The sequence below is a fragment of the Leptonotus elevatus genome, chromosome 12, assembly GCF_054856555.1.
Source record: "Leptonotus elevatus isolate MCC_2025b chromosome 12, RoL_Lele_1.0, whole genome shotgun sequence".
Lineage (NCBI taxonomy): Eukaryota > Metazoa > Chordata > Actinopteri > Syngnathiformes > Syngnathidae > Leptonotus > Leptonotus elevatus.
This window is the reverse complement of record NC_141250.1, coordinates 2,229,434-2,301,522: the sequence shown is the minus strand read 5'-3', so window position 1 is coordinate 2,301,522 and position 72,089 is coordinate 2,229,434.

Below are 72,089 nucleotides of genomic sequence, written 5' to 3'. Positions count from 1 at the left end.
ATGTCTACTCTAACATGGCAAAGACCAGTCAATTTTAGAGCAGTTATTTCTTGGATAAACAGTCGTGTGGCAGCTTGCCAAGTTAAGTGAAAACTGTCCAAAAGTACAGTATTTGAGTCATTTTCATGACTTTATAAATGACCACAATTTGAAATTGAGTTAAAAACAAAATCCAGATTAAAACAATGCAGACTCTTAACTTGAATTCATTCAAGAGGTTTCACAAATATATGCTATTTACTAGTGGGCATTTCCCAAACATAGTGAAGGTAGTGTTAAAGCAGTGTTGTGTGGTTGCTTATTGGACTCACTGCTGTTTATTGATAATGCAATAAAATAAGAAAAAAACATTGTTTTTGAAGTGTATAAAAACATATTCTCTACTCACTACTTTTTGAAAGCAAATGTATTGAATAAATTATTCAAAGGTCAAGTCAGTTACCTTACCTCAACTCAATACAGCATACTCTTTATTTACTAAAGATAAGTGAAGGCTTAAACTTAAAAACAAGCAGCAAGTTAATGTGAGTGCAGTGAAAGTCTTGCAAAGCATCTCCAGCCTTGCAACACATCTATCTTCAGGGAGTAAACTGAATTTGGGAGTCCATCAAGTATTTATTGACTAAAACATCCTCACTCAAGCAAATATGGTTTTATTTACAATCAACACATGACATTGAGATAATAATGGCTTCTGTAGTTTGGTGACGTCACCAACATTTGTTTTGTGAAAACTGCACACCTTAGTGACCTGTTTGCATTACATATAACTAGACAATTGTGAACGAATTACAGACGGCAACTGACCTTTGAACTTACAGCATCTACTTAAGAAAAACAATTGGTACACCAGGCATTTTTTGCTAAATCACTTTGAAGCGCTATCAATATTATTTCATTGAACCACAAACAACATGATGTGATTGTCAAGGACACATGTAATGGTCCCGGCCGTTTGATATATTTCTCCATTTGAGGAGAATATAAAGTCATAAAAGGGCGAGACTGTGGAAAGCGCCACATACTGTACGTGTTCTTGACAATAACAGGGCATTTTTCAATCTTGTCACACCTTGTTTCAAAATGGTGACCAAATGTCTTTTGCAGATTTTTAAGAGGCTGCTGGAAATTATAATACATCTGTGTGCTAGCTTGTGACTGCATTTTTTTTTAACTATGTAAAGCACTTTGAGTTGCATTTTTTTGTATGAAAAGTGCTATACAATTTGATTGGTTGATTGATTGATTGATTGATTGATTGATTGATTCACTAGCAAGCTGATGTTTGTTTTGGGCTTTGGGGGTCCATATTATTAAACGATAAATGACATGGTGAATTGCCAGAGAAGTGGGTAGGAATAAAGGATATTTTGAGGGGCTGCCTTCCCTCCATTCACTGGCTGCATCTCTCACATGACAGAGACGCTTCACAGTTTTTTCCATAGGTACATATGAAATTATAAATATGCTAAAATATTGTTGTAAAACACAATGGACCCCTACATATTTCAGTATTTCCTCAAGGATTTTTTTCAGCAGCGAGGTTTTTTTTCACGTCATGCCTGTAGAGGCGGGGGACGACAGACATTTATTCAGCACGGGGTGGGGGCACAGTGGCACACAGGATTTGATTGCACCCTTTTTTGGGGAGATGCAGCAGTACCATATTTGCTGCTCTATAGTCATCTCAATCTGCATACTATAGGTTCATATGACAGTGACTCAAGATATATTTGCTAAATATTTTACTGTAACAAGAACTGTCTGCAACAAGCAGTGGCTGTAAAAACAAGTCAATTGTTTTAAAGAACTTTCAAAGAAGACATTGGAGGAAATTTTTTTTTTATTTTAAGTTGTGAACATTATTTTATTCGACACAGATGATCCAACTCTTATAGTGAGGCCTCCCAATCATCTTCCTCTTGGGCAAACCAAATCTTCACAGCCTGCCTTGCATAATAACCAATCAAATCAGTGTTTCCCAACCAGGAGTACGTGAGCACGCCATTGACTGATGAGAATAAAACTGTTATAATATGACTCTGAATATTATTCTTGTTCATTGTTTACCTGTTTAAATGGGACTAATGTAAAGTTACTCCAGTTTTTGGTGGCAAATGTTTTAAGAATTATATATAAGAAAGGCAGATGTATTCTTTATTTTTGATTCATTTACATAGCAGCCACTAGAATGGAGGATAGAAACCGAGTCACAGTATTAGATGAGGTATTAGATATTGTAAACGTAGATGTACCATTGATTGTAATTAGGTGAAATAGCAAAGTGATTTCACCCCCATCATTCCTCTTGATATATGTCAGCTTTTAAAGATTGATAGAAAGCCCACATTGTTTACATATTTGCTATTTCTAATGTTTAATGCATTGATCGGACTTCTTTCTGTGTGCATGAAATGACCGAGCACATTTGAATACACCTCGCCTCTCGCAAGAGACGTCAGTGTCTACATTCCTACATAGCGGCTAACTGCTAACGCCGGAGACTTGTGCTGTATCATACAATGACAGCGTAATTAACTATAGGTATCTTGGCGTCCTTACTTAACGAATGAATATGATTTTGGGATTGCTTTGTGTTGAACTTGCTCATTGAGATAGACCCCGCCACAACACGAGGGGGGAAAAAAAATTGCCATGAAATACCGTGGACCATAACAACAAGTCAAGTTAGACGCAACGCCACCATGCACTTCAATGGTCAATTTAAAAAAAAAAGCCTAGCAAGGCTATTGTTGACATCCATGTATTATAACTAGAGCGGCGGCTATGATTTTGAAATAGCGGGGCGCCACCGCTGAATGAATAGAACAGAAACGCTGCTATTTGCTATACTTTTTTGGGGTGGTGGGGGGGGGGGGGGATCTTTAATAATTGTGTAAAGGTACCACCCCAGGATATGAGCTCTTTCATAACCTCTGACAACATTGTCATCGTCTGCAAATTTAATTGAAATGATAACTTTCCTGAAAGGTGATGGTGGCATATTCCTGCTGTGCTCGTAGACAAGTATCCACCCACAAAACAGTGGGGTGGGATCGGCCAGCCGACGCAAAACTGACCTTGCTGAGATGGTTAAGGAGCTTGAAAAATATCAGCTTCTCGGTTGATGCTTGTCAGACATGCCAGCCGACGTGCCTTTCTAAGGTGTCAATGCGATGCTTGTGCGCTGTCTGGGACCTGGACATGACATCTGAAATGTAGATCTTGTCTCATGTTTATCTTTGTTTTAATGTATATGTTCTAATGCATATGTCTTAAGTCTTCAGCAAAAAAAAAAAAACTGAGTTGTCCTAAGTATACTGTTCCAAGAAACAATTTTATAAAAATGCATGCGTAAGTTAAATATGTACCGCAGCTGTCCAGAATCAAGTGAATGTGACAGGTTTAACCCATATCTTTTTGGTGTATAGTCTCTGTATGTATATTCTGCAGGTGTGAAGACAGATTTTTTTACCCTGAGGTCAAAATGTTGGCACCAAGTCAATTGGAAGTAAGGAGAAGAAAAGGCTGTTGAATTATTGAAAGCACAGGGAACAACAATAAAGAGACAAGAATAAAAGAGCCCCTTAGATAAATGCCACCTTGACCTCTCTCCCTTGGGATTTATGCCAGTCAGCTCTCCTATAATCACCCGGATGAACACAAGCTATATAACACTCACAATATAGATATAGAAATGTGAAAGAAATGATAAAATAATGTTCATGTAAATGTCATCAACCTTCCTAATTTACACAGTTCCCTTTGTGGTAAATAAAGCAGTATTCTATTTACCTCATTCTTTCAATGAAATATACTTTAGAAATCCAAACTTGAACAAAAAAAAAGAGCATCCATAAAACACCTGGAAATTGATGTAAGAGCCCTTAGATCGTTGATAGAAAATGAGTGTGGCTTTGTTCCCATTCCATTTACTTAGAATCAGATGATACATCTAAACGGCTTTGTGATCACAAACCTTTTGAAGCTTGCACCATTTTTTAAAACAATGCTGTACACCCTCTAGATATTTTATGACTTCCATTGCTGGGGGTGGGGGGATCATTCAATGCCGTGCACAGCAGGAACAAGGATAAGGGTAAAAATAAACAGACTAAGTCACTTCTCAAGTTCAAGCAAATGCATCCCCTGCTTTTATGTCTTGCTTTGGCTAATCTTCACAGGCTATGGTGGTGTTGAGGACCAAGTGGGGGGTTTGGAGGAGACCACAGAAGTGTGGCCTGATTTTACCTCCCGCAGTCTTGTGCTTACCCTTTTTTGAGGGACGGATTCCCCCTGACTTCCTGTCTCCTCCCAGTGAGTTTCCTGTGCATAATTGTACCCAGCTGTTTCACTGGGGATAAATAGGGCCGTGGGGACAACAGTTTTGTAATTTTGGAGTGATGGTAAAATGGAGACAATTGGGACAATTGGTAGCAGGCTACAAAAATTAGCATTCCTTGGCTTTAGAGATCATTAAACTTGAAATAGCTGCAAAGTACCCTAGGTATTGGGGCCTGAGAGATAAATGGTCTGAGTGAGGGATGAGAAATTATGTAAGTAATGGAACAGAGGTCAGGGGATCAGGGGCTACAAATGTGCTTTATGAGTTTAAAACCTGCCATTCGGAGGCCCGAAAAGACTGAAAATATATTTTATATATGCCTTTCAGGTACACCGTTTACCTGGGTCCAGAAAGTAAAAACACTGCCACAGTTTGGCTTTAGCCCCTGGTGCTAGGTAGCTAGCTCCCTAACTAGCTCCCATGGTGTTCGTTCACCTCCTAGGGAGCTAGAAAGCTAGCACCAGGGGCTAAAGCAAAACGGTGGCAGGGTTTTTACTTTCTGGACCAAGATAAACGGTGTACCAGAAAAGCATATGTATTGGGGATCTTTTCAGTCTTTTCAGGCTCCTTAGCTAGCTCACATGGTGCTCATTTACCTCCTATGGAGCTAGCCAGCTTGCACCAGGGGCTAAAGTCAAACTGTGGCGCAGGGTTTTTACTTTCTGGACCTGGATTTGCCACCTCTGATGTCATCTACAACTAATATGAGTACAAATATTTTGTTAATGTACTAATTACCTTATTGTTTTATTAACATAAAACGAATAAGTGGTAGGACTAAGTTTTTAACTTCTTCCTACCCCTTTTGAACATATAAACTTTTTTCTTTCTTCATATTCTTGTTTTCTTTTTACTTCAATTTATATTTTAGACTCATAATGTGTTTTCTTTGAGTTTATATGTTCAATAAAGAACCCAAAAAACAATTCTCCTGTCTCGTATCAAAATTTTGGACTGGGGGTCATGCATATATTTATATTTAGCTATTAAAAATATGTATGTGACAGAAGTTACTTCCCAATTTAATGCTAATATATGACAATTTGAAAGCTAAACCCATATGGTTTTTCGTAAAAAGGGGGATTTACAGATAAACCCATACTATACTTTTTTTTTTATTAAAGCAAATTCCATCTCATGAGCTTACCATTTCAACTCAAGTACAATACTACCACATTCAGTTAACAGCTTCTCTGAATTGAAATTTTGCCCTTTCATCTAAACTTCAGTAAGTGAAACTTCATCCCGTGGGGCATAAAAAGAGGTTGAAAAAGTAAGTGGCCTAGCTGCTCCACTACTCACAGCCTATTCCCACATAATACTGTAAGGCTTTTGCAGAGGCTCTCAGGCTTTTATACATCATCATAGATTCCATCTGAATCAAAGGGATGTTATGAAAATAATGGAAATGTCCTTTTCCAAAAGAGCAGCTACCTGGTCTCACATACATTCTGTTGACTGAAAACAACAAACACCATAATATTGTGTTTCCACTCACCTGCGCAGCCAATTCTGTACTACTTGTCCTGGAGCCTCAGCTGCATTTGGGCGAGAGTACCCCGACAATGGTTGCCAGCAAATCACAGGACAAATATACATAAACAAGTCACATTCAATTCACTATGGACAATTTAGTCTTGAAGGGATTCTAAACTCATATACAGTACTCCAAAAGTAAAACATTTTTGTATTAAAACATTTTTTTAAATTATTTTAAAAGTAAAATTACTGGCCGCCATGTTTTTTTTGGAACACGTCACTAGTAGTGGTGCAACGGATCATCATTGATCTGTGGTCAGTTCGGAACAGGCCCCACTGTTCAGGTCGTGCACAATCCGCGGATTAGTTAGTTCGACGAAAAACCAACAAAAAACAAAGTACGCATTCACAGTCGATATCATTGTGACATTTCAAGGAAGCTGAAACATATTCAACATAACATGCTAAGCCTAACTTCAAAATACAATTTACCAACTGCAGTAATACATTGACGGCAATGCAAATAGCCTTGGAACACTTTTACTTTGAAGTTAGCCCACGTCGTAGCGTGATGGCTAGCTTGACTTCCCTTTTAGAAATTTCTTTATTATAGTTGATTGACATTGTAGTTGTGACCAACATCAACACAATGCTATCCCGAACTCATGTTCAATCACTAATTTAGGACGCTAAGAAACCGCTAATAAATGACGCCGTATGTTTTTTTGTTTCATTGTATGATATGGTAGAAGTCTCCGACGTAAGTGGTTCGCGGCTAGTAAATTACGGGTGCCTGGCTGGTAAGTGAGTTTGACAGCTGTTACTCTGCTTACAATATGCTTTTTCAATATTCTGGACCAAGGCTATTTTGTAATTCTCTCTCCAAAAAACTCTCAAAATTCATTATGACCAGTCGACCCCTGGTGAGGTGTCTTCTCATCTCTGCCATGTATAACGCTGCAAGCTGTAGTCCCCTCCCCTCCAATTAACTGCTTTTCCGGTAGAATCTTGAATGTATAAAGTAGAGTCTAAGTATGGCCCTTTTCCCAGTACTAAAAATGTGATCCTGCAAAATAATCCACATTGTTAATTAATGAAACTGTAATCTGATTACATGTTTTAACACTGTTTGTATCCTGAATACGTAATACCGGTACATGTATTCAGTTACTCCACAAGCCTGGCGACGTCATCAAGTGATGAAACAGCTCATAGGTGTGGACTTTGGAGTGTCCTGCACCAGCTGTGATGCATATTTTGTGTCAATGTGTGTGGTCACATGAGAACAAAGAGCAAGCATGCAAGCTTTGTGAAGGAGTAAGCTGTGAAAAACGGAACAAACAAGCCAGAAGAGCCAGAAAACAAAACAAAAGAAGCAAGAGCCAGTCTTTCCCACATACAGTAACTTCATCATGATGGTTGCTGAAGAGAGACAGTAATGTTAATCAGTTTAACTTCTCGGGTCTCCACTGAATTCCAGTCCCACTCTCATCTGCATTCACATCGCTCTTCTTTTAATACACTGAGTAATGAACGGACATTCTCTGTTCTCTCAAACATATTGTACACATCAAATCAATCCATCAAATACCTTTACTGTCATTGCACATGTTACAATGAGATGTGTTTAGAATGCCCTTACTCCGTGTGAAAGTGCAACATAAATAGAGCAAATAAGAACATTTAATACCTAAAATAAATAAATAAAATCACGCATACATTATTTCTGCAGTTACAGCCTATTAAACTGTTACCTAGCACAATGCTAAGTTGGCATAAAAACAGCATTTTTATTGCTAACGTGGGCAGACAGGGAGTAACTTAAAGATAGGTTAGCACAATTTTAGCAATGGAATGCAAATGAAAATCATGACCGACGCAATGAGGCACGCACCATCATAACACGTCAAAGAGACTTAAACTAAAACGGGATAATTGTGGAGTCATTTTAATTTTTTCAACGTTATTATAAACTTATCTGTCAGAAAGCTCCCCTCAGCCCACTGCTGTAATGCTGCCTGGCTATAGCTCATTGCTGAACCTTTCGGAGTAAACAATGGCAGGACCTGAAGCCCCATCCACACGGAAATATAGTATACCATGTGAATTACTAGTGCTCATTCACTATTTTGCTACTGGATCAGTTTAGGTTTTAATTGAGTACGGTGTAACGAATATTGCCCGTCACCCTAAATTTTTTTCATTTTATGTGCCTTTTTAAACATTTCCCCCTGGGGAATGTGTGTGCGTGTCTTAACTCTGTGTTTTCTGTTCAAAAGGACTCTTTGAGTTTCCCTCCAGCAGGGACTGGACTTCGTTTTATAACCCCCAGGAAACGCATAAGCAGTCCCCAGACCATCTTTTATGGTCTGGCCTATCCACAGGAATTAGCCATGTGTTTTTTTCTTGGGAAACAATGCCCCGTGGAAGGTGTATGGTACAACAGTGCCCTCCAACGGTCACTATCGATTATCCTCAAGAATCCTGCCGCTCCTAATTAATCTGAAGTCTACACAATTCAGGACATACACGGATGTACTTGACTGACATCAAATAACTCCTGTTGTTTATCTTTGTACACAACCTGTATGTCTATCTCAAATGAATGATGTGTGTAATTTCTGTAGCCACCTAAGTTCAGCTAATTAGTAAGCTTAGCGGATTCAATAACTTTATGATTGTGGTAATGTTTGAAATGTGTTCAGAATGATAAATGAAGTATATGGCTTGTCAATTCTGATCCAAAATTATCAAATACTATCCCAAAAGTCTGCTTCATGCGCACGGAGGGGGTGTGACTCCGCCCCTGTGGGCTACGGCCCGACCCCCCCTGCTGACACAGCTTTTTTTTTTTTCCTGACGCTCTTTTCCTGAACTCTCTGCCCCCTTGAACTGCTCAAGGACTCTCTCGTTCCGGCAACTCCTCCACCCTCACTCCACCTCACGTCTGGCCCCATGAACTTTTCCTGATCATCACGAGAAACGTGGTCGCAGAGGGTGACCACACGGCTTCTTCCTTTGAGCCCCGGATTTGAGTCACAACGCACGTCCCCAAAACGCGCATCAAGCAAGGACTCACAAACACACTGCGCATCCCCAAAACGTGCGTGTCTGTAACAGCCGTGAATCCGAGGCGCCCCCGCAGCGCTCACACAAGGACCTGCAGACCTCCAGGCCACGCTTGCATCACCGACCAGCAACCAGCTGGACGTGCGCCAGTCAAGGACCGGCCCCTGCCTCCAAGCCGCGCGTGCACCTGAGCAACAGCTGGAGACCTGCTGCAGCATTCCAGCATTCAACCGAGGATCGACGCTCGAGTCTCTCTCTCTCCCGTGCGACTGAAGCAGTTCGTGAGTTGCGCCTCCATTGCAATCTGATGATCATATACTACTGGTGCAACGCTTTTATTCAAACATAAAATAATTGACAGGTCAAACGTTTCTATCTTTATCCCCCATCTATCTTTTTCATCTACTTTTTTTTTTTTATCTTAGTTAGGTTGCAAGTTTTCTTTTTTATCTTTGATTCACATTTGTATTCCTTTCATTAATAGGTTAGGCTGTGACTGATATATGTGTGTTTACTAAATAAATGTGATGTCTAGAAATTCAATTTCTGCCGAATCATTTGTGTTTACTGAGTGGATTAGTAATTCTCTTATGAAAGCAAAGAACTCCATGATTAACTAAAGTAGCAGCTTCAGATTATGAATACTTGATAATAGGATTTTTGTAGTTTATTTTGCTCCTACTAACAAGTAAAGTCACTGTGGTGCCCCCGAGGTTGCTGAGGAAATTACAACTCCCCTCAGTACCGTCAACATTTCTCAGAATCCATTACGGCAACCCAAATAATCGCTACAACGGTAACACATAAAGTTGAGCCAGAGAGCAGGTACAAATATTTTATTTGAAGTAAACACACAAATAAAACAATAATAAATAAAACCTTTAGTGGATTTGACCCCAAGTTTTTTATAAGTGTACATAGTTTTTAGTGTTGATCATATTTTAGTAATGGTTTGCGATACTCAGGGCTTCATCAGAGGAAGCCCTCTGATCCAAGAGCTGTGGTCTGCCTTGGATGTGGTCCGGCCGGGTTCTCGGCTGTGCATGCAGGCACCTGCTGTACCGCTGCACTGTGGACTCAATCAGACCTGTCACCAGACCTCACTCTTGAGGAGGGCACATAAAATACATGGGGGACCAATTATTGTTATGACCCTACAAGACAGTACCTACTTTGCTTTGCTCCATATTTTTGACGGCCCTGTACTCGATTCTATGCAGTGCACGCAGTCAATATTCTTGAATGGCGCCCTTAGCATCACCCACTAGCAAGTATGTACTACCATAGACCACATTTATCATACAATACATATTCTGTACAGTGACCCTGCCTCAAGCACTGAATCATATTGGGAGCCGTATTGCCTGTGAAGCAATCTGTGAAGATGCCTCGTTCATTTGCTCCTTGGAGATGTATCACCAAGTCATAAATCACAGGATTAATACTGAACCATTACTTTTGAATGTATTACATAATTCTAACTTAATGACATGAAACACTAAGTTGCATTTATATGTATGAAAAGTGCTGTATAAATTATGTTTCATTAACTGATTGACAAACACTTGTTGGTGACTGTGGTAGTAAGTGAGTTGAAGATTTAGCTGTATAAGCAAGATCATGCTTAGTAGTATCATTTTTGGGCTCCATGTGTATAAAATGTAGACACGCTTAAAAAGATTAAAAAAAATAAAAAAAAAAAAAACTTTGCGGATGCACTGAAATGTATTTCCGTGTTGCCAGGCCAAAATTGAACTGAGACAGACCTCCATTTAGTAGGCAAACGGCACATAGACATCATTCTGCCCGACTCCAACACTTGGAGTTTATACAAAACAAAAGAGAACTACAAATGGCAAGTAGAACAAAACGTGGGGAGGACAACAAGGCAAAAAACTGGCAGCATGACGGGAGAAAAATGACAATGAACCGACGCAAACAGAGGGGAGACAGGAGACTAAATACGAGGAGAAGAGGATGGCCGCAGGGCGTGCGCCGCCGGACGAGGAGCAGAGGACGGCAGCAGGGCGTGCGCCGCCTGTCCACAATCATAGGCTTGAAGCTGCCATTGGAAGAGGCGAAGAGACTTGGCACGACAGCGGCCAAGGCAAGGAGGCCAGGGGCTGCAGCGAAACAGGCGAGGATGCCCTGGGCGGCAGCGGCACAGGTGAAAAGGCTCGAGACGGAGGCTGCCGTAGAGCTGGGACGGGGACTTGAGGCTGCCGTGGAGCCGGCACGGGGACTTGAGGCTGCCGTGGAGCCGGCACGGGGACTTGAGGCTGCGGCAGACGTGGTTCGGGGACTGACGGACCTGTCACCCAGAGTGCCACCAGCCAAAGCCAGGTGCCGCAGGGCTTCGTCCAACAATGCTATCGTTAGAGCTCCGAAGGCAAGTATTTCGTGGCATGACTCCGCTGGGTCCTTCTGTGGTCGATTCATTTTGTCACAGGGGTAAAGTTTGGTGGAGGACCCAAACGCAGGGAAGCAGGGCAAGGAGGCAGAAGTAATGTTAAAAAAAGGATTTAAATTATACAAAACAAAAGCAAACTACAAATAGCAAGTAGAACAAAACGTGGGGAGGACAAGGCAAAAAACTAGCAGCATGACGGGAGGAAAACGACAATGAACCGACGCAGACAGAGGGGAGACGGGAGACTAAATACACACACACACTAATGACACAACAAGACACACCTGGGGCAAGATACAATTCAACAAATTTACAAGTCAAGTCAGCCATTACGCCTTGACGCGCTGCCGGTAACAACTTTAAAATAAGAGCGTACCAAGGCATTGATGGCCATATATTATTGGTATAGTAACGTTTATTTTGGTTAGCCTTACCCCGTGTTACCTTTAGGAACAAGTTTTTGCTTCGACTGTCTGATGTGAGGTAGCGGCCCAAGGCTAGCGACATACAGGGCCAGTGCTGGTTCTGGCAGGACCACCACCTTAAAAGGCTTAACGTAGAACCCTGCATTAGCTACAGCATTATAGCACAGTATCGTCCACTTGATTGCAATGTTGAAACATTATTATTATTTTTTTATCTAAGAGGAGTTTTGTCGTTGTGAAAGTGGCTGCGATAAGTAAAGCAAAGTAAAGCCCCTCTGCGGTGTGCGCAAATGAAGCGCTCGTGTTTTCATCTCCACCGAGTTTATGCAGTTCGTCAGAATGGGGACTGTCTTTGTGTTTCTGTAAAATAGGTAAATGTGAGTTTAACAAGAATTGTCTTGAAAGAGTTTTCTAGCTGGTTGGACGAGGTAGCAGGCGATAGGCACTCGGCTCGTTGCAAAGTATGCAAAAAAGTAAAAAAAATAAAGTTGCAGACTTTGGGTGTGAAGGCCCTCGAGTCACAGGCGAAAGCCAGAAAGCACCAGCTTGCTATGACTTGAAGTTGGTGGAAAATTTTCGGTTCGAGGCCTGTGGGCCGCCGGGGTGCCCCGTGGTTCCCTCTCCTCTCCCCCTTCCTGCCTCTCCCTCCTCGCCTCTCCCCACCCGTCCTCCGCCTCCCTGTCCCTTCTCCCTCGTCACCCTTCCTCCTCCTCTCCCCCTCTCTCTGCGGCCTTGCCGCTGCCCCTTGCCCTTCTTGTCGTCTCCTTCCCCCGTCCCTTCCCCCTCCCCTGTCCGCCTTCCTTCCCCCCCCTGGGCCGGGGGCTCCATCCGTGGCCCGGGTCTCGGCGCTCCGGGGGCCGGGAGGGTGGTTCGGTTTGGTGTTGTGCCCGCCCCGCGGGGGCTGTGGACCGGTGGGGTGCCTGGCGGGCCTGCAGTGCCCCGTCCTGCTGCGTTGGATTGGGGGCGCGGGCCGTGTTGGGGCGGGGGGCGCTCCTGCTCCTGGATTTGCTCTCCGGCCGGAGGCCCCGGCGGGGCCCGGGGGTCGTCCTTTGGCGCTGCCGCGGCCTGGGGGAACCTGAGGTGTTGAGCTTGCTCTGTCCTGGCAGGGGTGGGTCGACGGCCCCCCTCTTTGGTGGAGATTTTCATGCATGCCAGATCCACCACACCAGTATCTATCGAAACTCAGACACAATCTGCTTCTTCCTCAGGTCATTGAATCGGTGGAGGCTGGTGTCTGTGGATCTCACTCTGCTTCGTCTGTCCTTCCTTCCTTTCCTCAGTCTCTCCTTTGGTCTCTTCAGGTCTCCCTGAATTGTTGGAATTTAGATGTTTCTGGGGTTGGTGAAGGACTCTGGTTCGTGGCCCGGTGGGTGGTGTCTGGTCGGTGCCGGATTTCACTTTCCTTTCTTTTCTTTGGTCCTTCCTCGGGTCTCCTGGCGGCGGTGTTCGGTTTAGGTGAACGGTATGGGATTTTTTAATAGGTTTTTGGTGAACTAATGAATACATACACACTCACACGCACGCACACACGCACATACACATACTCACCAACATACAAAATAAAATAAAAAATAAAAAAAGAGAGCAATGATGATGACATGATGACAATGAACAATACTGAGCTCTTAAGAAAAAAATAAAATAAAATTGGGAGCAGGTGAGATAGAGCAGAGGGAAATGATATCCCCCATTCCGATCCACCTACCTGAGTGTATGTGGTGCATTAAAAAAAAAAAGGGGGGGGGGGGCGTGGTGGCGCGGCGGGGACACGGATGGGGGACCGCAGCACTGCTTAATACTTTGGTCTGCCCCAATCCATGGCACCCCCCCCCCGGACAGGGGAGGGGATGGGACGGGGGAAGGAGACGAGAAGAAGGGCAATGGGCGCGGCGGAAGGGCAGCAGAGAGAGGGGGAGAGGAGGAGGAAGGGTGACGAGGGAGGGGGGACAGGAAGGGGGCGGACGGGCGGGGAGAGGCGCGGAGGGAGAGGTAGCACGGGGGGGGGGTCACGGGGCACCCCGGAGGCCCACAGGCCCCGAACCGCATCGCCGGGCCCGGAGCGACGGACCGCGCTTGGGCGGCGCCACCCCGGACACCAGGGAGAGCACCACAACGCAGCCGCTACCCAGCAGCCAACAGAGGGGCAGAGCCGCCCACGCTCAGCCATGGGGGACAGCACCTATCGAGTTAATCCACTGGCATGCAGTGATTCCGATTATTAACCCTTAGTGCCCATTGGAAGTGAATATTGAGGAGTTGGTGACTGTAAGGTGTCATTTGATGTTGTCTGCTCGATCCTGCTGGCAGCAACTGGGTTCCTGACTCTAAAAACACAACTATAAGTTACAAATTGCCAAATACAGAAACAGCAATGTAAGTTATCACGATGTGGTGGCTCTCGCTAACAGGCAGAATTAAGTAACCAGATTTAGATTTTAAAATTCTATATACGTAGACCATGTTTCTATAAATTTTGATATTTTATTATTTGTGTGTTTTGTCATTTTAAATACCTTTTCACAAACTTGAATCCAAAAGTCAGATTCCGGAGCTATAGACAAGTCTGTCTCCCATTTTGAGAGGGATAAAGACACTTTATCAGTATACGAAAGGAACTTATATATTTTTGAGAGTTTTTTTGTTGTTGTCGGAGAAAGCTTGGTAATATCTATAGCTAAAACAGGCGGTTGAAGCGTACCCCGAAGTGTTGGAATTTGTTTATTTATAATACTTTTAACTTGCAGATAATGTAAACAATTTCCGTTTTTTATTTTGTATTTTTGATGTATATGATATAGACATATTATCTGAGAAAAGATGGTGGAGATGTGTAATTCCTTTCTGCTCCCACACACCTAAATAAAACGATTGGTTGTTTAGTTGAAAGTCGGGGTTATGCCATAGGGGAGAAAGCCCGCAGGGCTCTACTTGGGCTTTTGTAATTTCTAGTGCCTTCCACCAGGCAGTCAGGGTGGCGGAAATCATTGGGTTTTTAAAACAATTGTGTCGCTTAATCGATGTTGTAATAAAGAGTAAATCTAAAAGTCTGAGGTTTTTACAATCCTTCTGTTCTAGTTCCAGCCAACAGTTAGTATCTCTGTTGGGTTGTGCCCATAGAATGATATATTGTAGCTGGTTAGCTATATAGTAGTGCATACAATTTGGTGCCTCTAGACCTCCTTTGGATTTACTTTTCTGAAGAGTAGATAGACTAATCTTTGCTGTTTTTTTATTCCAGTAAAATTTTGAGACGTAGGTTAAAATGGAATCATTGAGAAAAAATAGTTTATTTTGGGTAAAACTTTTATTTTAATGATGGCTATTCGTCCTATTAAAGAAATAGGAAGATTATTCCAGCGCTCCAAGTCACTATGATTGCTATCCAAAAGTGGAGTAAAGTTTAAATCAATTAAATCAGTTAATTTAGGTGAGATTTTTATGCCTAAGTATTTTAAATTACCTATAGGAAATGAGTAGTGTGGGTCCTGGTTTGCAGGGTTCCATGAATTTTCTGTAATAGGTAGTAGTGTTGATTTTGTCCAGTTAATAGAATAATCTGATAAATGTGAGAATTTAGTTATTAAATGTTTCCCCTAACGAAATAGCAGGCTTTTCTAAATAAAGTAAAATATCATCGGCATATAGATACATTTTGTGTTCTGTTACCCCAGAGTGAATTCCTTGAATCCTTCTTTCCTGGCGTATAGTTAAAACAAGCGGCTCAACAAATATTGCAAATAATAAAGGGGACAGTGGGTATCCCTGTCTTGTGCCTCTCTGTAGAATAAAACTCTGAGATATAATCCCATTAGTAGTAACTGTAACTTTAGGAGAATCATATAATACTGACACCCAGTGAATAAATGACTTCCCAAAGCCAAATTTATTTAAAACAGCAAAGAGGAAGGTCCAGTTAACTTTGTCGAAAGCTTTTTCTGCATCCAATGATATGATTATTGCCTTTTTATTATGCAGCTGTGACATGCTAATAAGGTTAAAGAGCCTCCTAATATTATTGGTAGAGTGACAACCTTTAATAAAGCCTGTTTGGTCGCTATAAAGGATTGTCGAGATTACTGTTTCTAGTCTAGATACGAAAGCCTTAGCGATAATTTTAATATTGTGGCAGTAGTAAGGAGCGTATACGACTGACTGGAAACACGTCTTTATTAATCAACTGCCAACAATAGAATGGCGAATATTGCGCCAACAAACATTCATATAAAACACCCCCCCTGCTGTATGCCTACTGGGTGAGAGGCATGGTCCTAAAGTCCACCACACAGGCCCCCCCCCGAACACCCAGAAGGGCACTCAAAAGGAAAACCTCACAGGGGGCTTCACCAGCCTGCCACATCGACTACGCAGCCCATCTCCCGGTGGAGCAGGTGAAACCTGTTGAGCAGGGGGGGCAGGCGAAGAAGGAGCAGAAGAACACTCAACATCATCGTGCGGAAAAGAGGCTGGGGGCTTCGGAGGACGACCACGGCGAGGGACCCGAGCTGGCAACGGCACATCGCCTACAACCAAATGAGCTGGTTTGATCCTATCCAACGAAACAGACTCCCTACGCCCACCCATATCAAGCACAAAATATTTAACCCCATGCTCAAGCACCCGAAACGGGCCGTCATACGGTGGCATGAGGGGCGACCGGTGGGCATCGTGGCGCACAAAAACAAAACGGGCAGACATAAGTGTCGACGGTACAAAAACCTTAGGAACACAGTGGTGAACCGGTGCAGGAGTCAGGGGCATTCCCGACAGAAAAGGCCGCGCGTCGGGACTTTCGGGCAGAAATTCACCCGGGATGCGAAGAGGCTGACCGAACACCAACTCGGCCGGGGCGGCGTTAAGATCCTCTTTCGGAGCCGAACGCAACCCGAGCAAAACCCAAGGAAGACGATCGACCCAGTTACCGTCGGAAAGCGCAGCCCGCAGCGCAGCTTTAAGCGACCGGTGAAAACGTTCACACAACCCGTTAGCCTATGGGTGGTAGGCAGTAGTGCGGTGTACCTGCACACCCAAGGACTCCGCTAAGGCAGACCAAAGTCCCGACACAAACTGGGGCCCCCTATCCGAGGTGATATCGGACGGCGTGCCAAAACGCGCGACCCAAGACGACAGGAACGCGCGGGCTACGTCCATCGAAGTTGTGGAGGACAGGGGGACAGCTTCCGGCCACCTCGTGGTCCGATCTACCATAGTGAGCAGATGCGTAAAACCCTGCGACGGAGGGAGGGGGCCTACCAGATCAACGTGCACGTGGTCGAAACGCCTAGCTGGAATCGGAAAAGGTTCGAGGTCCGCCCTGGTGTGCCGGTGAACTTTGGCACGCTGACAAGCCACGCACGCCGCCGCCCACTCCCTGACATCCCTACGCAGTCCAGGCCAGACAAACTTGGCACCAACCAGCTTGACTGACGCACGAACGCCAGGGTGTGAGAGGGAGTGGATAGAGTCAAAAATTCTCCGACGCCATCCCAAAGGAACCACAGGCCGGGGGCGGCCTGTGGACACATCGCAGAGGAGAGCGGGATCGCCTTCGCGCATCACCACATCCTCAAGTTTAAGAGCCGTACCTGCCGCTTTGAGGTTGCGGATGTCAGGGTCGTCGGACTGTTCGGCAGCCATCTCGGAAAAATTAACCCGAGCTGGACCGGACATACAATCGCGCGCGATAAACAATCAGCCACAGGGTTACACTTACCGGCCACATGCCGAACATCTGTCGTGAATTCGGAAATGGCCGCCAAGTGCCGCTGCTGGCGGGCCGACCACGGTTCAGTAACCTTTGACATCGCAAACGTAAGCGGCTTATGATCCACATAAGGCGTGAAACGGCGCCCTTCAAGAAGGAAACGAAAATGTCGCGTTGCGAGATACAGCGCCAGCAACTCCCTGTCAAAAACGCTATACTTGCGTTCGTTATCCCGCAACTTACGACTGAAAAACGCAAGGGGCTGCCACACATTCGCCACGAGTTGCTCAACCACTCCCCCTACAGCTATATCGGACGCATCTGTAGTCAAGGCCACCTGGGCAGTGGAGATCGGATGGACGAGGAAGGGCGCGCTCGCGAGGGCGTCCTTAGCTTGCTGAAACGCCTGTGCCCGTTGCGGAGACCACTCGAGGGGGTCTTTAGCCTTCTTGTTCCCTAAGGCACTGTAAAGAGGCTGCAGGAGGTGGGCTGCACGCGGAAGGAAGCGGTTATAAAAATTAACCATGCCCAAGAACTCCTGCAGCGCCTTAACCGAGGCTGGGCGGGGGAAATCAATCACTGCCTGTACCTTGGCAGGTAAGGGAACTGCACCCTGCGCCGATATACAGTGGCCCAAAAAAATCAATCTCATTAAGACCGAATCGACACTTAGCCGGATTGACGATTAGGCCATGTGAATCGAGGCGCTTGAAAACCTGCGTTAAGTGCGACAGATGTACCTCCGGTGAAGGACTGGCCACCAAAATGTCATCAAGATAGACGAACACAAAGTCGAGGTCGCGTAAAACACAGTCCATCAATCTTTGGAAAGTCTGTGCAGCCCCTTTCAGGCCAAAAGGCATGCGCAGGAATTCGAAAAGCCCAAACGGGGTTATCACTGCCGTTTTGGGCACGTCTACAGGCTGCACAGGCACCTGGTGATAGCCACGGACCAAGTCGACTTTAGAAAAAATTGTGGTGCCAGCCAGACGCGCAGAAAAATCTTGAATGTGTGGAATGGGGTAACGGTCATGCATAGTAACACTGTTAAGCCGACGAAAATCACCGCAAGGCCGCCAGGAACCATCGCTTTTAGGCACCATGTGTAAGGGCGAAGCCCACGGGCTGTTAGAATGCCTCACAATCCCCAAACGCTCCATTGTAGCAAACTCCTCCCTCGCAATTGCCAATTTGGCCGCGTCAAGTCGGCGCGCGCGGGCAAAAACTGGCGGGCCAACGGTGGGGATGAAATGCTCCACCCTGTGCTTAGTATCGGCGGTGGAAAAGGCGGGAGTCGTCAACGACGGAAAATCAGACAGCAAACGCTGATAAACGTCGCCCGATGCCAAAAAATTTGCGTGTACTAATGGTCCGAGACCCCCAGCCTCACACGGGAAAGTGGCGAAAGAAACAGCGTCAATCAAGCGGCGGTTAGCAACATCAACAAGCAGTCCATTTGCACACAGAAAATCCGCGCCAATAATTGGAACCGTGATTGAAGCAACAATAAAGTTCCACTGAAATTCACGTCCATGGAAGCACACAGTCACCAGCCTAGAACCAAAGCTGACAATGGGTGAGCCGTTAGCTGCACACAGGCTGACTTGCGACCCGCAGTCCACCAGGAAACGTCTCCCTGATGACGAGTCTGTGATGAAGAGCAGCTCGCTTTCATTGCCGGCGCCCACAGCCGCTATGGAACGCCGGCGTTGGAGTTTCCCGGAGCTTCGAAAGTGCAGGGGGGAACACAACGTCTAGCCTTGATGCCGAACCGCTGGTGGAAGAAACAGAGAGCCCTTTCGCGCCGCTTCCGTGTCACCACTCCGGCCACCACCGTCGGGCCCGCGTCCGGCGTCGCCTCCAGGAGGTGATCGGCTGTCACACTTTGCACGGCGAATCGTCTCGTATGCCAGCAACACTCGATCCGCTTCTTCGGCCAAGGCCCGATAATCGCAGGACGCCAGGCAAGCGGAGTTAGCCAACACCGCGCGTACCGGAGGCGGTAGCTGCCGGAGGAAAATGTGCGGGAAAACGAATCCGCCTTCATCCGAGCCTAACAGCGACAGCATCTTGTCCATGAGGTCCACTGCTGTGCCATCGCCCAACCCGGGCAGGGAAAGGAGTCTGTCTGCTCTCTCCGAGTCCGACAAACTGAACCTCCTAAGCAGAAGTTGTTTGAGCGCGGCGTATTTCCCGCTCTGTGGAGGTGCGCGCAATAGCTGCATAGCACGACGTGTAGTCAGTTGGTCGAGGGACGCCACAACCAGGTAATACCTTGGCTCATCAGCGGTGATTCCTCGTAAGTGGAAAAGCGCTTCCACATGCTGAAACCACGAGGCCGGGTCGCTCTGCCAGAATTCCGGCAGCCTCGCGGTAGCGGTTACGGCTGCAAGTTGCGGAAGTTGGGGCGACATGGCCGAGGAGGACACCTCTTCATCCGCTGTTCGAAACATTTTCAACATTCGGGGTCACCAATGTGGCAGTAGTAAGGAGCGTATACGACTGACTGGAAACACGTCTTTATTAATCAACTGCCAACAATAGAATGGCGAATATTGCGCCAACAAACATTCATATAAAACACCCCCCCTGCTGTATGCCTACTGGGTGAGAGGCATGGTCCTAAAGTCCACCACAATATCAGTGTTAATTAGTAAAATCGGTAACTTGATGGAAGTGTGGGGTCTTTTTCTGGCTTTAATAAAAGTTGAATTGCTGCTGTATTCATGTGTGGGTGTATGTAACCATTATTTTCATTTCTGTTACTACTCTTAAGAATAGTGGAGCAAGCATTAACCAAAAGTGCTTAACAAATATAGCCGGATATCCATCCGGGCAAGGTGCTCTGCCATTAGGCATACTATCTAGAGCACTGTACAGCTCGTTTATAGTAATTGGCGCATCTAACATATCTTTATATTCAATAGTTAACTGAGGTATATTTAAGCGACTGAGGAATGTCTCAATATGCTCAGGGTTAGGCTTGTTAGTCTCTGAGTATAGGTTACGATAATAGTGGTGATTGTGTGCATTCACAAGTTGTCCCTTTAATAGCCGTTATAAGAGATTTTTCCCGATTGCGTTGAAGTTGGTTTGCAAGAAATTTGCCTGATTTGTTATGACATTCAAAGTTGTGTCTCAATTGTTGTATTATAAACTATGCCTTTTTAGATAGCATATTGTCTTACTGTATTTGTGTATTTTGTAAGTCAGTCCATATTTGGTTATCTGGGTTTATTGCGTACTCATCCGTCAGTTGTTTAATTTTATCTTCCAAGTCTTTTTCTAATTTTTTATCCTGTTTCTTTTTATAAGATGAATATTATATAATTGTACCTCTAATTACCGCTTTCCCAGCTTCCCAGAGAAGAGATGGAGATAAGTCTGGAGAGTCTTTTATTTACAAAAAGTCTGCCCACTCTCTTCTTATAATTTTGTCAAACTCTGCGTCATTTAGCAGTGAGATGTTAAAACGCCATGTCGGGGGTGGTTTAAAGGTATAATCAACTTGTAGGGTAAGGGAGACTGGTGCATGGTCGCTAATAATAATAGGATGTCTTTTTGTAACAATTTTATAAGCAATATAATTTTTTGTAAGAAAATAATCAATGCTTGAAAAAGACCAGTGCACAGCGGAAAAGAAGGTAAATTCCTTCTGAGTTGGGTTTTTTAAGTCTCCAGCTGTCGACGAGGCCAAAATCATCCATATATTCCCCTATTACTTTAGTAAATTGTAATCGCCTTATACATGTTGTATTATTAGAACGATCTATTAATGGATTTAATAAGACTGTTAAAGTCTCCTCCAATAATAATAGTAGAGTTCGCTGCTAACTCAAACAGCTGAGAAAAAAATTCATGGAAAAAGGCCGGATCATCATTATTAGGGGCCATTGGCAATTACCAAATGTATATACTTTATTAAATATAGTGACCTGAATAATAATGTATCGGGCCTCTGGGTCTGTTACTGTAGTATTTATAGTAAAAAATATATTCTTATGTTTGAGTATACAGACTCCTCTTTGTCTACTGTTATATATATAAGTACACTTGACTAAAATTCTTATCAATAAGTAATTTTTCTTCAGATTTTTGTAGGTGGGTTTCTTGAAGGAGACAAATATCTGCTTTTAATTTTAAGAGGTGGTCTAAAATTGTTTTTCTTTTTGCCTGTGAGCGAGCGCCACAAACATTCCAGAAAACCAGAACTAATTTATGCATACAAACAATATAGACTCAGTCCTGTGTATATATCTGTATAGGCTATTTGTTAATATTGCCATGTTATAAGATGGAATCAAAGTGGTTAGTTGGTTTATGTAATTTGTGTAAAATATGAGGTAACGTGTAAGTCAATATAACAGTGAAAAAACGGGGAGGGAGGCTAAAGTGAAGGAAATTAGCGGGAGATTAAACATATAACAATACACCAGTAACTGGTAACCTAAGCGAGATTTTTTGTTTAAATATATTTTAGATATATGTATGTATTAATATTATATTTGTAATATAACCTAAACATAATGAGTATTCATATTTTAAGTTTTATAACCACATATACAGTATATGCATACATCTAATAATCAAACAAAGTTTAGTTCCACCAATGGCAATTAGAATAGCCAGGGAGTGGAGTTGGGGTTCCGGAATGGTTGACCATCACTGTATAGCTTATCAACGACTATCGTAGTCCGTTTACCCTCCTGCCTATTTTGTCTCATTATAGGAAACAGTACTTTTCGCCGCTCATTAATCTCTCTCTGGAATTGGTCATTCATTCCGGAAGAGGTCCCTTTAAGCTCCCGTCCTTTACTTTTAACAAATTTTTCTGTTTAAAATGCTCAAACTTAGCGATAATAGGACGGGGTTTGTTAACCCTACGGGCTCCAAACGACGTCGTTATAATTTTTTTTATCTCGGCCTCTGGATTGTCAGAGGTATTCTCGGATATGCCTGGGAATATTAAATTCTCCTGCATGCTACGGGATTGGACATCCAAAACCGTTTTTATTTTTGCATTTTATTCTCGTTTTTAATCATTTCCAACTCGGCTGAAACAGCCGCGAGTGAAGAGCGTAACTCGGCATTATCTCTTTGGAGGTCACACCTGTTGGCCGACGAATTCCAAACTCACCTTGAATTCTTTAACGTCATCGCGGATGAGGCAGAGGACATCTAGTTTTTTATTTATGGAGTCCAGCATACTGACCAAAACGTCCGTAGTGGTTAGATCGTCCGTGTCCGTCGCTGAGTCATTTTTTCTCTTCTTGGAAGGTTTCTCGAAGGAAGGATCCTCCATCGCGCAGCTGTAAAAATATCCGTCGATGAAACGTTCAAGGTCCTCCACGCTGGGTGGTATTCCAAATCTGCCGGATGAAAGAAAGAGGAGAAAAGCCAAGTTATATGGTGGTTAAATTCAGATTTGGTTTAGCATAAAAGAGCTAGTTCTATCTTAGCAGCAGGGTGCCGCCATGTTGGGTATTCCCAGTCTCGCTGTAGGTCTCGCGATAGTCACAGCATCTCGCGATAGCAGGCTTCTCTCGCGATAGCGAGAAAAAAAAAACCCAAAAAAAACCTGAAAATGTTTTCGAAAAAACAAAAAAGTAGCTGTTTGACTACATAGGGCCTTGGGGGAAGCATAATTATCCTGTATTTGTGCCCATTGCCTCAACACCAACACATCACAACTAAGGGTGTATTTGGCAGGTTTGTTGTGTGTTTCATAGCCCCAGAAACGTATATAATACAAATATTAGTTATGAATAAACCATTTTTATGGAAACACATTTATTTACAACGATAACATTTTGCATCAGAAAAAAATGATAGTTGCAGCAAAAATCAATCGTAAGTGTAGACATTTTTTTGTAGTTGTAGCAAAAATAACACATATTTTTGCACATGCTGCAGAACGCCTCTCTGGATTTACCGTCAATGGGCTTTAAATTTCCTTACCTAGCCACTTCTGCTGAAAATGTTCCAGCCAGATATTCCTTTTTTGAGCTTTCGACACCGCATGAGCTCGGTGTCAGGATGTAGCATTCCAAGTGTGCAATGTTCTGACTTTGTGTACTGGCCGTGAGTGGTCTAAGTGGCCAATGAAGGATTTTTCATACTGTACTTCCAATCAAACTGTTTATATAATCAAAGTAAATCATAAACAAAAATGTTTTTTTCCCGACCATTTCCATTTCGTTAATATACGTGTAGTGGGTGTGCGTGTGCGCATGTGTGTGTAATTTTCTGTTAAATTACGGTACATACTAGCGGTGCAACGGATCATCATTGATCCGTGGTCGGTTCGGATCGTACACGATCCGCGGATTAGTTGGTGGAAAAAACAAAAATAACAAAATGCACATTCACTGTCAATACCATTCTGACATGTCAAGGAAGCACTCAACGTAACACGCTAAGCCTAACTTCAAAATAAAGTTTACCACATACTGTAATACTTTCACGGCAGTGCAAATAGCCTTTAGTACAATTTTACTTTGAAGTTGGACCATGTCGTGGCGTGGTGGCTAGCTTGACTTTCCTTTAAGACGTTTAGGATTTATTTTTCTTTATCATAGTTGATTGACATTGTAGTTGCGACCAACATCAATACTATCCTGAACTCATGTCTACTTTAGGATGCTAAGAAGCCACTAATTAATTAGGCCGTCATTGTATGATATGGCAGAAGACTCCGACGTAAGTGGCTAACGGCTAGCTGTTAGCATTACCAACGGGTGTCTGGCTGGTAGCTGTAAATGATTTTGATAGCTGGTACCTGCCTTGCTTTCTTAATCTCTATTTCAAGTTTCTGGACTAAGGCTGCTTTGTAATTTAATGTTCATGTTTAAAGGGAGGTAATGTGCCTTAAATTGCACATTGTGGTCTTTTCATTATTGAAAAAAAAAGGTCAATAGAACTTTGTCTTCATTTATTTTATAAAGCACTTTTGCCCATTAAAAGAAAAACATTCAACTCAAAATGTCAAATTTAGCTGTTTAGATTATAGGCACACAACTTTAAGATATTAATGCCTTGTTATTTTACACATGGACCATGTATAAAATAAGAATGTTCCTGCCTCATATTGCACTCAAAAGTTGTGTTGATCTAAATCCTAAACGGCTATATTAGACAGTTTCATTTAATAAATGAAGACAAAGTACTATTTATCTTTTTTTTTGTTTTGCTGATCCAACCCGTGACTCAAATCTGTGATCCAATCCGAACCGTGACTTTTGTGATCTGTTGCACCACTAGTAAATACAAAAGCATAAAAATTGGGAAACAAAAAACACTACGAACTGCCGATGATGGGAAACAGAAGAAAGACGGTTGCCAGAATGATGCCAAAATCCACGGGACAAGAAGTAAAGGCGGGTTAGAATGGCAACCAAGGAGTAAATTGTGACCAGGAGCGAGACAGGATACCAACAGCAATCAGCTCACACAAAAGATCAAAAGGAACAGTTGGGTCCTCTTGGAAGACAGGGAGCTGATTACCAATAGCGCTCAGGTGCGTGATTCGTTGTTCACTCCAACATGCTCACATTGCCACCAAAAACACAGGAAAGAACCAACAGGCAAAAAAACAAAACAAAACAAAAGTCAAAAACATGGGGTGGGTGAAAGGCGGCCTGGAGGCAGCTACTAAAACAAGAGTACCTGGATTCAGATCAGAACCACAGATAGAGAGCCATCAATGCCGTCTGGGACACCAAACACTTGCTTTGTTGTGCCGATTTGTAGGACAGCCATGGCGCAAAGAACATGAGGCTCGTTGAGGCCACTCAGGAAGATGGTGAAGAGAATCTTCTGTTTCAATTTAATTATAACTGTTTAGATTTGGACATAACTGCTTTAATTTACTCAGTAGAGCTGGGTGAGAATTTAAATGATGTGAGGGGGGGGAGCTGCACTGCTCACACATTCCTGAGTCATCATTGTGTGGGGAGGTTTCCTGTGTATATCTGAGAAAGTGTATGTTTATGATGCTGTCAAGGTCGTATTTGCTTTCTCCCGTCTCCCGTCTCCCTTCACATTATTCACAGAATTGGGGGCAGCAGAGAGGAGGGAGGGACAGTAGAGGAAGCAGAGGGAGGGGCAGCAGAGGGAGGGACTTTTAGAAAGCTTAACTATATTAGCGTCTGAAGGGGGAGGAGCGGGACACACGAGGAAGAACAATGGCGGCGTTTGGCCCCTCTCTGTGTCATCAAAAGCTTTTGATAATAAAAACCTTAGAAGGAAACTGTTCACAGATGTCAACTCTGATTCTGAAAACAATTTTACGGACACGTAGAAAATTTAAAAGGATCATTTTCTAACAATGGCCATGACACTACCTCGTGAATTGCAGTGGCCACACGTAAGGCCAACCATCTGGCCCAAACGCCAACCGCTGCATGTGCGCTGCCGCAGCGTCGTATATTGACAGGTCCACATCGTGTGCCACTACCTGGAGCACAACAAAGAGCAGAATGAAAAAACTTTCTGTTTGCAGCTTAAGGTGAGCAAAATTCTCTTATTGGGCTTCTGGGTAGTGTAAGCAAACCCAGCCAGACAATGGTGAAGCGTACTGGTGTTCCTTGAAGTTTTTAGAAACAAACAAATAATACAAATAAATGACAGTCCTTACAATTGTCAAATATACCTTCAACACAATTTCAGTGTGACATGTTAGCTAAAACAAAGCTAGTACCATTAAACAACCACTTAGGGGAAGCTATCATTAGCTTCACTTCAATGGAAAAATAACATGCAAAAAACTCCTTTTACAAGTAGTACACATCATGAAAATCTCAATAAAACAAATACAACAACACACATACCTTGTTCCCATTCCTGCTAGGTGCTTAGAGAGCAACAACGTAAATCGGCGTTTCAGTCAGCAACGTGTTGAATCATGGACCTTTTTCTTTTTTTTCTGTTAGCGTATTTCTGTTAGGTGTAAAACCACCTCTTGTGGATAGCACTTCCTGGACTGCCGTTAGTGCGCTAAAATAAAAGTACATAACGTAAAAATTATGACTCAAAAAATAAAGCATCGAGGGAACAGGATATTGACATTAGAAATCCAAAAGCTTGTCAAATTAATAAACAGTCTTTTATGAGTTTGTTACAGGTAGTTATTTGAAACAATGATCGAATGCAGATGCTACAAACACCACATGTACATACTGAGGCTAATAAGTGGGACACTTGACCATTTTAAGCAGTAAGAGAATAATATTTGATCTAATCTTATCTAATTAACTTGATAACGTCATTATTTTTCATGTCCAATTAATACCTTTAAAAACACATTTTGCCACTTGCTGTCGACTGAAAATGTCATCACGTGTGGTCAAGGGCTCAGGTAACGACCTATCAGGGCTCACCTGTTGCGGCAAACCTACTGGCATATATTTAGTTCTTTGTTGTTATCAGGGCATAGGGCATAGGCGAACTAGGCGGTCGCCTAGGGCGCCATCTAGTGGATTGCAGGGCAAAAAAAAAAGATAAATATTTTCCCCCTCAGGTTTTCTAAAATAAAATATGTAAATTACCCTGCTATTATTTTTGTTTTTGCATTTTTTATTGAATTGTGTTGTTTTATTGTGCTATTATAATATAGTTGATACTTTTATTTTGAAGGATACAGGACAAGGTCTCATAAACCGGTAGGAACTGGTGTAAGTAACCAACTGCCATGCCATCAGTAGCGCCGTTTTCCAAGTGCAGACAAGACATGTGCGCGCCACAGGAAATCAGAGAAAATTGAAGTTTACAACTAATTCAGTGAACGATGCTTTAGCACCTGGCTGAGAAGGGAACAAGGTTCGTATTGGAGCAATGTTTCATTGTTTAACTAATGTTGCTATATTTCATGTTCATTGTGTAATTTACTGCATGATAAAATGTTACTGTTTTCGTCCACTGCAGTGTGCTAACGCTCCTTGGTAAATATTTAGCAATGCTATAGCTCAAGATTCTGTTTTATTGACTAAGAATCTGTATTTCTGTATGGTTTATTTTTGTTTTAAGGTATTTATAAAGGCAACAGGCAAGGTTAAAATGTTTATTTACAATATAAATTGTACTCAAGAGATTGTCAAGGCTATAAAAGGTAATACTTTAAGGCAATTCATTTATAGTATATGGTAGGGTGACCAAATGTGTCAACTTTTGGGAGGACACACCATTTTCCTATGTCCTGTTGGGGCGTCCGGTGGTTTTATAAATTCATTAAAATGTCCGGTTGGCATTGCATGACCAATAGGAGGTGAAGTACTGTAACTGCGACTGGTACCACAATTTCAAGACCGGGGCAAGTGTTCTCTTTTTTCTGAAATGGGAATATGGTCACCCTAGTATATGGCTTAAATACGGTAAAAGGATACACAAAACATACCGTTTGAGTTAATAATGGCAATTTTTGTTTATTTGTATTGTATTGTTTTAATAAAAGTTGTGAACCATCAGTTGGAGAGACCACCTTTATTTTAACAGAGGATGCTACAAAATGTTATAGAGCATATATATCTTATTTATTATTACATTGCATTATTTAATCTATCAATCTACACTTTTGCCCAGGGCACCAAATAACATAGGGGTTGTTATTATGCACAAATACATTAAATTGTGCCTTTATTTTATATTTTTTATGTCACTAACCTCCCCACAATATTGTGATAATTATCGTATTGCGAGGTTGTATCGTGGCGTATTAGTTACCGTCAACACGAATAGGGAATCGAGATTCAGAGTGCGAATCCGAGCTCCAATATACCAACACTGTTGTTTTATCAGATGTTATTATGGGCCTGCTAAGCGGAGCAAGCAGCAGCAAAGCTGCTGCTTGCGGAGCAAGCAGGCACATATTACTATCCACCCTAGAAAAGGGTTTATTTTTATTTTTTTTATATTTTATTCCACGATTTTTTCTGCTAAAATGCAGCCCGTACCGTAGATCGCACTGGCACGAATGAGGTATCAAACGATGCGGCTCGATCTGACTCGGTGCGGCATTATTTTTATAAGAATTCCCAGTTACCATGGCGACGCTATTCCCAAAAAACTCCCAAATAAAGTCCCATAGGAATGAATGGGAATCCGAAAGAGATCAACTCCAATCAAGCACCTTTTTCAAAGACACGCTGCGCGCGCATACGTTAACCGACCGATATGAAAATTAGCTCATTTTGTTGGAATTTTTGTCATCTTTAGCTCAGTGTCAAAAAAAAAATTAAGGAATGAAAGCTCTCCCCCCTGTGCGGGTTCAAAGACAGTGAGCAAAGGGGTGAAAGTCGCCTTTCTTGCATCAGTTAGAGTGTGACTAATTAAGGTCTGAGTGCTGGGAACCAAAAAATATATTTCCAAAAGTTTCACTTCAACTCGTCACCATGGCCACAATCTTTGCTCACTAGACATCAAATTCGCACATTTTGTAGCCACAAGCCTCTGCTTTCTGAAGAACTAAGTTTTATTTGGCTACGGTGTCATTTAGTACCTTTATTTTCACTTTAAGCGAGGAGAAGTCGCACATTTTTGATCTCTTTTCAATGTAATTTTCGCCGTTTTTGCCTCTTCATTTTCGATCAATCATAAGTTTTCAACCTGCTCTCATTTGGTCATTTTTCATCCGATTAAAAAACTGAGAACATGCTCGCGTTCCCCAAACCCTTGCCGTTCTAACAAGCCATTTCTGGAATCTGCATCTTCAACCGTTAAGTCGCGAGAGGCTTTTGTTTGAGGTGAGCGTAATCCTATACAAATCAATGGAGTGTTGGTGCGTGACGTCTCCTCACAACTTAAAATCAAATGTGTGTGCGTGAATGTGCATGTTTCGTAAAGGGGCAGTGAGATACTGTTAATTATGGTAGATTCCACATTTCTTGACCGATTTCAATGGTTTGAATTTTAAACTGTTCAGCTCATTGAAATGTTACTTAAAATCAAATGTGTGTGCGTGAATGTGCATGTTTCTTAAAGGGGCAGTAACATACTGTACATTATGGTTAACTTGCACATTTCTTGAGCGATTTCAATGGTTGAAAGTTTAAACTGTTCAGCTCATTGAAATGTTGGTTAAAATCAAATGTGTGCGCGTGAATGTGCATATTTCTTAAAGGGACAGTAAGATACTTTATTTGATCTTGATTATGGTTAACTTGCACATTTCTTGACCGATTTCAATGGTTGAAATTTTAAACTGTTCAGCTCATTGAAATGTTAGTTAAAATCAAATGTGTGTGCGTGAATGTGCATGTTTCTTAAAGGGGCAGTAATACTTTTAGTAGATTATAACTTCCACATTTCTTGAGCGATTTCAACGGTTGAAATTTTAAACTGTTCAGCTCATTGAAAAGAGTTGCAAGAGTTAGCAGGCCCATTCAAAATTTCCGCGGGAATTTTTCTAGTTGTATATACAGTAGTTTTAGGTTTTTGCTAGGGATGCACCGAAATTAAATTTTTTGGCTGAAACCGAAAACGAAAAATGCTTGGCCGAAAACCGAAACGACAAAAAAATATTATGCCAATATTTACTATCATTGCATTTATTCTCATTAATTACAATTATAATATTATTATAACATATTTATTTATCACTGGCATTTTAACAAAGCACAATATAAATTGAAATGTGCCCACACTGCAGACATGTTGGCTAATGGTACATTAAACACCAACGGAGGGTTGAGCATTTTCTGTCGATGTAGTTTGCAAAGGCAGGCACAGATGGGTGCGGTGAGACAAAGTGCAGCGCACTTAAAATCCGCACATTCACATATTCACCAACGTTTAAACATAAATAAATACATTTGTTTGCCCCGGCTTCGGGAACAAACTGCAAAGCCACACACAGCGTCCTGTACAGGTCTGTAGCCATGCGGTAATAGTGTTAAGTCTTTCCGTGTTTAAAACTGTTAATAGCAATAGTGCTAGCATTAGCTAAAGTATTTATCACGGCCACCAGGATGCCGGTGAAAAAGTGGAAGCGTTCGAGGGGCTCTTATTAAAAAAAGGGAAGGCGCAATGACCCCAGGAGCTGCTGCGACCGACCGGTGCAAACTCACACGGTGAAAAGCCAGCGAGAAGAAGAGGCAGACACTCACCTCCGCGTTTGCTGTTTAATTCAAACAGACGCTTGCTTGCAGCGTTTTTTTGCTTGTGTCACGATAACATCCTATTTCGGCCATATTATTTTGGCTTTAATAAGATAAATAGATAAGATAAAAAAATAAAATATATAAGATAAAAATAAAAATAGCCAGTTTTGGCATAAATCGCATGTCCGTTTTATGCATTTTCAGTAAATTCGCTTAAAAAAATCTTAACAATTGGACGGAAACCTGACTAATCACACCAAGGGACAATTAAGAGTGTTCAATTAACCTGCCATGCATGTCTTTGGAATGTGAGAGGAAACCGGAGTACCCAGAAAAAACACACACAGGCACGGGTAGAACATTCAAACTCCACCCAGGAAGGACGAAGCCTGGACTCGAACTCACACGTCCTCTGCACTGGGAGGCGGACGTGCTAACCAGTGTACACATTCCGCCATGACAACGGCAGTAAAAAAAAAGAAGAAGAGGAAAACAAAAAAGAGGGAAAAAAAAAGGCTGAGTAATTTCCTGTTCTACTAGTAGCATGTTAAAATGTAGTATGTGCATATATTATAAAATATCAATAAAACTATGTGTAAAAAAAAGTGATGATTGGTTCATGATGTTCTTTGTAAATAAAACTGTTGATAACCAAAGGCATGAAACTTTTCCTAAATCGTTCTCAACTGAAATGTACTGTATGCTGGTGTGCTGCATCAGTCATACAATTCCCACTTGCCTACATTAGCGCAATGCGTATAAAGGACAGTGAACATGGATAAATGTTCTTCTTGCACATGGCTTTGTTATTACAGTAGTTCCCCATTTTACCTGTTCTCTGAAATCCATATCCTGTCCAATTTGATGTGAACAGTGTGGGCGAGGTGTTTGTGTCTGTTTCTCGTAATTCTCTTTCTGTTACAACTCATGAAAGAAGAAGAGATGAAGAAAAAGGGGTGGGATGGGAGTCAGCCCTATCCTTCACCCTAACATCTGGATTATTCTAACTGCCCCAGCTATTCACACATGGTAAGAGTTAGAACTCAATATATTTGGCAGGGGACTCTATATGGATGGTGCATACTGATGTGCCATAAAAGATTACAATGAAGGGGCGAAAGCAGCTGAGTTATAAGACTCCCTTTATAAATGAATGAGCCAGACAGGATAGGGAAGTTTAATGAATAAAGTTCGGAGTGATGAAAATATCAGTGATACTGTATTGTACAATGGAATTGATATTCTGTTTTAGTTTTATAATAAGCAACAAAACGATGTGGTGTATGTGTGGATTACACACTAGAAACACGCATAGAATCAACATTCATCATTTCATTCAGTTCCTGGCTCCTTCATATCTTGGTACGACTTATGATCCTATGGCTGTTTTGGATATTGACATTGTAGCATACACACTGTTGTTGTTTTCTCCATGTTATGTTTTTCCTTGCAATTTAGATCTCGCCTTTTGTTTTGTAGAAATTAAAATCCCTTTTTTGATTGAAACTCTGCCTCCTTGCCCTGTCTTCCCGCATTTGGGTCCTCAAGCTCCCCCTTCTTGACAGAATGAACCGACCAAGATCAGACCCAGCGGGAAGCTCCCGTTGCCGACCGGCACGCCGTCGGTCGGCTCGAAAGCACCGTCAGCCTGCCACCCAATCCCATTCCCTCCATGTAAATTATTTTTCTCTGGCTGGTTCCACCTTGTCCTCTGTTCCCCATTCACCCGATCTCCTTAGTTCACTTAAGTCCCTGCCCTATGACACCATTGTGTCACCCCATTGTTTCATAGACACAGACTTCACCGATGATGATGATGATGAAGGCTGTTTTTTGGTTAATGCACTTACAGATTCCAGTTCCGATTTAGACATCGATTTGGATTTTTTCACCAGCATAAACCCTTACATGTTTTCGTCACAGTTTTCGTTTGCGGATTATTTTAACACCGGGTCATGACACCCCCCGTCACCTCGGTCCCCGCCAAGTTCATCACTCCGGTCCCCATCTTGTGCACCTCATAGCCCCACATTACCGCCACGTCAAGACTTAGTCCCCACTTCACCTGGTTCCTTACCCAATCCCGTTTCTTCTCGTCACGTTCCTTCAGTCTCAGTATCCTTGGTTTCTAGTATCCCTGCTGCTCCTCACTCCCCATGGTGGCAGGCTGATGTGGCCCCAGTTCCTGCTCTCAAGTCTACTTCAGCCACGCCACCCCAAGCCATGTTCACCCAGCTACCGCCAAGCCAAGCACCGCCAAGCCAAGCACATGTCCCCGAACCACGTCCGCCGCAGCCCCAGGTCCCTGAGCCACGTCTGCCGCCGCAGCCCCAGGTCCCTGAGCCACGTCTGCCGCCGCAGCCCCAGGTCTCCGTGCCGGCTCCGCGGCAGCCCCAGGTCTCCGTGCCGGCTCCGCGGCAGCCCCAGGTCTCCGTGCCGGCTCCGCGGCAGCCCCAGGTTCCCGTGCCGGCTCCGCGGCAGCCCCAGGTTCCCGTGCCGGCTCCGCGGCAGCCCCAAGTTCCCGTGCCAGCTCCGCGTCTGCCGCCGCAGTTCCAAGTCCCCGAACCACGTCTGCCGCCGCAGTTCCAAGTCCCCGAACCACGTCTGCCGCCGCAGTTCCAAGTCCCCGAACCACGTCTGCCGCCGCAGTTCCAAGTCCCCGAACCACGTCTGCCGCCGCAGTTCCAAGTCCCCGAACCACGTCTGCCGCCGCAGTTCCAAGTCCCCGAACCACGTCTGCCGCCGCAGTTCCAAGTCCCCGAACCACGCCTGCCGCCGCAGTTCCAAGTCCCCGAACCACGTCTGCCGCCGCAGTTCCAAGTCCCCGAACCACGTCTGCCGCCGCAGTTCCAAGTCCCCGAACCACGTCTGCCGCCGCAGTTCCAAGTCCCCGAACCACGCCTGCCGCCGAAGTTCCAAGTCCCCGAACCACGCCTGCCGCCGCAGTTCCAAGTCCCCGAGCCACGCCTGCCGCCGCAGTTCCAAGTCCCCGTGCCAGGTCTGCCGCCTCCACGGCAGCCCCAAGACCCCGTGCCAGGTCTGCCGCCTCCACGGCAGCCCCAAGACCCCGTGCCAGGTCTGCCGCCTCCACGGCAGCCTCAAGACCCCGTGCCACGGCAGCCTCAAGACCCCGTGCCACGGCAGCCTCAAGACCCTGTGCCACGGCAGCCTCAAGACCCCGGACATCCCCGCCTGTGCCGCTGCAGCCCCTGGCCTCCTTGCCTCGGTCGCTCTCGTGCAGAGTCTCTTCACCTCTTCCATGGCGGCTTCAAGTCCTTGAGTGTGGACAGGAGGTGCACGTCCCACTGCCGTCTTCTCCCTGTCTGGCAGCGCACGTTGTGGTCGCCCTTTGCTCCAGTGTGGCGTCCGGGGCACCCTCCGGACTGGCCTTGATGGGTGTGCCAGGTTACCCCCTCCGCCCGCCCTGTGGTTCTGTCATGTTTTGGGTTCTGCTTTCCTTGTGTGTCTCCCTTGGTCTTGTTTAAGTGTGATCCTGCCCTTCCTCGTGTGATCCAATCAGTGCCCTCAGCCACTTGTGTCTTGCCCCAGGTGTGTCTTGTTGTGTCGTTAGTCTGTGTATTTAGTCTGCTGTCTCCCCTCTGTCTGTGTCGGTTCATTGTTGTTTTTCCCCCTGTGATGCTGCCCGTTTTTGCCTTGGATTTTCCCCCCATGTCATGCTGCCCGTTTTGCCTTGTTGTTTTCTCCATGTTATGTTTTTCCTTGCAATTTAGATCTCGCCTTTTGTTTTGTAGAAATTAAAATCCCTTTTTTGATTGAACCTCTGCCTCCTTGCCCTGTCTTCCCGCATTTGGGTCCTCAAGCTCCCCCTTCTTGACACACACACCCATGCTAAATTAAGGATGAGCACAGTCAGTGAGCATTCCCATTAATATTTTGATTCAGCTGTATCTCTTCGATCTTACAACATTAGATATGTATGAGCGTAGGGGTTTCCATTCACATCAGTGTGCCTTTTAAATTGCTTTGCTGTTATCGCCGTGGATTACAACACAGCTCTCGCAGTGGTGCAGAATGGATTAAATGCTTCCATGCTCAAGGTATTACCTGCCTATTGTAAACAGATGTGAGTATGCCGGGGGGTTCCACAGATTTACTCTATGTACAGTATGTGTTGGAGTTAGAGCAAAAAAAGCTCGCTCTTCTAAATATAGATCAGGTACACACAAAAAGGCTGTTTTGTACCAATTTTGTACCTTCCCAACCAAGACGTTGAATGCCCAACTATATTATGGCTCATGTAAGATTGTCCCAATAAGACATTCTGTCTCGATAATAGGGTGCTGACCTGAATGAGTCAGGGCCGACAATCTTAGATGTTGAACGTGTTCAACAATTACAACCTAAAATATTCATATGTGTGAGGAAAGCTGACTTTTCTAGAGCCGTTTAACTCCAAGGACTGTGACGTGAAACCAGTGTTGCCAATTGGTAGATTAGGCCTCTTAATGATTGAATTGAATTGAAAGATAGGCCGTTGTGTCGCTGTTAACTGTCCTGGCTTAACATATTCCTATCTATCTGCACTCTGGCGCACTTATCCAGTTGAAACCAGTTAAGACCATCAGGTCACACATTTTCATATGGGATAGGTTGAGCTGCCCCCCGTGTAGGTTGGCGGCCAAGAATATAGATGAATAGATCAGACCTTCTTCCGCATTCATCAGAAAAGGCTCCACAGCTATGTACTTTCTGGCATTTAGTACTAATCACACAATATTGTTTAACTAAATCTAAACCATAAAACCCATTATTTGCTTTCAGAAATTTAAACAATCTACTCCTCCTAAAGGAGTTGGCAGAAAATGATCTATTAAAAGATGGCTTTCTGCTTATCTTTTTTTTGTGGGCCTAGTCAAATTGTTGAAATTTCCACGAGTCCATTAAAGAAGCGGTAAATAAAAGAAAATATGTCCAACGCTATGTAATTTTTGGTATAAATGTGGGTTCCCCACAGATGTTTGCAGAATGTTTGTTTTTTTACTATACTTGTCTGTACTATGTTATAAAAAACATATACATTAACATACACATAAAAAATAAATGCGCTTGAATCTACAAAATAATAATAACAATAATAATAATAATTCATGTACAAGTCTGTGTATGGGTGAAGTGTAGACACATATAAAACATTTTAAAAAACAAATTGACTTAAGCACTGTTTGTATCTGCCTTTTTACATCATCATACAAATTAAGGCTGGGTATCGATTCAGATTTCTAAAATCGATTCGATTCGATTCAGAAGTGCCCGATTTGATTCACGATTCACATTGATTTTCAATTCAGTTAAGGAATTCATGCAGTACCAATTTTTTGTACTGAGGGGCTTCTCAGAAGTACCAATGTTGCAAATAGTAAAAACGTATTTCTCTTACTTGGAGCGTTTGTAAAAATATGAATATTTACATTTATAATTTAATCCAATGCAGTTACATTAATCATGTATATTTTATTGAACATGACCTGATCAAAACAATAAATAATATGCTATATGTGCTATGTAATATAAAGTGGCAAAAACACTCTGGCAAATCACGACATTCACATTCCTGTGACGGTTTTTATGCTAAGGTTCCAGTGGTTAATAAATACATAAAAACAAATTGTTTTGTGTTTTTATGTCCAATTTCTTACCTTACTTTTTTGGGGGGCTCTTTGTGTTCAGTCTTTCGCTTTTTCTTTTATTTAATGTACAGTTTAATTGCTGCCACATGCATGCACTTCGTTTAATAATGTGGCGGTAATGCACCAAAAGCACTTGCCAACCGCGATAAGAAAGAAGTAGTAGTCATGCATTACCGCCAGTGGCTTTCTTCATAGCCATAGGTATCTATGCTAAAGAAGGGGGCTCTAATAAACCAAAATTATTTGACAACCATCAAATGGAAGTATAAGTAGTCCGTAGTCTTGTGTTAGTTATAGTGTAGCATGACTTATTTACTATTTAGAGCAGCAAGATGCACAGTAAACGATCAGAATTCTACTTTTGGCTCCAATGTGACGAATAATTTTAGTTAAGGTAAGCCATTTAAAACTACTGCAAAAAGAAACGCTTTTCCACAGTGCATCTGTCTAAACAGTGTGTGTTTGCATTGCATGTGTGTATTTTTCGAGAGGGAGACCCGCGATGCGATCCACTTGCATTAAAACGCAGCCCATTTTTAAAGTTATATAGCAATCAGCAGCTCGGATCAGCTCATGCTTGAGCTATTTCCTTTCTTTGTAAGCAATGGGCTCATTTTGGGGTACCCTGAATAACAGAAGGGCACATTTGAGCAATGCTCACACGAGGTTTTGAACAAGTACGTGCTCGCTTCCAGCACATTAATTTGCCAGAAAAAGTCGTATTAAAAGTATCAATACATGGTTTTATGAATCAATATTGGGCTATGAAAATCAATATCGATTCAATATTGATATATCGATATTTTAAACCCAGCCCTACTACTCATTCACCAGTAAGACAGCAAGTGCAGGCCAGCCAGTTAGAGGCAGCGGAGGGTGGATCACGGCCACTGATATATATATTACTTACTGGATAGCCGATAGCAGAGCCTGGCTCTGGCAGAGCCGATCCAGTAAAATATACAGATCAGAGGTCATGGTTAAATGGTGCTCAAAATTGCACATCCAGGAGGCTTCAGAAGTGGGTAGACGCTAAATTGAGGATTAAGAAGTGGGTATACGCCGTATACCTGCGTATACCCTAGACTACACAACTGCATAAGAGAAATGTGTACTGTAGATAATGGTCATTCACTGTCATCATGGAGGCTCATCAACTGCATCCTGGTATTTGGGCTGAGTTTCATTGGTCATTTTCTTTTGAGCTAATTCACTGACAACTTGAAACATTTTACCGTAGTTTAATAATTGTTGAAGACCGAAGATATGTTCGTTCCCATCTGAAACTTGAAAAGCTGTTACATAGATCAAAATAAAACACAGATATAGATTTATTTGTCTTTAACACCATTCATGTTAACCTATACTTGCCTGATTACTTGATGATTCAATCCCAAAATGAAATACATTTAAATGAAACTATCTTGTTCCATGATGCATGTAATTTTCACTAATGTTATGATTATTTAAAAACAATAGGGAGGAAGGTTAGGATTCTCAATTGATGGTGTTCACTTGATCCTTTATTAGAAGTAACACACTGTGATCGAACGGCAACCAGTCCATGGTGTATCCTGCCTCTTACCTAAGAATCTGCTGCCAAACAGTTCACCAATGATGAGCATGAATGTATGTACGTATAGATGTAACATATAATCCTTATTTATTTGGCAAGCAGCTGTTACAATCAGTTGATGTTTTCATACTGACTTTATGTTATTATTTGTCAATGGTAACTATAATTTGGCTTTATCCAGATAGTTTGTACCATTGCAAGGCGTCAGATAAATAGAATACTGTACATCTGTTTAATCGTGTTACATTTCATACTGATAACATTAAAACCAACAAAATCCGCCTGGGCATTATGACTGGACCCCATGATTCCTGGCTCTCAAGGTAGATTGATTCAGTTTGCTGTCTATATTGTAAATGGATTAATGGACTGCTCCATGTGTAGGCCGAATTCTTGAGGTAAAATGGAGGAAAAATAACAGAGCTGGTCAAAACGATCGTTACATCAGCCCGTTATTGGCAAATGCCCACCTTTCGGTGAGTGCATCTGCATTTTCGGCAAGTGTTTGATGACACACAGCCTTGAAAAAATACATGGACAGAGCACCAACTGAAGCAGGTTTACGTCGGTTGAACCGGGTCAGTACAGACAGTCCTCAGTCTGTGTACAAACCCAATTCCAATGACGTTGAGACATTGTGTTAAACAAAAACAGAATACAATGACTTGCCAATCATGTTCAACCTAAATTTAATTGAATACATCGCAAAGACAAGATAATGTTCAAACTGATCTTTAACCTTTGTTTTTTAGTAACTTTTAACTTGGAATTTGATAGCTGCAACATGTTCCAAAAAATCTGGGAGAGGTGACAAAAAGACAGAATGTTGAGGAATGCTCATCAAACATCTGTTTCAAACATCCCTCAGATTAACAAACTAATTGGAAACTGGTGGGTTCCATGATTGGGTAGTGTTGGAAGATAAGCTTTTTCTTCCGGGTAATGAGAATGTTGGTTATCTGAATACAGGCTGGAGATCGATGAACAGTTCCTTCAAAGCTTTTATTTCTACAGAATATTCCAGGCACAAGTGAGTTACAGACAATGGCTGTAGCTTCTCACAAGTGCGCCGTTACAGAGGATTTACAACATTGTTATACTATCTTGAAGGGCCGTACCACACAGTTTCCAGTAAACAGTTCAACAGAGTTGACCGGACATGAGATAATACTCAAGGACACTATTCAAACACAGAACAAAGCCCATTTGAGGAATAGAGGAAGTTATTCAGTCATGACTACACCTGGCAGAAATTGCGATAACACTCACAGTTATACCTGCTGCAAACACTGCAGTCCTGCAGTTCACTTTTAACAATTTGTCTCATGAAAGGATGCCACCAGGAGTGGAGTCGTCTCAATGTTTCTTCCACACCTACATGGCTTCAGAAATTAGATTTTTCAATTGTTTCTGAGATGGAATACATTTACCTTATTTTCGCCATATGCCATCCTCATCTTTTTGTCCCCTTTTGGACATCCACAACTCTTTTTCTTCTGGACTTGCTTTTTCCTGCCACAATTTAACTGTTTCTACTATCACCTCCTGTGGATTGTCACATTCAGACTCACTTACAGTTAGTTGGAGTGTAGGTCGGTACCCCGCAACCTTTTTTGCTGCTCGATCTGCTGATTCGTTTCCTGCTGATACAAAATCATTAGTTCGAGAGTGACCTTTACGTTTTATTATTACCACCACTGTTGGGAGCATTAAAGCATCTCGCAATTTAAGAATATCATCCTGATGTTTAATGGGTGTACCGGTTACAGTTTAGAAATCGTTTCGCTACCATTCTTCTAATGCAACATGAACTGTCATGCGTGCATACGCCGAATCTGTGTAAATATTTACTGACTAGTTTTCTGATTCAGGCGAGCCAATGCTGAAGCAAAGGCTGCACAAAGAGGATGACGTTGTTCATATTTTTCAAGAGGCGTTGATGCATAAAGGCAAACATGTCTTTCACCTGCTGGTCATTTCAGAAACATCCAGAAAGAACATCTTGTTGTAGTCAGGGATGACAAGAGCCGCAGCTGAACTGTTTAAGCAGAACAAAATAGTTTTCAGCGGCTGGAGTCCAAGAAAGAATATGTGATAGGTTTCTCATTCCTTTTTCATTAACTAATTGTCTGAGAGAATGAGTCAGTTCCGCAAAATCCGGAACATGATGTCTGGAATAATTGCAAAGACCAAGAAAAGCATTTGTTGGTTTTGGGTGATGGATGATATTGTCTTTGTGAGAGGGTGACATTCCTGTTCCGTGGCGTGAAATCAGACATCCTAGAAAGGAAACCTGTGATCGGGCAACCTGGAGTTTAGACTTGGAACACTTCAGTCCTACAGAGGCCAAATGAGAAAGCAAAGACCTGGTGGCTTCAAGACAAGAAGTTTCAGATGGAGCTGCCAGCAAGAGGTCATACACATACTGCACCAGGAGAACACCAGGGGGCAGTTCAAGTGGAGACAGCAACTGGCGAAGACAGTCGTTGAAGAGTCCAGGTGAAAGGACAAAGCCTTGAGGCAGGCGATTGTAGGAGTAGCAAACACCATTCCAAGTGAAAGCAAACAATTGCTTCATTGAAGGATGGAGTGGAATGCAAAAAAAAGCATTAGCCAGGTCAATGCAAGTGAAATGAGTGTCGGTTGATGTAATTTGGGACAATGCCGAGTGAAGGTTCGGGACAGACAAAGTAGGAGTTATGACGGCCGCATTAATCGCTCGCATGACCATGCAAAACTTTCCAGTATCTTTCTTCTCAACGGGTAAAATAGGCGTGTTATAATCAGAGCCGGGAATTTCACACCAACACTCCTGCTTTGAGCAAACCGTCAATTGTTTCCGAAATGCCAATCATCCCAGCCTCTTTTACAGAGTATTGGGGAACATATATTTGTCCTGGTTTCATCTGAAACACAACAGGTGAGACGTTACAGAGACCAACATCAGTGGGATCCATGGACCACAGCGATGTGGGAAAGAAATCAAGAAGGTAACCAGCAAAATCGCTGTCGGTTGTTTCACGTCCATGGTGCCTATCCAGAAACTAGTGCTCCAAAACGGAAGTGGGTAAAAATGTATTAGACTAAATCCAATAAGCATCAAGTGACGGGAAATAGAGCAATTAAGAGTGAAATACATTTTGCCAATCAGTGGCCTGTGTGCATGCCAGGACAAACGGACCGAGATCCTTCGCTGTGTGCTGAGGCGAGACCATCAAGGAGACATGTGGGAGTTGTTCAGGAGTCAGGGACACCGAAAAGGCGACACTTGGTTTGCCTGCAAACAAATCACCCATGTTCAATTCCCATATGTTGTTTTCAATTTCCTGAAATGCCTCGCTATAGATCTCATCTCCTGATCTGTCATAGTACAGAGTGCAATGCATACAATCAGTTACCATATCATAAGATCTGAGGTTACGAACCCAAGGTGACCAGAGAGTCCAAAAATGCTCAGCTTCGAGCCAACCACTGGAGTCAATATCCACTCTTGCCCAGTAGATGTCAGCAGTGGCGCATGCCACAGGGCGTTGTTCAACAAGCGGGAACTGGGAGGTGGCACTTTTTTTTTTTAAACTGTTCTCTCTTACTCCAACCCCCATTCTCTCCAAACTCTCCCTTCATTTTGTTTTATTTATTTATTTACTTACTTCCTTATTTATTTATTATTATTATTATTTATTATTTTATTTTAGTTACTTTATTAACGTCTTTTGTGGTACCACAGTTTCACATAGGCCTTCTCTTTTTCCTTATTCAAAGACACTTGCTTATTCCCAAACAAAAGTGTCCGAGCCTTAATTTCTCAGAAGTGGTCGAACTATTCCTCTTAATTCAAAAGTACTTGACGAGGACCAAACAAAAGCACTCAAACCCTAATTTATCAAAACCACTCGAACTTCTTATTCTCTTATTTCTCTTATTTCTCTTCACTCGGTTATTTCTTATGCGCTTATTTCCTCGTAACGTTACCCCATAAACAAGGACTTCAGTTTCTAAGATTCTAAAATAGAACGAAACAACCTTGTATGTTTAATGTCTTAGTAAAATCCAAAAACAAGGATTTCTTGTTTCTAAGATTCCATAATGCAACGAAACAAATTTGTATTTTAGATTTACTAATATCAATTCACTTAGATCTCATATACAATTTAGTCACAAATTAAATGACATGAAAACAGGTCTCGGAGTAGTCAACAGACAGAAAATCTAGGAGGATAAATGTCCTCTTACCTTTGATTACTTTGGCGCCAGATGTTCTGTCTGCTGACCAACACCTCAGCCCGAAATCACGTCGGGGGTCACCAATTGTTGGAAGATAAGCTTTTTCTTCTGCGTGTTCGTTTTCTTTCGGGTAGAGAGAATGTTGGTTATCTGAATACAGGCTGGAGATCGATGAACAGTTCCTTCAAAGCGTGCCGTTACAGAGGATTTACAACATTCTTATACTATCTTGAAGGGCGGTACCACACAGTTTCCAGTAAACAGTTCAACAGAGTTGACCGGACATGAGATAATACTCAAGGAAACTATTCAAACACAGAACAAAGCCCATTTGAGGAATAGAGGAAGTTATTCAGTCATGACTACACCTGGCAGAAATTGCGATAACACTCACAAGGATATATCCGCAGAACAAAGCTCTACTGAGGAAATTAAAACAGTTATGACTAAATCTGGGCAGAAGACACACTTCAGTGGCTATAATAGAAGCTTCCCTGAATTGTTCAGTCATTCACAAGCAAAGATGGGGCGAGGTTCATCTCTTTGTGCATGAGAAAATAGTCGAACAGTTTAAGGACAATTTTCTTAAATGGGCATTTGCAAGGAATTTAGGGGTTTCATCATCTACGGTCTATAATACCCTGCATGTAAGCGGCAAGGCTGAAAACCAACATTGAATACCCGTGATCTTAGACCCCTCAGGTGGCATTGTATCAAAAACCGAGATCAACGTGTGTAAATGATATCGCCACATGGCCTTAAGAACACTTCAGAAAACCAATGTCAGTAAATACAGTTGGACGCTACATCCATAAGTGCAACTTAAAATTATACTATGCAAAGCAAAAGCCATCTTTGGGCCGTGGAAAGTGGAAAAGCTTACTGCGGTCTGATGAGTCCACATTTCAAATTCTTTTTAAGCATTGTGGACGTTGTGTCCTCGCGGCCAGAGGAAAATAACTGTATGGACTGTTATGGACAGCAAGTTCAAAAGCCAGCATTTGTGATGGTATGAGGCTGTGTTAGTGCTAATAGAGATCCTGAAATTCTCTGAACACGTCCCCCTGTGGCAGGAAATTATTGGCACAGCGTTAATGGTCTACAATGGTGTGGAGGGCGGAAACTAGCATTTATCCCGCAACTTTCCGCCCAAGAGCATTGACAGTCACTTTGATGAAAAGCAGATGATATACATATGCCGATGAAGTGTCAGGAGTTTTTTGTTTTTTTTTACTTGGCGACGCTGCTAATGTGGAATTACCTCCTCTGTTGCCGGTGAGTGCTTTCAAATCTGATCATACCAAGGCTTTACAAGTTTGTACAATCCGGATTTATTTCCCCTTTATGTTTGGTCAAAATGCCATTGAAGTTGGCAGTTTTACGCAAGTCTTGGCAGTGTTATTTAGGTAGCAACTTAGCAGCTGCTAAATGGGCCGTGTCCGCCGTCATTTATACTGTAAAAAGTATTCTTAATGGTCTTGGTCAGTTATTCAATTAAACTGTGTCTTCTTTTCCTTTCGGCTTTTCCCTTCAAGGGTCGCCACAGCGAATCAGTTGCCTCCATCTAACCCTGTCCTCTATATCCTCTGCTCCTCTAGACTTTCTGCCTGGCATTTGGAAACTCAGCATCCTTCTGCTAATATACTCACTATCTCTCCTCTGGACATGTCCAAACTATCTCAGTCTGGCCACTCTGACTTTATCTCCAAAGCCTTTAACATGTGATGTCCCTCTGATGTACTCATTCCTGATTCTATCCATCCTGGTCACTCCCAAAGAGAACCTCAACATCTTCATCTCTGCCACCTCCAGCTCTGCCTCCTGTCTTTTCCTCAGTGGTACTGTCTCCAGACCAAACAACATCGTTGGTCTCACTACAGTTTTATAAACCTTTCCTTTCATTTTAGCAGAAACTCTTCTATCACACATCACACCTGACACTTTTCTTCACCCGTTCCAGCCTGACTGCACACGCTTCTTCAGTTATTTTCCACACTCTCCATTGCTCTGGACTGTTCCACCTTCTTGGTGTATTCTCCCTGTAACCTCACTCTTCCACTTGGGTCCCTCACAGATACTCTGTCTTGCTAGGACTAACCTTCATTCCCCTCCTTTCCAGGGCAAACCTCCACACCTCTAGCTTCTCCTCCACAAGGTACCATTAATGCTGAAAGGTACATACAGGTTTTGGAGAAACATAAACTGCCATCCAAGCAATATCTTTTTCATGGACGTCTCTGTTTATTTCAGCAAGACAATGCCAAACCACATTCTGCATGCGTTACAAAAGCCTGGCTTGGTAGTAAAAAAGTGTGGGTACTAGACTAGTCTGCCTGCAGTCCTGGCCTGTCTCCCATTCAAAATGCGTGACACATTATTAACGTAAAATACGACAACGGAGACCCCGAACTGTTGAACAGCTGAAGTGCACATCAAGAAAGAATGGGGAAATAATTCCAACCTACAAAGCTTCAACAGTTTGTATCCTCAGTTCCCAAACGTTTATTGAATGTTGTTGAAAGAAAAGATGATATAACATAGTGGTACCCTGTGCCAGCTTTTTTGGAATGTGTTGCAGATACAACATTCTAAGTTAATTATTATTTGCTAAAAAGTTAAACCAATAAAGTTGATCAGTTTGAACATTAAATATGTTGTCTTTGTAGTGTATTCAATTAAACATTATTTGCAAATCATTGTATTGTAATAATTAAATAGTACCACATTGATCCCAAAAGACACCAGGCATCTGCCCTGTATGCCAGATGGCCAGTCCAACCCTGACCTAAACTTACAAGCAACCAAGAGAACACTGTGTGCGTGTCACCAGGAAGACGTTTTCAGTCTTGACTGTTTACATAGTCAAGTGAGAGATGTTTTTACATACAGACAACATTTAACTGAGATACTGGATGAACAAATCTGCCTTACTTTGTGCTGAAGAGTAATTAAGTAATGGATTTAAATTGTAATAAAACAAATGCTATCAGACTGTCATACACCCATCTGTAAATGGTTAAATGACGCCATTAGATTGTATACCCATACCCATTACTCACCACAAAGCTCTTCATTCATGCTGAGTCAAATGTACTAATCGAATATGATTGAACTGCCACACCCAATTTGTTGGAGGTCTGCACAAGATTTTGAGTAACGGTGACATGGTAATTTGGCATGCACATGCCCTTTCTCACTGGCAAATGGATTTGAACACAAACGAAAAACAGCAGTCCATTTGGAATAGTTGAGCTATGATGTTCTGAAATTTTGAACTTCCTCCACAATAATATTGAAGGTCAGCAAATGGACTGAAAATAATGATGTAGTGATGCCAATGCCAATACCCTCAAACCAATATAGGCATCTCTGTGCAGAATTAAACTTTGTGACAGAATTGTTAGGATTCTGACATGTTTAACTATTTTGATAATCCACAATTTGATATTGTGACTAACATTTCTCAGCAATCACATGCAATTTTTCATAATTTCTAATGACAATTAGTTATTTTGTCCTATTCTTTTGACCATATCATGAACAGCACTTTCATAAAACTACTAACATGCAACTACACTTTTACACTTTTAGTAGTAATGTAGTACTTATGATGTTTATGTAATTATTATGCTGTAATTTCCTGTGATTAATACTTAATTTTGAAAAAAAAGAAGATCCAAAAGGGTTGATACAAATTGTGAACTATGATTAATGTAGCAGTACCCAAAGGTTGTTCAGAAAAAAAGAAGAAGCATACTTACATTTCAGCGTAATATTAATTGTCTAATGCTACAATTTTACGTATGTAATATAAAATGTATGTAAGTTGTCAGGTGCCGGTCACAGCAGGACAGCCAAATAAACGCTTTGTTGCCTTATAACTCCTTACTACTTTACCTCATTGATGTTCTTCTCAGCACTGGTTTCATACGGAAAGTAAGAACATGTTATGTGCATCCTGCATTTAGTCTGTATGGTTACGCGTCAGTTAGCGACATTAGTATTGGCCACAAGCCGTTTGCGGTACTTAATATGTGTAGTAAGGGCATGTTGTCTATTTGCATACTACAAGCTCACCTAACGATTGATGGTCCTTGCAAAGTTACTGTGGGAAGGTGTGGAATTTTTCACGAACTTTTGAGCAGCACTATATATATATATATATATATATATATATATATATATATATATATATATATATATATATATATATATATATATATATATGGACATATTATTGCTAGGAAATTACATTACTTCTGATTCACAATACAAATCTTACTTTCGGACAGTATTTTCAGGAGATACCTTCTCCGACTCTTTGAATAGGAAGCGCGAATAGCCATAGCAGTAAGCAAAATAATATTAACCCATATAGTGGAGGAAATGCCTAACCAGTCAAATAACCCTATCTGGTTTTATTTATGCTGATCTGGTTTACAGCTATGCATGTTCCCTGTTCCTCTCTAAAAATGTGATTTAGGGAATGCAAAACAGCTTTAATTGATTAAATTACATTAATAATGCTCATGACCTGCCAACCCCGAACCAAGTTTTATCTTTAAAACCGAAATGCCTTTGAAACCTGAGGGAGATAGGTTTCCCATTTGTGTTAGTTATTCATTTCTTTGAATTTTGGAGCTGCCTCTAAGTCATTAGTTTTACGCTAGCCACATTTAAATTAATAATAATAATAATAATAATAATAAAAGAGGCTACAGGTCATACATAATTGTATCAGTTGCTTTGAGCTTTAAAGGAGAAATATACACAATTCAAAACCAGTCCAGGGTGAAGTCTACTGTGTCTTCCGCTTGAAGTCAGCTGTGATGCATGCAACCCTGAACAGAATAAGGTATAGATAATGAGTGGATATTGATAAAAAACGTTCTTTGTTTTCTTGCGTGTTGAAATAAAACTCAAAGTTGAGATTTGTGAAGAGGCTTTCTTGCAAGAGATTTTATTCAGAAATTTCTGAAGTCATCTGAATAGCAGTAGTATATGGAGATTCAGTAAACGGGTTTATAGGTTCAAAACATATTTCCCGTGAGCGGCTCAGCATACGCCGGTGGAGCTGTTAGTTTAGCATCCAAATTAGCCACTTTGTCATCACCAGCTTCTATTATAGCCATCCAAGCGATTTTAACTGAACTGCCTAAAGCCAACATTCAAGCATTAATCATCATTCGATCCACTTTTTTACAATTTCGTCTGACTCTTCTACCATTCGAAGAAAATACAAATGTCTCTCGTACCATTTTGTCCAGCGATTGCCGTTTTTTCACACATGCCAATTCCACCGCTTTCATTTAAAGATACCAAGCAAACCGCGGATGTCAACGGTGGAAACCAACCTTTTTCACAGCAAGCCGTCATCCAATCATTCAATAGTACTTTCATTTTACGTCGATGTTTTTCGGGCATGGCTCCGACTGAAACCTCGGAAGCATTCTTAACTTGTACATCCAAGAATAAGTTCCGACTATGAACCGGAAGTACTTTTAGGTCAAACCATTCGGTGTCACGGTCAAAACTGCCCTCCATTATTTATATTAATTATTCACCTCTTTAGTTATTATTATATTCAAGTCACATTAATATTTATCAATTCAGTGACGTCTCACTTGTGGTATGATAGTTCAATAGGTTAAAATTATTCGACAACGTTACTCGTTCCTCCCCTCAAAAAATAAACAAACTAATAAAAATAACCACAGACAAACATGAAATACCTCCGAAGAACACGGACACACTTAACAAATACAGACAAACATGAAATACCTCCGAAGCGCACGGACACACTTCATAAAATACAACGTGCCTTCGTTGATAAAAAATAACTTATATCCGGATCTACCGATTGCTTAGTAGTGGCGTAATGAAGCCCTACGTCAATCTGTGCGTCTTAAAATTCATAAAATAAACAAATATCATGATCTACCGATTACCTAGTGGTGGCGTAATAAAGCCTCCACGTCTACCTGTTCCTCTCCAAATTCATAAAATAAATATCATGATCTACCGATTTCCTCACAGTGGTGAGACTCCCGTCTTATCCCAAAAACAAATAAATCCGCTTGCTTCAACCTGTTTGTCTTAAAATTATCTTAATGCTTCTTCAGCTGCGCATAAACCAACGTGACGGTACTTCTGTAAACAATGACGAAAACGTTCTTTGTTTTCTTGCGTGTTGAAATAAAACTCAAAGTTGAGATCTGTGAAGAGGCTTTCTTGCAAGAGATTTTATTCAGAAATTTCTGAAGACATAAAGGACCCTTACTGAATCAGCAGTGGCTCCTAAATGTGCCCTCCTTCTGGACTCATCTCAACTTATACAAAAACAGTGTTTACAGAAAATAGTCTCCCCCTCCTGTCTCCTGTCCTTGTGGGAAGAGTGAAATACAAAAAACAGATAATAAATCCTCAGCTCGTATCTTAGTCCACTCCAGATGTAGGAAAATAATTAGTCCCGGCCCTTTCTTGACCCCTTGACCTGATGATTTATGAAAAGTCTTGCACTCTTCTAAACATATAGTCAATTTAGATAAGAACAGAAACCTTATTGGACATTCCTTTCCCAGGGAATAGACAAAGACACTATACATCGAGTAACATTTGAATTAACTGTTTTCTTATTACTACACAGCTATAACTAAATTCAAAACGGTTAAAATATAAATTGAAACAGTAAAAAATGTTAACAATGTTAACAATATCCTTAATAATGCCGAACAATACATCTGTTCCAAAAAGTTGTGGAACCATAAAGGTTTAGTAGATAAATGATTAAAATGAAGACTGATCTTCATGTTTGATGGATTTCAAAGAGGGAGTGTGACAAATCTATTAGGAATGGATTTTTTCTGATTTTGGGATCTCAGTACAGGTGTAGAATATTTTCTTTTTTTTAAAGCAATTTTGTTTCTGCTCATGAGCATGTCCCTTGAATGTCTGATGTGTTACCTCATAAGGTTTTTGATTGAGTTTGTCAGCCAGTGAAGTTGCTGTAAATTATTCAAAGTAAAAAATTAAAAAAAAGCATAATCACTTCTCATCAACCAGCAGCTCATTCTAACCATCTATCTGAAGGGCTCGAGTGATTGTTTTCATAATGTACAGTGTAAATGAGAAAGAGAAGTCATTTCAAAACTTTTTTTGCCATCATTGTGAATTATAACCAGTACAAATGCCTCTCTAAACAAAATATATTTTTTAAAGGGGAAGTAAAAATAAACTGTGATCATTTGTGCTGTGTTCAAACTGATGTTAAATGGGGCTCAGCGCACACATGCATCCTTTTAAAATGACTCTGATTACCCTCAACTAATGTTCAGATGTTCTAGTATCCTTATATGCATCATTAATTTATATTTAAATTTACATGACAGGACATTTTTCAATAATCTAATCTGATAACATTGTTCACTAAACGGCATCTCTGTGACCTACATATGAATCCTGAAGTACAGTACTTCAGTCACAGAGGGTTGTTTTATTTTGCCTCCATACTCCATCACGATGGATTTAAATGTATTCAAAATAGAACTGCTTTTTTTTAATGAGGAATTATTTTCCATTACACACTGAATAAACTTTTGAGCAAATTGACAGATTGTAGAAGATAAATGTTAGATCCCTTGTCAACAGTCACATATTATAACAAGGTAATTTATCTAATGTATTCATGCCAGGATATTTATTTTTCTTTGCCACTGTCAGTAGGGATTGTTTTTGTTTGCATTACGCAGTTGTAATCCACGACTGGAAATTGTCGATCTTGTGTACCAAGGACGACAGGGTCTTAGGCCCCGTCCAGATGGAAGCAAAGCCGGCTTCGTTCATTAAACAAATCTCGTACATACAGAACCATTTCAAAACTTGCGTGTGTCCAAAAGAAGACGCTGAGGACGTTTAACGGCTGTAATGTATATGCCAAGTCTGGAGTGGCGCTGTAGCGCTGCTACAGGGAGTTAGCGAAAAGCGTAGAAGAAGAATCAGCGAATTAGACAAACACTTTTTTTTCTAACTTTATTGCAATCTACAGAACAAACATGGCTCTGCATGTATTAAAACAACATGAAAAACACAGGAGAAGTGATAAAGGCGGGTGGTTCAAGTACAACACAGCTTGTTGAACGTGGGAATTAAGAAGCAAATTATTGTGCTGCAGAAGCATAAGCACGCTAAGTAGGCTGCGCAAAACGACTACGACACGGCTATCCGCCATTTTTGTTGACCGACTGACGGTTCACGCGCAGTCATGCGAGAATTGGAGCATACTTCATCAAACTGCGAGAATTGGAGCATACTTCATCAAACTGCGACAATGCGTCGTCATCGAGCTGCGACCATTACGTCATCACTGGAGGAGTATCCTGCATATGGTGTCCAGACTGACGCGTACGCGTAAATCTTTCCACTCTGAAGCCCGTTTTCAAAAGTGATCGGTTTCAAGTTTCGAAAACGCGCCATCGTGCGGACGAACGGCCTAAACGGTAAGAAACTTGTGAGCATACATTGAAACTGGCTTTCGTGTGGACGGGGCCTTAGGCATTACAGGAAGAGCAGGTGGAGTACAGCTGATGCTCGAGCCAGAAGAGATCTTGTGATATAGCAGAGAAGGACCGGCAGGTGAAAGCAGTTGAACTGGCTTCAGAGGGTCGATGGACTCAGTGGGATCAGGCACAGGAGTGTCCTGGAAGCAGTTGTGGCAAATCGACCAAGGAAAATTTAGTTCTCTCCTGCATTATGTAATCGACCTGTTGCCTACACCAAATAACCTGAAGGTCTGGGGTAGTGAGGAAGACCCATCTTGCACTCAATGTGGTGCAGCCTCCTGTACACTGTCTTAAGGCGTTGGCAGAAGGGTGGTACAAATGGAGGCATGACAAGTACCTCAAATAAATTGCCAATTGGGTGGAACAGTAGCAGGTCAAAATAAACAACAAACAGCCCCAACCTCCAAGACTCCCGTGCTTTGTGAGTGAAGAACGCAAGAATCAGAGGAACCACATGACTGCCAAAATCCTACCTTCCCTCTTGCGTGCCTCTGACTGGAAAGTAAGTGTAGACCTCAATAGGAAACTTGTCTTCCCCCAGGACGTGGCAGTGACCTCACTTTGACCAGATATGGTCTTGCTATCCAGGGACACAAAGACTATCAAAGTCTCCGAGCTCACGGTCCCATGGGAAGAAAGAATGGACATGTCACACCAACTGAAGAAAGCCAAATACCTAAATTTGGCGGATGAAGTAACCTTTAAAGGTTGACATGCAAACATTTTCCCCATCGAAGTAGGCTGCTGCGGGTTACCAGCAAAATAGGTGTGCTACTTCCGCCAGAGTCTTGAACTGCAGCCAAAACAGCTGAAGAAAGCTATCAGGGACATAGCTGCAGCAGCCGAGGCAATCTTAAGATGGCTGTGGTTGAAGAGGGCCCACAGTTGGAACACACCCAGGCGAGGTGTACAAGTTAAGGGGCAAAACATCTGTGACCCTGAGATGCCCAATAATGTTTCGGAAGGGTTTCCAATAATGTGGATGCTGCAAGGAAGATCATATTGGAAAACCTTCTGTATGGCCATAATCATTGTAGTTCCTGCAGTTGCAGCTTGTATCAAAGCATCTCTGATGTTTACTTCACCTTTTAGGCTTTGGTTAATTTGGCATTCTTCATAATTCCACACTCATTTTTTGGTCTTTGGAAAATAAATTATTTCTTGAGACCACTCCTGCCTGCCTTGCCTCCCTGCTTACCTGCACTCGGGTCCTCAACCTACCAAACCTTCTTAAATGACAGAGTTGCACATAAGTTGCGTCATATGCGCGCCAGGTTCAGTTGTCTCAGTGCACATTTGCGTTTTAAATATATCACAGACGTCTGTTGATTGCAGCAGGGCAACCCCACGGAAAGTCAGTCAAGTTAGTCGCCACAATAATTGCTTCCTAGGGTTAACTTCAGAATAAAAGACTACTAAGGCATCGGTGTCCATGTAAGGTATTACCTGTGAGGTTTTTATTTTGAAGCTGCCATAGCGAATGACGAGCTTGAATTTGTTTGCTCACACGGAAATGGCTGTGAGCTAGACTTGAGGGGTTGGCCACTGTTGCTGTCTGGCCGAGATGTCGAACGCAGGGACGATATTGATGGGGCAGTCATCTAGGTCTCGTTGGACCGCGGTTTCGACGGTTCATCAAGATATGTTATTGGGCAACGGACCGTTGCTCAGACATCTGTACTGAAAGAGTTGAAGCTGCCATGTGGATAAACTCAAAAAGTTGCCAAGGTCCGCATCAAAATGCACAATTAGACTAAATGCTATGAATTTAAGGTCTTCTTTTTATAAAGCAGTAACTGTATTACCACTTGTGTGGTATATTTTGCAAAAAAAAATTAAATAAAAAAATTGTGAAAAAAAATACATAAGTCACATCAACATATCTCTAAACATAACATTCAACCACTCTTCAATCAACATTCACACAAAAACTAGTGTCCATATTTGTTTCTATATTTTTGAAGTGTGCTGACATTGTGTGCACCCCCCCCCCCCCCCAAACAATTTGGTTATCTGTTCTTAGGACTCCTAAATCATAAACAGAACAAATTACTCTATTCCCTCTAAAGTGCTTCGAACGTTGTTAACATGAGGACCACAGTTAGTGTTGACACTTTTTTTTTTTTTTTTTAAGGTCACTGTAACGCCATTATCTTTAAGTTGGCAGCACTGAAGCCAAGTCGTTGCTCTTGTTCGCTTGCACTGCTCACACACATGCACATCAAAATTATGTTTTTTAGTTGACTTCATAAACGCTGCAAAGACTATAGACAGGACAGTTGTGGCCCGTGGGCCCGACATTTCCAAGGTGTGCTGTAAATGTTTATGTTCATCCATGAGGTCGGTGGCATTGCAAGTATTACACTACATTGCCTACCTTTATTTATCTTCCAAATTACCCAGTAGGCTACTCTGTATATTCAACAAATATTTTTTTCTCTCTCAAGTTTTCCAATAGGGCGGCACGGTGGATGACTAGTTAGCACGTCCACCTCCCAGTGCAGAGGACGTGAGAGCGAATCCGGTCTGCAGCCTTCCTGGGTGGAGTTTGCATGTTCTCCCCGTGCTTGTGTGGGTTTTCTCCAGGTACTCCGGTTTCCTCCCACATTCCAAAGACATGCATATCACGTTAATTGAACTCTCCAAGTTATCCATAGGTGTGATTGTGAGTGTGGATGGTTGTTGGTCTCTGTGTGCCCTGCGATTGGCTGGCAACCAGTTCAGGGTGTACCCCGCCTACTGCCCGAAGCCAGCTGGCGTAGGCTCCAGCGCCCCCCGCGAGTCACCCCATGTGAGGAAAAGCGGTTAAGAAAATGGATAGATGGAAGTTTTCCAATATATTTGTATCCTTTTCAAACTCTTATCACATTCCATATTGTTGTTTCAAATCTATTGCTTCATCTGACTCAGCCATTATCCTCTCATGCTAATCCTGCAATGGCTCTATCCCACTTGATCCCCCTCTCCATTCTAACTGCCAAGCATGTCTGTCGATCTGTGGATCATTGTCTTGTTTCATTCTCTTCATCATCTGTCAGTTTCTCCTTTTTTTCTCTACTTAAATCCAGCATATTGCTCAGTCTACTGTATCTCTTTGTCTGTCCTCTTTGTGTACCTGCCCCTGAGCCTGCTCAAACCAGAGGCTGCAGTGGCTTAACTTTAATTGATGCAATGGATAAAGCAAGGGATAAGGAACGAACTAAGGGATGTGTCTGAGCTGACAAGGTTAATTCTGTTTTTCCTTGCTCCTTGTCACCTGGCAGCAATTAAACTCATGGCATCCCTCCCAAGAGAAAGATACTCTGCTCAAAATAAAGAGAGCGAGTGGGCAAAATAATCCATAAAGGTGGGTGGTTTAATGAACGGGAGGGGTGTGGGGTATTGGCAATGACAACAAGAGCACCTACTGGCCTACCTTTGATTCAAACCCTATTTGTTTTAAAATATTTTCATTGTCTTATATATATATATATATATATATATTTCATTCACTTTAGCTATTTTCATTTTGCCCTTACTTTATATATACACACTATATATATATTCCATATATTCCAGCTCCATTAAAATGTTGATGAATCAAGACTTACTGGAACTGTTTCAACTAAACATGTCTTATTCATGGCCATGTTCCTTATCTGCAGTGACAAACACTACATCTTAGCCCCTTTCCCTTTCTCCCTCACAAGAGAGTACGCAAACAATGTTCATGGGTGGAACTCAGACTCATTTTTCAGGGAACAAATCCATGGTGGTGGAAAAATATCAGACAGAGAAATATCAAAATGTCTGCCTGTGATAAATGCTGGAATTTTTTTTTGTCTTTGCTCCCAATTGGCTTGGCGCTTGAATCAAATCATCATATTGAATACGAATCCAATTCATCCAAGTTGGGATGTTGTGTAAAACGTAAAAACTAAACAAATGAATACAATGATATGCAAATCCTTTATTCAATTGAATACAGTACAAAGAGAAGATAACGTAATGTAATGTTGCTTAATATTCAAACTGGTGAACGTTATTGTTTTCTCTTATTGAATTTGGTGACTGCAACACGTAAAACAAAGTGAGGAATGCTAAAATAATAAGAATAATAATTAATAGACAAGATATTTAATTTTTAAATAGTGGTGAACCCTCCCAGGAGTGGCCGGCCTACAGAAAGTATCGCAAGATCACAGCGACAACTCATTTACGAGGTTTCAGATGAACTGATGACAACATCTAAAGAACTTCTGGCCTCCCTTGCCTATGTTAAAGGTGCTTTGAGGAGTTTGTCACTTTTTTAGTCGCGACTGCCACCTTTGGCCTGCAGCCCGACTAGTTTTTTTTCACGTCATCTTCCATAGACGTCTCAATGAAATGAGAAGATCAAGGAGTGTTGCTTCATTTCCCCATTCCCCAAAATATTTCTACCTCTTCCAACCTTGCTACTCTGGTGATATGAGATGAATAAAATGATCCCTTTACATGCAGGACCATGTTTACTTCCGTAAACACTGCTGTATGACTTTTTTTTTTTTGTGCACGTCACTCGACGTGTGCTATTTGTGCATGCGTGTCACAACACAGGGGTGTTGCGGTTACATTATATGTCGCATTTGTTTTTGTAATGTGAACAAGTATATAAAAAGATCGGATTTAACAAAAAAATTTGAATTGGGCATCACGCCCTACAGTATGAACGTAGCCATAGTCTGTGACGTGCAGTGAGCTCCAAGTTTGGGTAGGCAGGCAGTCGCAAATTGAGACGCACACACCAATTACAAATTTGTGTGTCGGCAGGCAAGTGTACAATGTATAGTATAGAATAGTGTTTACTTGAAAATTACTAATTAAATATATCTTTATATGAGACATAAACAAAGGCAAATGTAAGACATGCAAAACAATAATATTAATTGTCTTGCTTAAATTGTGAATGGTATGAATTTGCGATATGAGTGGTATGTTATTTTTATTTTCCCAACTCCTTATAGCTTTTTAGCCAGTGCAACACTAACCCTGTAATCCCAAATCTTTCTAATTTTGTTATCAGTATATTGTGATATATCGTGTCAAATGCTTTCTTTAAATCTATAAAAACGCTCACTGCAAACTTCTTACGATCGAATGCACTGGTTATCTGTTCTACCAAGTCCATTAGTGCCATTGAGGATGATCGATTGGTTCTAAATCCGTATTGATTATTTGTGAGAAGGTTAAATGTATCCAAAAAGCTATCCAATCGCACAAAAAAATAGTTTTTCCAGTATTTTTGAAAACTGGGAAAGCACGGAAATGGGTCTGTAGTTGGTAAAAAGATTTGTTTCTCCTGCTTTAAATATCACTTTAGCTATTTTCATTTTGCCCTTTAAAAAAAAAGTATAATTTTACTCACTACCAACTATCCTTAACTGTTGTGGAAAATGTCTTTGGGTCAAGGCGAGATGACAAGGTGCTTCCTTTTGAACACAGGGGAATAAAACAATGAATTTTGACTCCCTTTTTCTGAAACGCAAGTCTAGTGTAAATACTACTACAGTATTGTTGAAAGACTGAAAAGTGCACAGGCAGACTGGAAGAACAGACTCAGATGAAACTAATGAGGCAAGCCAGCAGGCACAAATGCAGGATGCGAGGCAGGATCAATGAACTTGAATGAATGAAGGCGACATGAACCAAAATTTAGACCTGGTCTAATCAAAGCAATGAAGTGCAAACAAAACAACACCAAAGGAAACCCTGACATAGTGATATATTCACAACTGAGCTAATCAAAAATAATTTCAAGGAGGTGAAGCAGTTGGTAATGGGGACGGGGGGGGGGGGGGGGGGCACACACTGGTATCACTGACTACGTTTACATGCAGTCAATATTCGGGTTAAGGTCAGAATTTCGGTTTCTAAAACAATTGAGGTAACGCGTTTACATGCGTGGCGGAAAGAGTTATTCCCGTTAACATGCTCATTTGTGCTCAATGGGAATAACCCGTTCGGACCGTGACCTGCGGACAACGTAATTACATAAAAAACGTCATTTCCGCTTTTATCTTACTATACGTTCAATTAAACACATTATATTTACGTTACTCACCACGCTAACAATTACTGTATTTTCAGGACTATGAGGCGCACTTTAAAGTCTTAAATTTTCTCAAAAATCGATGGTGCGCCTAATAGTGAGGTGTGCCTTGTGTGTGGACCAAGGTCCAAAATCTGACTGACTGTGTGGGAGAATTTGCCGTTGACACATTGCTTATATTCAAGAAAGGCGGACCTGACTGACGACAGACGAGAGCACGAAAAAGTCAACTTCGTGGCGAGTTCTCCAGGCAAACACCTCCCTTCCTCCCTCACTGGTGTTCGCTCTGCCTCTCGTGACTTGCGTTCAAACTTATGCCATGGCGCTAAAGCATGCATGTTCAGTGAGCATGTGTCCTCTTTTTTCTTTTTTGCTTGAAATAAGAGGTAGGACTTAGTGGCAATAATCAAAAGCATATTTTGGCCTGGGTACCATATACTTACTTCTATCATTTGGACTTGACTACTAACCTTTCTTGTATAATGTATTGCTTTTTCTGTATTTATGTGTATGTAGTACGTGTGTACTGTATGCATTTTGGTCTAATAACTCAGTCTGTCTGTTCGTAATCAAACTAAAAAACAAACTATTTAAGAAAAGGGAGTATACTACAATTGTCACTTCAGTCTGTCACATTCAAATTGACTTTGACGTGGAAAATCACTGGAGTGGACCTTAGGCTCTGGCGTCTTACTGTTCGAGCATGTTAAAGAACTGTACAATGGGATCCTAGTGTATTCATTAATCACTCTGTGAAGCACATCCTCACCTCCCTGGATTCATTCTAATGAGAGTCCACTCCTAGACAGAGAGTAATTAGAGAATTATGAAAGGCTGAGGTGACACTGACCTTATTATGGTGTGGAAGATCAAATTAATGACCCGTGACAGATGGAGGCCTCCATAACATTTAAGCCAAAGGCTTTCAGTCTGACAACTGAAGTTCCATACAGTTAGTGAGGGAGGAGAAATAACTATAGCTCTTGAACAAACTGCACATTTATTTTTATATAAAATACATTTTGTGCATTACATAAGAAAAGGATATGAGTCATTGTGTAGATAATAATACAGATGTGTCTTTCTTCTGCGCTAAAGGTTTCAACAGTCAAAGTTCAACAGTGTTTCAGCCGCTATCTTGTGATAAGGGCAAAGTTCCTGTTTTGCAGCTGCAAGAGCATGAGTCATGCTTTGCAATAATATGAGAGTAAATATGGGATAACTCATGTACATTTATTCTAACATAACCCTAAAAGTATCCATCCATACAAAATCAAACAACTAACTACAACCTAAGGTGGCACTAAGGAGCACAAACACAAAGCTATCTTAACAAAGTTCAGTTGAGTTGGGGCCGAGAAGAACTGATGCTGTCAGATCACTGTCGCCCGTTGTCACTTTGGGGAGGGTTTTTTAAATCTGCGGTTGTAATGGCTCTGCCAATCTCTATCAGCTCCTCCTCCTTAACCTATTGCTGGCCGCAACCACAGTCTCAAAAGGTCCTATTTAAAAGGACATTTACTTCCCCATTCACACAACACCAAAAGACAACAGCTTTGCATTCTCTCACAGGCACACACAAACTATTACACAACACTGGTCACAATATGGCTAGGGCTGTAACACTATGTAAGAAAGGCCAGTTATAAATCACATGCTTGCTGAAAAGTAAAATTCAAATGAGTCTGCGCCAATCAGATAATCCAAAGTGGAGGTTGCAGCCTCCAGACATACTTGTTGTCAGACACAGTTCTGTGCATGCAGGCTCCCATCGGCCTGGAATGGACCGACCGTACGGGAGTCGGCTCAGATTTCCTGATGGCCACCATGCCCCTTGGGGACTGTCCAATAATATTTATGCACGCTCTTTCAGGGGATATTGAAGGGTTGTGTGACTTAAAAAGTTTTGGAAAGGCTGTCCTAAGATAGTGGTTACATTGTAAAGAGAAAGGAGGTTTCTAACCGCTATTTTTTTACATATATTATTGGTTGTTACACTGAGTGTTCATCTATCCAGCTAACCTTACTGTATATTCAAACTGTATATCTACAGAAGAATATTAAATTGATCTCAACCACCAATATATAAGCATTTAAAAAACAAATGTGTTTTGTATTCAGCATTACACGTGTCTGGTGGAAAAGGTCAAGTGTCTGGTCTTTCCCCAGATAGCCCTTGACTCAATGTCTTGTTGATGTACAGGTAACTCTGGGCAACTGATTGTGTGTGTGTGTGTGTGTGTGCGCACATGGGTGTGCATGTGTGTGTGTGTGTGTGTGTGTGTGTGTGTGTGTGTGTGTGTGTGTGTGTGTTTGGCCTTGTTAAATGACATTTTCAAACATCTTTCCTTTTGAAGAAGGTTGATATTGTTGATATAGTTAGGAATGTACACATCACTGTAAGGGTTCAGTGACATGCAATCAGAAATCACAGAGGGGGGGAAGAGTGAAGTAGTAGCTTTGTTTGTAGATAAACACTATTTTACTATATAAAAGATTCCATGTGCTTTGCAATTGACGACATCATGGAGTGCATAACAATCGAAATAGCAATAAAAGAGGCACAAAATGTAACTGTGAGCTGTGTCTACACATTTATGGCTAAAATTGAAGAATTATTCGTAACAACTAAGAACAAAACAAACTACTTATGTGGAGACTTTAAAGGAATTAGAGAGGATTTTACTACAAATTAAGATGTCTGATTAGAGACGATTTTACTACAAATTAAGTTGTCTGCGTCACCTAAAAATCACTTTATCAACCCATAACAGACTTGTACTTGTCAAATATATATATTATTCATAAACTGTGGACATGGCGGGGAATTTTAGATTCTAGACAATAAAAAACGAAGGTGTTTCGTTTTTGATTGGCTCCTGGCTTGTCAATCACATCAGCGGCGTACGTAGCTTCTTCCTACTAGCTAGCTCCTCGCGTGTGTGTTCAAAGTTAACCAACAATAGTAGAGAAGGATACAGGATCACCGAGCTGCTAAAGAAAGACTTTTTTTTAGATTGCTGAAAGGAGGAGACAAGGACTGAAGGAGCGAAGCCAAACAAAAACAACAAAACAAAAAGTAATTTTGTAATTTTCAGCGATGGCGTGCGCTAAGAGGTCTGAAGATGGATGCTTTGGTCACTAAGTTTCTGCTGGGCGGGTAACTTCTGTTTACTTTTTGAATAAGAATTATACTTTATGAAGCTTGTTAACATGTAAAGTTGCATAATGACACCAGCGTCAATGCAGCTCAACGGTTTATTTGTTGATTATACTAATTTATGCTAAGGCATTTCCTACGTAAAAAGTAGGGAGGAGGTGTGGGTGTTTTTTTACGCATGTGCACTATTGAGAAAACCACAAACAGCCGTTGGTGTCATGATTTGGGTTGGGTTTGAGCTTTTAGTTTGTTTCTGTCATTGCTTGGGTTTAGTTTTGGTTTTGTCCTCATGTTTCTTTCAGTTTTGTTCATGATCTGTGTTTTTGTCATATTGTCCTTGTGTGCTTCCCTAATTTCATCAAGCATTGTCATGTCCACCTGAGTTTGCCTGTCCTTCCTCATGTGTCACCCAATCAGCACCCTCTGCCCCCTGTGTCCTGCCCAGTTGTGTCTTTTTGTACGCGTCCGTCTGGACACCCTATGCAGGATACTCCTCCAGCGATGACAAAATGGTCGCAGCTTGATGACGACGCATTGTCGCATTGATGGCTTTCCAATTGTCGCGTGACTGCGCGCCAACCGTCAGTCTGTCAATTACAATGGCGAATGGCCGTGTCGTAGTCGTTTTGCGCAGCCTCCTTAGCTTGCTTATGCTTTTGCAGCTAAATATTTTGCTTCTTTATTCCCATGTTCAACAAGTGGTGTTGTACTTGAATTGTCATTTCTCCTGTGTTCGTCTTTTTCATGTTGTTTTGATACATGCAAAGCCATGCTTGTTCTATAGATTACAATAAAGTTTTTTAAAAAAAGGGTGCGTCTTCTTCGCTGATTCTCTGCTTTCCGTTAACTCCCTGTGGCTGCGCTACAACGCCACTTACATTACAGCCGTTAAACGTCCTCAGCGTCTTGAAATGCTTCTGTGTGTACGACATTTCTTTGAGCTTACATCTAGATGGGGCCTTAGTTTCTTATCTCGCCTTCGTCTGCATCGAACCATTGTCGTTTCCTGCTGTTTTATTTGTCCTGTTGTTTCCCCATGTCCTGCAGTTGTTCACGTCTCGTCTTGCCACGTCAGGTTTTTTGTTAGTTGCTAGGTTTATTGTTGTTTCTGGACTTTGTTGTTTTTGTTAAGTTACCAAGTACCTTGTTTGCCGCTTTTGTTTTGATTAAATTACACTTTTGTTTTGGGCACCTCTGCCTCCCTGCTGCCTTCCTTCCCTGCACTTTGGTCCAAATCCACGTCAAACCACAACAGTTGGGCTACTAGTTCGCCGCATAATCCCCTCTAACACCTTTAATAGTGCTCTAATAAACAATAATAAATACAGTCAAATAGCGGAGTTCAGTGAATTTATGTATAGCTGGAGTATGGTTCTCACAACAACCAAACCCATCAGAATAACGGCAGAGAGCCCTCATTGATAATATGTATACTAGTACAATCAAAAATAAAATAGTGCACTATTAATAATTGATATCACTGAATATCTGCCTGGTTCCCTTTACAAAAATATTGTGGCAGCCGTGACTCAGGGTGTAGAAACGGTCGTTCAGTAACCAGAAGGTCGGCTATTCGATCCCCGCTTTCCCCAAGTCGTGTCGTTGTTGCCTTGGGCAAGGTACTTCACACACATTGCCTCCAGTGCTACTCACACCTGTGCATGGAAGGTGCGAAAGTTTGGTGGTGGTCGGAAGGGCCGTAGGCGCACACTGGTAGCCACGCTTCCGTCAGCCTGCCCCAGGGCAGCTGTGGCTACTTAAGTAGCTTACTGCCAGGGTGGGGAGGGTTACTTTTAAAATGTATTCTGTTACAGTTACAAGTTACCTGCTAAAACATGTAGTTAGTAATGTAATCCAAGTACCATAGTATTAAAGTAATGAAACTTTTTTAATGTATTATTTTGGATTACTTTTGGATTACACCAATACCGAGTATGCTCATGAAGACAAAATAAAAATAAATATCACCACAATATATATTCTATACAATGCGCCACTGCTATTTGCGGGTGATAGGGACCCGGGCAGCCTCCAAATCCCTGTATAATTAAAAACCATGTAGGCTATAGATGGATGGATGGATGGATAGATTGATTGATTGAAGGCCATATACTGTTTTTGAACTGTCACTGAAAGCAACCACACCTCACAGAAGAAGCTACAGCGTGTAGCATGCTGCTGGACTCTCAGCTCAAACTTTGACTCCTTAAACAAGACGAGTAACTCCCAATGAATACCGGTTGCCATTTCCTCCTCCCATCCGTGAAGCTTTTTCAAACTGCCTGCGTGTGGAGGACACGACTAGTCAGTTCGTTCGTCCCCCACCTCCCCGACATGTAGCAACAGTCCAACTTGCGCGGGCGTGCACGCGCGCTCTCTTGCTCTCTCGCTCTGTCTCGCTCTTTCTCTTTCTCGCCCTCTTTCACACTCTCTGTCATCATATAAATTGTAATCCCTTAAAGTAATCCCCATTATTAATAAATGTACCTGTAATCTGATTACATGTTATTTCCTGTAATTGTAATGGAATACAGTTATTTTTTTGTAATCTGATTATGTAACAGCGGTACATGTATTCCGTTACTCCCCAGGCCTGCTTACCACCACCACAGTTTGAATGTGTGAGTGCATGAATAATGTATCCGTTCCATCGTAATGTGTCTTTGAGTGTCTACAAAAGCGCTATATAAATCGGATGCATTATTATTATTATTATTATTTTATTATTATTTTATTATTATTATTATTATTATTATTGCATTAACAGACCACTTCAATGTAAACACAAGCACTACAAAATAAAGCTTGGAGAAGATATCCCAACATTAATACACGAGCAGTCCAAAACGAATTTGGACCAAAAATGACAAGAAACTGATGTAAACACAGCAGCAACAAAACCTTGTACCTCCGAAATCGTCACTTTTCAAGAGCCCCCCCAAAAACGGCATTTTTGTTCAACCATTAACATTTAATCATCAAAGAGAGCAAGCCATTTTCAACACATTAGATTGCTCACTGACACCCACACGTGTGGACTGACCAAAATAATAGATTTTTAAAAAAATATATTAAATTAGCCAAATTGTGAGTTATGAGGTTTTGGCCTGATGCCAGCGATATACAGTAACTTGTTCATTGAAACCTTCAAAAGTAATAAATAAATAATAAATATTGCTGCAAAAATAAATATTCCACAAAACCTTGGTTGACAAAAGGTATTCAAAATGCTTGCAAAAATAAATAAATAAAAACATTCGATACAAAGTATTTGGCAGAACCAAAGAGGCTAAGCAACAATACAAAACCTAGAAAAATAAACTGACTAATATCATAAGAAAAACAGAAACAAAATAATAAACAATAAGAAAAATAGTATAAAAAATATATTGACCATGTTGAATAAGTTCATCAAAACAAATACCTCGGATACACATTATCCAGAGACATTTAAGATTGTGGGAGGGAAGTGTAATGACAGTTGCAGGATAGTGCAAGGTTTTAATTATCATTATGTTTTATTTTTTGTGGGCATAGGGCCAAATTTTATAGAAAAAAATAAGTTCAGCAGACCAATCAATTACTGAGACAAAATTGTAGGTTCTATGGTGCTGGGGGAAGTGACAGAAAAAATATTTAATATTTGGATATCGTCAAATCATGTGAAACTAAATGTTCAGCTGACTGGGATGATATAGATGTGTTTTTAGTCAAAAGGATAATAGACTGTGTTGGTGAAATTCTCAAACACATCTTCAATTTATCATTTATGTAATCTAACAGATTAAATAACTAGTTTAGACATGAAAATGTACACTTTGTAAAACTAGTAACACCCTGAGACAAAGGTTAGTACATCCCAAAGATCGGACACCCCTTACTCAGAAAAGCAATCTGGTGTATGCAGTCAAGTGCAGTGAAGAATGCACAGAAGACACATCAGTGTATTGTGGAAAACAAACCACCACTGAGCAGGCGCTTGGCACAACGCAGGCCAAGTCTCAGTTGACTACCTGCACTTTAAAGAGAAGAAACACTCTTTTGAAGACAAAAATGTACCGTACATATTCTTGACAGAGAAGACAGATGGGTGAAAGAAATGAATGTGGAAAGACCATCAATAAACAGTGGAGGTGGCTTATGGCACCACCTGTCCCCCCTGTTGATGTATTTAGGCCCTGTCCACACGAAAGCCCGTTTCAATGTATCCTCACAAGTTTCTTACCGTTTAGGCCGTTTTTCCACACGACGGCGCAGTTTCGGAGCTTGAAACCGATCACTTTTGAAACCGATCACTTTTGAAACCGGGCTCCAGAGTGGAAAGATTTCAAAACACGGCCCGTACGCTTCCGTCTGGACACCATAGGCAGGATACTCCTCCAGTGATGACGTAATGGCTGCACCTTGATGACGACGCAGTGTCGTAGTTTGATGACGTATGCTTCAATTTCCGCGTGACTGTGCGCGAACCGCCAGTCTGTCAACAACAATGGCGGATATCCGTGTCGTCGTTTTGAGCAACCTCCTTAGCTTGCTTATGCTTTTGCAGCTAAATATTTTGTTTCTTTATTCCCACGTTCAACAAGCAGTGTTGTACTTGAATCACCCGTCATTGTCACTTCTCCTGTGTTTGTCTTTTTCATGTTGTTTTGATACATGCAAAGCAAATTGCAACAAAGTTAAAAAAGAAAAAAGTGTTCATCTTCTTTGCTGATTCTTCTTCTACACTTTCCGTTAACTCCCTACAGCGCCACTCCAGACTTGGCATATACATTACAGCTGTTAAACGTCCTCGATGTCTTCTTTTAGACACACGCAAGTCTTGAAATGCTTCTGTGTGTATAAGCTTTGTTTGAGGAACAAAGCCAGCTTTGCTTCCGTCTAGATGGGGCCTTAGTTTGTTGTGTTTGTCGAGTTGGTGTGGGTGCATTGTCTACGTCCAAGTCATCCTCGTCACAGCCACAGTAAGTCGTCTTCGTCACAGCCAAGTCATAGCCACTCCACAGCAAGTCAAGTCTAGTCACGTGCTGTCCAGTCATGGTGACCAGTCCAGTCACGTGCTGTCCAGTCATGGCGACCAGTCCAGTCACGTCTTGTCCAGTCATGGCGACCAGTCCAGTCACCTCCCATGGTTGTCTGCCAGAGGTGGGAGTAAGACATTGTTATGCTTTCTAGTCATTTTAACAACATCGTAGATTATATTATTTTGGGTGAGCATCAATGTAGGAGTCAGGGACTCAGGGAGTGAACACAGAGTGGTCCAACAGATTGCCGTGTTTGCAATGTGTTACCATTGAGTTTACGGTCTTATTAACTACGACATTAGTTTTCTTACCATTCTTTGTGCAACTTCAGATGTTGAACGAAGTTTGAAGTTGTTGCCTCTCATTAATTGATCTAATCTTGGACATACAGCAATTCATTTTTTGATGACCACCTAATAGTTTCTGTACCCAAACAACTAGTGGTGCAACGGATCACAAAAGTCACTGATTGGATCGTTTTTCAAAATAAAATAAAATAAAATCGGATAAATAGAATATATATATATATATATATATATATATATATATATATATATATATATATATATATATATATATATATATATGAACTCAAAATGTCTAGGATTAGGATTTAGGAACAGAACTTTAAGTGCAATATAAGGCAAGATACATAATTATTTTATACATGGTCCATGTATAAAATAACAAGGTATCCTGCCTTACGTCATATTGCACTTGAAGTTGTCTTCCTAAAATTCAAATGGCCATATTGGACATTTTTTAAGATAGTGTTTTATAAAATAATTATAAATGAAGGCAAATTTGTATTTATTTGATTTGAATAATGAAAAATACATTTCAATGCAATTTAAGGCACATTTCCTTTGTTTAAACAGGGAGAGTGGATTACAAAGTAGCATAGGTCCACAATATTGAAAACAATAAGAAAAGCAAGTGAGCCAAGCAGCAACAGCTGTCAGACTAATGTTGCTAGCCAGGCACCCGATGCTAATGCTAATAGCTAGCTACTAGCCACAAACGCTGGAGACTTGTACTGTATCATACAATGACGGCGTAATGAACTTGCGGTTTCTTCGTATCCTAAATTAGCTATTTAATATTTTTTGGGGGTGGCATTATTTTAATGGTGGTAGAAAATATGTAATTTCAATAAAAACTATAATAATAATAATACTGCAAGCCAAAATGTCAAAGGGAATTAGTCAAGCTGGCGTTCACACCACCACGCAGGCAGACAGTAAAATCCACCAAGGCTGTTGCATTGGTGTCAATGTATTATTTGGTCAGCTTTATTTTGAAGTTTGCCTTAGCGTAGGCAGGTGTGCTTGCGGCTTCCCTGACATGTCTGAATGACGGCACTGTGTCAGCCCAGCTCGCACACGTACACACACGCGCAGTGACGCACACACACTGAGACAGCGATACTTAATCGTCAACATACATTTGAATCTTTATGTTTTGGTGGAAGAAGCAAGTATTTTCAAGTCAAAGGGCTCAAGTCTAAGTGAAGTCACAACTCATTGTTGTTAAAGTCCAAGTCAAGTTGCAAGTCTATTAACATTTTGTCGAGTCTGAAGTCGTCAAATTCATGACTCGAGTCTGACCCGAGTCCAAGTTACATAACTCGAGTCCACACCTGTGTTGTCTGCTCACCTTTCTCCCTTATGATTCATTAAAGTACCACACATTTCACTTGGTTCCTGTTTCACTGCCCTATTTTCCTGCATTTGGGTCCACCATCCCTCAATCACTCACGCCCCACATGACAAGCTTGCGGGTTGCAGGCGGGTTGTGGGTTCAATCCTCATCCCTGGTGACCATGTCAAAGTGTCCTTGAGCAAGACACTGAACCCCGACTTGCTCCCCGTGGACCTTGCAGCACCTTGCGTGGCAGCAGCTGACCAATGATGTGAATGGGTGAATGTGAAGCTAAGTAAAGCGCTTCGGGCTATGGCTAAGAAATTAAAAAGTGCTATATAAATAGCAGTTCATTCCATCCCAGGCTAGCTGGCTTTGATAAGGGGTTGTGGCAGAGGAACTCATGTGCATGCCTAAAAAAACAACTCAAAAGTAAGTGGCCAATGACCGTCAAAGTGTGCAGTCCATCTATCCACCATTTTCTTGTTGTGTTGCTGACGCCTGTCGCAACAGTTTGTGACGGCAACATAGATGCCCCAAAAACAAAAGTCACATCAGCGCTTACACCTCGACACATTGCTGTGAACAACTTCAAAATTAAAGTGTTTCAAGGCATTGATCTCCATATATTACTTGGTGAGCAAAGTTTTATTTTGAAGTTAGCTTTATCATTGTGTTAGCACTGTGTACTGTCATGCATACTGCCGTTGGCTTGACTACGATTAAGCGGGATTCCGGGGCAGAAATAGCGAGGACCGTTTTCAGCCCTAGTATAATGTTAATAATCGTTTTCTTTACAATTATGCCAATTTTGTAATCGTAGAGTGTGATAATCTATATCGTAACCAGTTTGATTTCCCGATTTTACACACCCTTACACAGTCACCCAAAAGCTTTGCTTGATCTCATAGCAAGGAACTCATGAAAATTAATCGGCAGTAGGTTAATAGTTTTGTTGAAAGAAAAATAAAAAAATATTAAAATGATAATTTTTTTCTCACCGATACTGCCATAAATCATACAATAAGATAAATTATCTACAGTATGCTTCTCCCCATATTTAATGGTGAAAATTAGAGCGTGTGTCCACTAAAACATGTTTCACATGTTCCCACCAAGGTTGAGAAAAATGTAATTGTTAATGTTAGTCAAGTACATTGTCAATTTATCCTCCTCCCCAGAGACAGAGACTGGACTGATTGAATCTATGTCGGCGCCTCTTAGTAAGGAATAGATTCAAGGTAATCCTTTCTGTCCATTCTCCATGCTGAGAAAGACTCCAAATGGGAATCTGCCGTAAGAGGCCTCTATGACTGTGCTAAGACTACTTGAGCTCTGAATTATTGTTCTTGCTCAATAAAAACCTGAGCAACAGAGGGGGAAAAATGCTATGTAAAGATGGTTTAGTTGGCTTGGTTTAGTAAACTACATTAAAATATTTGACTTTGCCCTTCATGAAAAAGGTATAACACTTTTTGGCTATTGTAGAGTAAAACCTGGCACAACACACAAATTACAGATGGATGTTTAAATATTTTTTCCTACAATGATCCATTGATCCAGCCAATAAAATGATTTTCCGTAAACCTCTTTCATTCAATTGACTGCACTTCAACAGCCTCCTACCCCCCATCTGGATCTCTTGCTTATCAGAAGTGGAAACAGAATGAGCAGGCATTTGTGATTTCACTCAACTTGAATTTCTTAAGCCTGGTTCACACGGCAATATTTTAAAATTGTCGCCGACTTCTAAACTCTGAGACACTACACGTGAAGAGAAAAAATCACGGGAGTAACAGTTTTTAACGTACCGTGTGTGGTGTGTAGCCACACTGCAAAATCAACACACCACACACGAGCCGTGTTCATTCATGAATGTGACAGGTAGTCTCGCAAAACCTCTCGACATTAAACATGACTTCAGAGTCAACAAACATGCAGGACCAGTCGCGATACTTCCTGGTTTTCAGCCGAAAACGCGTCATAAAAAGAAAAGGCGCTGTTAAAGGAGTGTAAATGGTATCAGGGCGGCGAGGCCCCTCCCTCCTCTCCGCGGCGTGCGGCACACAGTCAGAGAGTAGGAGAGAGGATCTTTATTAGGCTGTTTTGTCAATAGTTAAAAAAAGAAAATAAACTTTTGATCAATCCATATTAATTTCAAACAAAAAAATACAGTAATGTATTGATGTAAGCACCACCCATCTTTGCTAAACCACGCCTGCTTCTGGTTAAACCACGCCCACTTCTGGTTCATGTTACGCCCACTGAGAGTACAAGTACAGATCATTTAGATGGTCGAACAGATACAGATAGTGCTGTACTCTAGAGGTGTGGACTCGAGTTAAGTAACTTGGACTCGGGTCAGACTCGAGTCATGAATTTGACGACTTCAGACTCGACAAAATGTTAATAGACTTGCAACTTGACTTGGACAACTTGAGTTGTGACTTCACTTGGACTTGAGCCCTTTGACTTGAAAATACTTGCTTCTTCCACCAAAACATAAAGATTCAAATGTATGTTGACGATTAAGTACCGCTGTCTCAGTGTGTGTGCGTCACTGCACGTGTGTGTACGTGTGCGAGCTGGGCTGACAGTGCCGTCATTCAGACATGTCAGGGAAGCCGCAAGGACACGCCTTGGTGGATTTTACTTTGACGTCTGCCTGCATGGTGGTGTGAACGCCAGCTTGACTAATTCCCTTTGGCATTTTGGCTTGCAGTATTATTAGTATCTTTCCTACTTTTTATAACCCTAAAAAATATTAATACTAAAAATATTTATATTAATGTAAAAGGGAAAAAATGCTAAAATATATATATATATATATATTTTATTGTTTACAATAGAAAAAAAATCACCCTTATTCATTTGCTCTAAATAATGCTACAGAATAATAATAAACAAAAATTTTACTTTTGATAATTTAATTTTTTACTTTGCTTTTTTACTAAACAAATGAAAAACAAACAATACAAGAAACAAAACAGCTCCACTTCAAAACACACAACAAAATATATATCAAAATATGTGAAAAATCTGCCTCCAAATAACTTGTCCATAGTTAAGATTGAATTGAGAAATAAAAAGATCCGGTTTCTTCTGGTGGAAATAATCTACCTTGAGAAGATTCTGTCGAAACGGACATTGCAGCAATGCAGTCTCTGGCATTAGCAGAAACAGTTGCCTCGCACCTTCATTAATTTCAGGTTCAAAGGCTTGTCTTTATTCTTCCCATTGCAAGGATGGGTGCCTGTGCAGATTGATTGTAGGCCCAGCTCGATAACACATTTTTTTCTTGCAAACTCTACACTCTGCCTTTCCATTGTCAATACAATTGGAATTGTATTTTGTTTATTTTGTTTTTCATTTTCTTAATTACAGTATTTCTTACCAGTATTCATGTTACCAGTATCTTTCAACTATCTCCCTCTTCTGTATTCTTACATAGCGTGTGCTTGCTGCGTGTGTAATGTTCAGTGCAAAAACCAGAGGTGTGGACTCGAATCATGTGACTTGGACTCGGGTCAGACTCGAGTCATGAATTTGACAACTTTAGACTCGACTTGAATTGTTTTTAAAAGACTTGCAACTCGACTTGGACCTGACCAACAATGACTTGTGACTTCACTCGGACTTGAGCCCTTTGCTTCTTCCACCAAAACAAAAAGATTAAAATGTATGTTAACAAGAAAGTTCCTCTCGGTGTGTACGCGCGCGTGTGCGGGCTGGGCTAAAAGCGCCGTCATTCAGACATGTCAGGGAGGGCGCAAACACACCCCATCTACGCTAAAGCAAACTTCAAAATAACGCCGACCAAATAATACAATGCAATAGGCTTGGTAGATTTTACTTTGAAGTCTGCCTGTATGGTGGTGTGAATGACAGCTTGACTACTTCCCTCTGACGTTTTGGCTTGCATTATCGACGTTTTTATTGAAATTACATATTTTCTACCACCATTATCATAATGCCACCCAGAATGTACGGAATCAGATTTGTGCCAAAAAGAATAGAGCAACACTTCTTGAAGCGTAAACAAAAGTAAAAAGAATCAAGCAAAAATTATTGAAGCGTAAACAAAACTAAAAAGAATCAAGCAAAACTTGTTGAAGTGTAATTATTATTATTTTTGGTGCAAACAAAAACTACGACTTAGAAAAATGTTTGCTCTCGATGACATAATTTCTCACTTACTCACTTTCTCACTTGTTTTCCTGTTTACGTTTCCTCGTTTTTCGATTACGCTCCCTCATTTGTGCTTCCTCATTTTGCGTTGAGGCTCAGACTTTTGCATCTGACTTTTGGCACAAACCTCACGGGTGGGTGGGCTTAAAGGGGAATGCATTTTCATTGGCTAATTGTATTTGAGGGACAGCTCAGTGGCCCGGATGTACCAAATGCACCTATGTTCCAACTGCCGTGTCATTTTGGAAGATGACGGCGTCCTAAGTGTAACATTTCTAAAATGGTACAATCGACAAACACAGTGTGGAACAGATTAAACGTTTCATGCAGAGGCTTTAAATTGGCCGGGAGGAAAGCAGTTTAAGTAGAAAGGTAAGCTAATGTTGTGTTGCTAATTTTCACAAGACTAAACATAGTGAAGCCGCGATCTTCATTTGAAGCCTACTTTTGGGCTGTTAGTTTCTGTCCAGAAGAGATTTCCTTTTACTTGGGCCATTTATTGTCTTATGGGTAGTGTTAAAATCTGAACAATAACTTTAACTAATAAGTTTTTCTTATACTGTCTAAAAATAAATAAATAAAAAAGCTACCTGTATACTTGATCGACACCCTTTCATCAGATGTTAGTTGATCATATAGTTGCTGTTTTGATTTGATTATTTTTGCATCCCACTTAGGCCAAGTTAAAATCCATATGTTGTCAAAACAAGTTTTGCAGTGAAATTCAAGTTATTTTTCTTAACCAATTGTAACATACACATAGGCATAATATTGAAGCCAAATTTAAAAAATAATAAAAATTGAAACATATCCAATGTCTGTACTATATATGCCTATCAGTATTACTTTTCCACACTTAAATACTCAAATTCACTTTTTTATTCTTCTTAAATAATCAATTTTGTATTTTTTTATGCTACTGCTATCATTATGCTGTTTTTATATTGAAAACTATGAGGTTTTACTTTAATGTTTGACTATTTGAACTCAACTTATCAACTTTGTTGATGAAATTATGTTGCCCTTTCATGTTATGTTTTGTCCTGTGTTTTTTTTCGAGGAATATGTAGTACTTGGTCGTAATTTGACACCTTTCAAAACAACCTAAGTGGTCATATTTATTGGAGGACTGCCTCTATAAACACATTGCATGCCTGTTTTGAACCTTTTATTCACCATGTGCTATAATGTGATGTAATGTAGTATTTTGAAACTACTGTATAGCGCATTGTACAGTTTGTCCATCCATCCATTTTCCGAACCACACTCGGTTCTGTGTGTTTGTATTTTATTTTATTTTGCATTGTGTGATGATAAGCGGCTCAGCTGATGTAAGGATGGATGTTTGCTTTTGCTGTGTGTTGCCAGGTCGGGACTATAATTTAAATCTGTTATCAGTGGCCTTATATGGATAACTAAAGGTAAAATAAAAAAAAATAAACAAGGTATATATAAAGGATAAGTCTTGGAGTTATAGTTTAAC